General features: G+C 46.6%; 1 protein-coding gene across 7 annotated transcripts; it reads left to right on the top strand.

Annotated features, from left to right (window-relative positions):
- The first annotated feature begins 11,175 nt into the window (after positions 1-11,175).
- WT1 (WT1 transcription factor) lies at positions 11,176-62,607 on the top strand. 7 transcript variants are annotated; one of them, XM_034932365.3, is made up of 10 exons: positions 11,176-12,356; positions 18,400-18,522; positions 18,961-19,063; positions 29,373-29,450; positions 30,491-30,541; positions 47,345-47,441; positions 50,987-51,137; positions 54,661-54,750; positions 55,354-55,437; positions 58,245-62,607. In XM_034932365.3, the coding sequence occupies exons 1-10, from the start codon at positions 11,915-11,917 to the stop codon at positions 58,364-58,366; spliced, it is 1,341 nt and encodes a 446-aa protein (XP_034788256.1). In that variant the 5' UTR covers positions 11,176-11,914; the 3' UTR covers positions 58,367-62,607. The 7 variants fall into 7 exon arrangements, with proteins under 7 accessions (XP_034788256.1, XP_034788255.1, XP_034788258.1 ...); XM_034932364.3 differs by having other exon boundaries at positions 55,354-55,446; XM_008955872.5 differs by lacking the exon at positions 11,176-12,356 and adding an exon at positions 12,571-16,526 and having other exon boundaries at positions 55,354-55,446.
- Positions 62,608-71,169: the final 8,562 nt, after the last annotated feature.

The raw sequence follows: 71,169 nt of genomic DNA, 5'->3' as shown, positions 1-71,169 counted from the left end.
TGTTCATGTTTATCCAATAATAATAATGATACACTGTGTTTATTTGGAACATGACTAAATTGCTCATGCAACTTCAAGGTCCCAGTGCAAAATTCTGGATTCAGACGCTGTGGATTTATCACACCCACTGGGGGATATTGGCTTCACAAACCTCTGAATGGATTATCCTCTTCCATTAGAGTGGGCTCATCCTTTCCAAAAGATAACATCTTGCTTCTCTGGCCTGAATTTCCCTTGACTTCTTTCAAAACACAATTTGTGAAAACAATGTGTGAGAACACATGACAATGGGAAGTACTCAGCGGGAATACCGTAATAAATATGTCAGGTATATAAACTAGCTGATGATATTTATTTTGTTCTTAAGAAACTTTCTTAAGAAAGTATTGGGATACAATAAATTAAAATACTTTTTCAACATCTCAGATTTCTCCAGTAACGCATATATGCTGGCAGACCTTAGTGAATCACGTTAATTTATTTGTAAATCATCAAAGGAAAGCATAAAATATATGTCTCCAGGCAAGTGAATGGACTGGGAAGCCAAATTGGGCAACAGCAGTATTTTCCTGCGCCAGAAGTAAACATGTCAACATGGTGACGAGGGTTTTGTCCCACTCCTGGCTGAACTTTGAAGGGTGAGATGGCTAATATCGAGGGACCCGGCTTTGTAGTTCTTTCTCACAAAGCATTCCATGAGTCAAGAGAAGGACAATCTGCAGCATGACACAGAGAACTAGGTCAGAATAATATTTCTTAATGGAGATTCCAATGATGTATTCATTACAGCAGTGGTTCAGAATTTTCTGTGCCTTGATAGGTTGTCTTTTTGAGTAGGCACCCATTTTTAAATTTAATGTGATATAAAACTGAGTTCCAAGGAATCCCTATTATGTAAGTGGTAAAAAACGATGTGGAGGAGAGGAAGCAAAATATGTGCATATCCACATATACACTATAAGCCAGTATTCCAAAGATGAACTCTGGGAACATAAAAGTTTATGCTGCCCTTGATTTGTGTGGCTTTAAAAAAATACCAGCAATATTTAGTGATCTTGGAGCATAACATCAAAACAGAAACTCTTTGCCCTAAATTTGCATGTGCTGTGCTATCTGGCTTTCTTTCTTATTGCTCTACATGGATTCTTCCTCCTTTCTGGTTAAATGAGTTTATCCACAATTCTCTTTGTGGACTGCATTTCCACATGATTGCCTCTTCTTGTATTTTTTTCCTGACATTTGCTGAGCTTGGGGAGAGACATCCTCCAGCTCCACTGGGTGGGATGAAGGAATCTAGCCCAAGCTCCCCTTCCCCATGAGGATTTTTTCTTTTGACTCCAGCTAAAAACTATGTCTCCATCCCTTCTTTTATTTATATATTTATTTAGAGACAGATCCTCACTCTGTTGCCCAGGCTGGAGTGCAGTGGCGCGATCTCAGCTCACTGCAAGCTCCGCCTGCCGGGTTCACGCCATTCTCCTGCCTCAGCCTCCCAAGCAGCTAGGACTACAGGCGCCCGCCACCACTCCCGGCTAATTTTTTGTATTTTTTAGTAGAGACGGGGTTTCACCGTGTTAATCAGGATGGTCTTGATCTCCTGACCTCGTGATCCGGCCGCCTGACCTCCCAAAGTGCTGCGATTACAGGTGCGAGCCGTCGCGCCTGGCCCTCCATCCCTTCTTCTAACAGTACCCTGGGGCACAGTTTCTCAGTCTCGGCACTACTGACATTTTAGGCTGGATAATTCTTTGTTCTGGGGGGTCTGTCCTGTGCATTACAGAATGTTTAACAGCATCCCTGGCCTCTACTCACTAGATACCAAGACTGTGCATCTAGTGATCCTGTCTTACTGCGAGTCGTGACAAAAAATATCTCTAGACATTGCCAGACGTCTGCTGGGTTGCAAATCATCTCAGTTGAGAACAACCACTGCCCTAGAGCTCTCACCAAATCGTTCGCAGATTCTGGAGAACAATGGTCAGGTCTTTCGCAGCGTTTGGATTCGGGTTCAAGTTAACTGATGATTAACGAATAAAAGCTGCTTTTAAAAAATTACGGGGTCGGGCGTGGTGGCTCACGGCTGTAATCCCAGACTTTGGGAGGCCAAGGCGGGTGGATCACCTGAAGTCAGGAGTTTAAGACCAGCCTGACCAACATGGTGAAACCCCGTCTCTATTAAAAATACAAAAATTAGCCAGGCGGGGTGGTGGGTGCCTGTAATCCCCGCTACTTGGGAGGCTGAGGCAAGAGAATCGCTTGAACTCGGGTAGCGGAGGTTGTAGTGAGCCGAGATGGGGCCACTGCACTCCAACCTGGGTGACAGAGCAAGATTCTGCCTCAAAAAAAATAAATAAATAAAAATAAAAATAAAAATAAACCATTAGGCACATTCTAAAAATTAACAAATCAGGTTGATTTGAATCAGGTCAGATCCTCCAGAAAACTACAAAAAGGGACTATATTATTGCCTCTCTCCTCTTACAGTTTACAGAACCGTAATTTTAATGCTGTGGACATTGGGTTGAAATAAACTACCAGAGAATGTCGTTGCATCTTTTGAAACATTATTGTTGAAGTCACTAACCGTTGCCTGATAACCCTTACAGAAAGGCTAGTATGGTAAGTTCCTCTTTGAGTTTAGTACTAGAAAAAATTCATCTCTTCTGAAAAACTAGATTTCTTCCCTTTATTGCATCACGAAAGATACGTAACTAGTGCTATTTTCCCCTTTCTTACTTGGCTGTCAGGAAGTTCAGAATTGCATTATGCTCAATTATAGTAACTATCTGCATCCTTTGATTCTAATATTAATTCAATTTTTTTCTTCTCATTAGCCCCATTTAGCCCATCTTTTACCCTTGTTCCAATGGCTTTCTTAAATCTATCATTTTTTAAATAAAATAAAATTTTAAGCAAGTGAAGTCCTTATTTACCATCAAAAGTAGAATACTTTGGGAGTAAAAGGAGAGTAATTAATAATTAAGCTGGGACAACAGCTTAAGCTGAGACTGTCCTGGGCAAAATCAAAATGTGATGTCACTCTAGATACAAATAATAAATAAAACAGATAACATTTATGCCATTCCCAGGTTGGGGATAATTAAAGATAAACATGCGCCCTACATAAGGAATGAAAGCTAAGTTATGTGCTTCTTATTCATCTTGTGTCACATCTGTTGATTATAGTTTAATATTTATTATTTCTTGGGAAATTTTGTAATTAGCCTCTATTTGTAGAGGAAAAAATATTGGGCTTTCTAAAATGTATTTAATTTCTACCAAAGTAAGGGGGAGGGTCTTTTAGATCTGGAACAGTGATCACAATAGAAGTTTCATTTGTTTGCGATTTATGGAGACTTGGAATAAATGTACTATTGACCAGTGTTAGATTTCTAATGACTAGATCTTGTTTTTCCTAAGCAACTTCGCATAAACTTTTGTCATATTTTGAACAGCAAGCTGATACTGTGTTCCAGACCGTTTACAGAGCTATTAATAAATGCTATGTGGTAACTCCAGGAAGAGGATCAAACTACTTTTTCTCCCCATTGGCTGAAATCAATTTCCTGCTTATTTTGAAAAACATAGGATTACCAATGTCCTTGACATATGCTGGGTATTTTGCAAAGAAACCCATTAAAAATAAATGAGATTCAGAATTTTAACCTAAAGCATTCATAGTCAAAAAGGAAATCCTTGTCAGTGCCTTGGTTGCAAAGTCTTTCATATGTGAAATAGTGAGATTTCAGTGTAGTACAGGTGAGTTTAAAAGAAGATAGAAATTACTTTCTGTGTTTGTTCAGAATCATGCTGTAATTCAAGCTCTTGCAGGCTCACCTGTTTTAAGTCACAGCTAATATTGTCTGATTAGAAGAATTGTAGGTTTAATAACTACCAGTTATTGATTTCTTACTACATGCCAGGCACCACGAAAGCAATTTACATATGGTGTTTTAATTTGTGCTCAAAACAACCCTGTGAGGTGATGGTATCATTAGCCCTGTTTTAAGGTTATGAAAATTAAAGCTCAGAGAATATAAGGAAGCCACCCAAAGCCATACAGAAAATAACTAGCGAGGAGGCTTTAAACCCCAGTCATCTGATCCCAAAGCCCTGCTCTCTATACTATTATAAACTTCTACAGTAAGAAGCTCTCTATGTGAAAATTATAAGGTTCAACACTTGGCCCAACAAGATGGCCAGAGAACAGTAACAATAACCTTAGCAGTGATGCTTACATAGCACACATTCTATGCTATGCATTGTTTTGAAAGTTTATATATATGATCTCACTTACTTATCACAATAGCCCTGCATGAAAGGTACTATACTCACTTAAAAATGAAGAACCATGAGAGCAAGCAATGTGCCCCAGTGTTCTGAATAGACATATTCCTTTCCACATGTTCACATGTAACAATGTTATGATGGTCTTCTGCACCGTCTGACACTTCAGAGTTTTCAAATCACCTATGGATGCTTTATTTCATTTCATATAATCTCCATTTTACACATAAAGCTACTGAAAAACTGAGAGCTGAAGCTATTTCCCTAAGATCACAGTAACTGATAGAGATAGGATTTGAGTTCAGGTGTTTTTATACCTACCCCAGAATTCTTTATCCTGGACAAGGCTGCAAACCTGAAATGTGGCTCTAAGGAACAATGCAATTCTAAGATTTTCAATGCAATTCTAAGATTTTCAGGTTGTTAACCTATAGACTTCTGTACTAAAAGAAGGAACCTAAGCTTGATTTTGAGGCACAAGCCACATATTTCCTGTTTTAGGGTCCTGGTGTAGGGCAAAATCATTTAAATTTCCTTCTAGATGGCAACAGCATTGTTTAAGGTCAGATTCAGCAAAGGTTTCTCTTCCTGCTCTTCACCCTGATCCAACAAGAACAAAGACTTCCACCTTTTCTGAATTCACACCAATATCAATACTAAGCCTATAACTTATCAATTAATTGGAAGCAAAGCATAGAATTTATGTCTATATAGATAATAGCCAACATGTATTGAGTGCTTCCTAAAGGCTAAGAAATTTACATGCCTTACCTTATGTAGTCCTCATAACTTGCTGTTATTTTTTATCTTGAAGAGAAGAAAACTGAATTTCTCAGGGGTTAAATAGCTTTCAGAGTCATTCAGCTAGTGGTGATGATTTTAAGCCAGCTATATAAACAGCTGCCCTGCCGATTTCATAAAGTCCAGTTTTGTAGGCAGAGATTTATCCAGACCAACCATTCCAAATCCTTCAAACCCTTCCTGCATCTGGACTGTAAGGTGGAATACTTCCTAAACACACTAAAATGTGGTAGTGTGGGCAGAAAGCAAAAGGAAGTGAGGGCTATCTGTTGCTCCTCATTCCCATCTCACCTTTAGTCATTCTCTAGTCTTACAGATCTCCTTGTTCTTTTATAGCAATTACTACTATATGAAAATATCTCATTGTTTCCTTGTAATGTATCTGCCATACCTACTGGAATATAAACTGTGAGAGCAGGGTGAGCCTGTCATTACCTTGTGCTCCTATTTACTGCTACAATGCCCAACAATCTTTGTTGCACGGTGAGTGAATGAATGAATGAATGAATGGCACGGAAAGGATGAGGATATCCCTGCTTTAAAAAAAAGATGGGGAAGGTGAGCTATTCCATTTTTCTGGTGGACAACTTGATTTTTTAAAAAAAGTCTTGAAAACAATCATTTCCAAAAAGCAAAGAATGTCCCAATTTGCCAAGATTTACGGAGAGCCATGGTTATGAACTTCACGAGCAATTGCTGCTTAAACATTGTGTCTGATTTTTGTCTTGGTAAGCTTCTGCCAGGAATTCTGTCCATTCCTCTTCCTCACTCCCGGGTGCTTTCCTCGTCTTCCACCGCTAATGAATACACATCCTTCTGCTGACCAGCGGCTGCATATCCCAGTTGCCAGACGAAGGCCCAGGTAGCTCTTCTCTACTGGATAATCCGTTATCTGTGTGAAGAGCCAGTGCCTCCTCTGGGTGCATTTTTGTGAAGCTAAACTGACCTTTGGGGGACAAATGCATTCTACAGAAATCAATGCCTTTCTCCCTCTAGTCATCTTTTTTTTCTCTTATTCCTTTGCTCTCAAATATATCCTGCATACCGTTATTTAAAAACATATTATCTAAGAAGACTCCAAATGTAAAAGGTTGAAATTTTTCCTTTCCACCATACTTTCTGAGCCACCACTATGTTAACAAACTGGTCTAAACAATATCCCCTTCCTGCCCTGCTGCACCCTCCCCCCATATTCCTAACTCAACCTTGGATATTTTTACAACATATATTCAGTTTGAAAGATAATACTGATACCTTGTTTTATATGAACATTTATACACCAGGACCCTGGCAAGGGACTGACTTCATTGGGATACTTTATGGCTTAATACATCTGAATGATTTATATCTCGTTTTGTCTAAGCATTTATGCTAATAAATTTAACAGATTCTCCAGTACTGCCAGGTCCTTCGTTTTCTTCAGGGGGTCAAAGTGAGAGGAAAATAAAGCAGGGTGTTACTAAAGAAAGAAGGAAGAAATTGGCTAAACTAATTTAGAACACAAATAAAATTACTGCACAAATAAAATCTCTGCTTACGATTAAGCTGGAATGGCGGTCAAAAAAGAAAAGGGAAAAAAAAGTTCCTAGATGCAGGTAGATTTCTATAATTAAGCCATTTCTCAAAGGGGAAGTAAATGTGACAGAATATTTAGCAAGCTAATTTACTGAGGAATATTTTGTTCCTATATAATTAAATTCAACACTGAGGTAAAACTGACAACTATTAAACTAAGGGCAGTTGGGAGAGGGAAAGGGGATGAGATAAAATCCAGTCTATAAAACATTCCATTATCTTTTATAGGTTAAAAAACACAAAAGAAATACTTGGAAAGAATTGTCTAAGACGGAAAGATTTTAAGATTGTGTGACTTTTTTTTTTTTTTTTTTTTTTTTTTTACAGGTGCAGAATAATTTTTTTCCCCTGTCTCGTGGTTTTTCTTTTCCCCATTTTTTTCCCCTGTTGTTTGCAAAGTTGAATCTGGGGTCAGGAGTTCTAATTGTAACCTCAGACTGGAATTCCAGATGGTGCGCTCAGGACTGGAAGCAACTCTCAGTTCATCAATTTCATGGGCCTACGTATCTGCTCTGGCCACGGCCTGGCCTCCATCCCCACTGTGGCATTAATGCAGAACAAATTGAGACATATCCTCTATATAATTAGTTCCAGAATTTAAAAAGATTTACGGTATAATAATAGAGGCAGTGCCGCGGAATCCTTTCACTGAGGACTCTCGGGGAGCTCGGGGACCATCTCGCGGTGGCATCAGAACAGACGAGTAACCCCAGCGGCTCCAGGCACTGCGAACTGGGGGAGAGGGGGAAATTTTGCACCGCACTCGGCAGTACCTAACGGTTCCGGGCTCCCAGATAGGGTCAGCGAGGAGAGTTAGGACAGTAAGTGGGGACTGGTTAAAAAAAAATCGACTTAATTTTGAAATGATCAGAAGAAGCTGGGAGTAGTTATCACGAAGCCCCTCCCTTGCCCCCCCTCCCTTTTTTTAATTGAAGGAATGACGTTGAAATTTTCACCGCCAGAGCGGGGCTGGGAACACTTGCCCTGCAGCCCCGAGTGGGCAGATTCCGAAGAGTTGGAGTCGGCGGGGAGGGGAGGAACAGCTGTTGGGCTGTCTTGCGCGTGGGGCTCGGGGCGCGGGCCCCGGGGAGAGGCGCTAGTCGAAAGCTTGTTCCTCTCCCGCGACAGGCAGCCGCGAGGTCGAGCCACTCTTTATTACGGCCTGCGGGCCCCGCGCGCAGTGTGGCTGTCCCCGCCCTTGACCGACCGCAGCGCTTTGGGGTGTTTATTCAGTTGTCCGCGGCCGCTGGGTGACTCCCGGAGGGCGGCCCAGGCGTGCGCACTGGTCCCTGGGGTTGCGGCTGTAGCAGCCCAGCTCCGCGCTCTGTCAGATGCAGTGGACAGCGCCGGGGTGAAAGTAGGGGTTGAGAAATCCTCACTGCCCTGCTCCCACCCAGCCTCGATTTTTTCATATTGCAATAATTATGCACCTTCGAGGCCGGGATGCCTGCGCTTTGCCAGTGTATCAACGCCACATGGTTTTCCAGGGGCTGTCCTCGCCTCTGTATCCCATTAGCTCTGAAGAGGTAGAGGGGTGGTGGGTAAAACCTCCAACTGGACGTTGAGAGACCCGGGTTTCAGCTCGGCGTTGCCACTAACTTGTTTCCTGTCCTTAAACAGTAGTAGTAACAAAAACTGTAAAGTTGATTGAGTCAAAGGCCCACGCTGCTCTCCTATCTAATCCTCAGAACAACTCTATGAGGTGGGCGCTAGTATCCCATTATCCCGTTTGACCAGTAAGGAAACTGAGGCTCAGAGAGACTGCGGAACTCGTCTAGGGTCACACAGCTGTTGGTTACCTGGCAGAGCTGAGGTTCCATTCTGGGGCCACCAACCCCTTGCTCTTTACCGCTGCGCTCCATAGACTGCCTCTCCTTCGGCTGTCTGGGCCTCAGTTTCCTTCCCTGTAAAACGAGAAGTTTAATCTGCAGCTTTCTTTGCCAGTCGGTGGTTCAGACCAGTAACCTCTGCTACAGACCTCGGCGCTGACAGGGGTAAGAAGGTGGGTGAAAGAAGGGGGCGCCCAGTTTTCCACAGCCTGCTTTTCTCTGGGACCTCGCGAAGGGCGGGCCTCGCGAGCTAAAGGAGGTACAGGAGAGCGCCTATCGTCCGCGGCGGGTGAAGGTGCTACCTGCCTTCGTGCTAGGCTGTGAGTCCTGGTGCTTAGCTCAGGGCGCCAAGGCCAGTGTAGCTGGCATGTCCCCCTTGGAAAACCTCAGGTCTCCCGCAGAGAACGTTACCCACAACAAAGAAGAGGACAGAGAGGCATGGAGCGCCCTGCGACTGCAGGAGTACGTCAGTTCCCCAGCGCTGGCTTAGTGTCGCCTGGGCTTCCGGGCATGTGGATCCGTTGGGGTCGTACGGAGACTTCCTGTCGGGTCCCTGGGGTCCTCCGACTGCGGCTCCTCAGCTTAGCACTTTCTTCTTGGCCCCGCAGGCTGCAGGGAACTCCTCCCACCTCTTTAGTCGGAGAAGTCCAAGTCGGGCGAGGGGGCACCCCGGGGTTCGCACCGGTGCTCTTCCCCTCCCCGCCCCCACAAGGATTCTGAGAAAATAAATGGCAGAGGAGAGAGGAGTTCTACATTTGCTTGGCTCTCCTTTCCTCCTATCCACCCCTACATCCCTCACCCCGGGGCAAAAACTTATTTTTAAAAAATGTTGGCAGAGATTTACGTGTCTTTGCCTTACCTGGGTTTCACAAACACAAAGACTCACATTCAAGCCAGCCTCCCTTCAGATAACCTCCTCTCCCCCCGCTAAAAGTGCCAAGGATGGTAAAAGAAGAAACAATCTCAATCTTTTCGTTTGGAAATGAAAGTCCCCGGCTTTTCATAAAGGGCTCCTCGCCCCTCATAGTTGAGTCCTAGTTAAGAAAAACGACTTCCAAGTAGAAATAATAGGCGGGGAGAAGGAAGGGAGATACAGGGATCTGGGGGGTTCTTAGGGCAACTGGCAGTGAATTTTGTCTCGAGAGTCCTTTCTCCACTCAAAAAACCAAACGCGCGAGCCCCGCGAAAGGTTTAGGGATAGATCGTGTGGGAGAGGACTGAGCAGAGAGCGTGGGGGCAGTGTCTTGTAGAATCTTTCTTTACTTAATAATAATTTTAAAAGCTTCTGAGTGGAGACGAAGCAAAGTCAAGCAGCAAAGGTGGCCTGGGAGGCAAGCGGAGGGCTCAAGTGCCGCATCTTTACCCTCAGGGTCTCCTGCGCCTACGGGATGCGCATTCCCAAGAAGTGCGCCCTTCGAGTAAGTCCTGGGCCCGCACACACTTCGGGTCCGCAGCCAGAATTTAATGGCGACAACGTTTATGCAATGCAAGCTAAAAACCAAAGCGTAAAAAATTACTATGTCATTTATTGAAACGCCATCCTTTGTCAAACTGCAACTACTTTGCTTCACATAAGTTTGGCTGGAAAGCTTGCAGCCCCAGCCCGGGCCAGCCAGGTACAGGAGGCCGGACTGCAACCGGTTGCTTCCCTCCCGTCGCGCCTGGCCGTCCCACGCTGCGCCGTCGCTGCTGCCTCCTGGCGCCCCTGGGATTTTATACGCACCTCTGAAACACGCTCCGCTCCGGCCCCCGGTTCTTCTCCTTGCCTAGGGGTTGTTTCCCAATAGATACTGACTCCTTTAGAAGATCCAAAAACCAAACCAAAACAACACCCCCTAGCCGCCCCAAACACCTGCTCTGGGGCGCGGGGGCTGCCAAACAGAGACTAGATGAAGGGAGTCAGATTTAGCGAAGCTCTTCGAGCTCCCAAAGATTCGAACACTAACTCGCGCCCGTGGGCCGATGGAGGTTCTCCCTACTCCACTCCTTGGTCCCCTTAACTGGCTTCCGCCTCCTGGTCAATCACTGAGCAACCAGAATGGTATCCTCGACCAGGGCCACAGGCAGTGCTCGGCGGAGTGGCTCCAGGAGTTACCCGCTCCCTGCCGGGCTTCGTATCCAAACCCTCCCCTTCACCCCTCCTCCCCAAACTGGGCGCCAGGATGCTCCGGCCGGAATATACGCAGGCTTTGGGCGTTTGCCCAAGGGTTTTCTTCCCTCCTAAACTAGCCGCTGTTTTCCCGGCTTAACCGTAGAAGAATTAGATATTCCTCACTGGAAAGGGAAACTAAGTGCTGCTGACTCCAATTTTAGGTAGGCGGCAACCGCCTTCCGCCTGGCTCAAACCTCACCAAGTAAACAACTACTAGCCGATCGAAATACGCCCGGCTTATAACTGGTGCAACTCCCGGCCACCCAACTGAGGGACGTTCGCCTTCAGTCCCGACCTCTGGAACCCACAAAGGGCCACCTCTTTCCCCAGTGACCCCAAGATCATGGCCACTCCCCTACCCGACAGTTCTAGAAGCAAGAGCCAGACTCAAGGGTGCAAAGCAAGGGTATACGCTTCTTTGAAGCTTGACTGAGTTCTTTCTGCGCTTTCCTGAAGTTCCCGCCCTCTTGGAGCCTACCTGCCCCTCCCTCCAAACCACTCTTTTAGATTAACAACCCCATCTCTACTCCCACCGCATTCGACCCTGCCCGGACTCACTGCTTACCTGAACGGACTCTCCAGTGAGACGAGGCTCCCACACTGGCGAAGGCCAAGAAGGGGAGGTGGGGGGAGGGTCGTGCCACACCGGCCAGCTGAGAGCGCGTGTTGGGTTGAAGAGGAGGGTGTCTCCGAGAGGGACGCTCCCTCGGACCCGCCCCCACCCCAGCTGCGAGGGCGCCCCCAAGGAGCAGCGCGCGCTGCCTGGCCGGGCTTGGGCTGCTGAGTGAATGGAGCGGCCGAGCCTCCTGGCTCCTCCTCCTCCCCGCGCCGCCGGCCCCTCTTATTTGAGCTTTGGGAAGCTGAGGGCAGCCAGGCAGCTGGGGTAAGGAGTTCAAGGCAGCGCCCACACCCGGGGGCTCTCCGCAACCCGACCGCCTGTCCGCTCCCCCACTTCCCGCCCTCCCTCCCACCTACTCATTCACCCACCCACCCACCCAGAGCCGGGACGGCAGCCCAGGCGCCCGGGCCCCGCCGTCTCCTCGCCGCGATCCTGGACTTCCTCTTGCTGCAGGACCCGGCTTCCACGTGTGTCCCGGAGCCGGCGTCTCAGCACACGCTCCGCTCCGGGCCTGGGTGCCTACAGCAGCCAGAGCAGCAGGGAGTCCGGGACCCGGGCGGCATCTGGGCCAAGTTAGGCGCCGCCGAGGCCAGCGCTGAACGTCTCCAGGGCCGGAGGAGCCGCGGGGCGTCCGTGTCTGAGCCGCAGCAAATGGGCTCCGACGTGCGGGACCTGAACGCGCTGCTGCCCGCCGTCCCCTCCCTGGGTGGCGGCGGCGGCTGTGCCCTGCCTGTGAGCGGCGCGGCGCAGTGGGCGCCGGTGCTGGACTTTGCGCCCCCGGGCGCTTCGGCTTACGGGTCGTTGGGCGGCCCCGCGCCGCCACCGGCTCCGCCGCCACCCCCGCCGCCGCCGCCTCACTCCTTCATCAAACAGGAGCCGAGCTGGGGCGGCGCGGAGCCGCACGAGGAGCAGTGCCTGAGCGCCTTCACCGTCCACTTTTCCGGCCAGTTCACTGGCACAGCCGGAGCCTGTCGCTACGGGCCCTTCGGTCCTCCTCCGCCCAGCCAGGCGTCATCCGGCCAGGCCAGGATGTTTCCTAACGCACCCTACCTGCCCAGCTGCCTCGAGAGCCAGCCCGCTATTCGCAATCAGGGTAAGTAGGCCGGGGAGCGCCCCCTACGCGCGGGGCAGTGGCGCCAGGGGCTCTCCGCTCTAGGACACCCCCCTCTCCTACCCCTTTTGACCGCAGCTCTTACCCAGCTGCTTCCCAAGGGCCGTGAGGATAGCGGAAGCGGCGGCTGGGGAGGAGGCCGGAGAGTGGGAGTGCACGCAGGCACTGGCCCCCGACATCCTCCAAAGCCAGGCAGAGCTAGGAGCCTGACTGTTCGCAAGAGCCGGGAGGGCGTCTGGGGCCCCTTAGAGTCCGAGAGATTCCGGGACTGCTAGTCCCCACGGGAGTGGAACCAGGAGACCGGCGCAGTGTCTGGCTCTGCCTTGGGGAGAGTTTTGTTAATTAAGGAAACGCCAAATTGTCACCAAGCGTAGCGCTTTTCAGACGTCTGGACTCTGGATTCGGAGTGGGACCAGCGCGGGGGTGAGCGCCTGTGCTGTGCTGCCTCCGCCGCGCTAAAATGTCCAGGAGCACCTCCAGCCCTTATAATACGGTGTTGGCACACACTTAGGTGCACATTAAGTATCGTAGAGAACTAGAATGAGCACATGCACCTCCAGTAACTAAATGGCTTTCTGGAACAGCGTCGTGTCCGTGGATAGCTCCCGCGTATGGTAATACAGAAGTGGATCTTCACTGGGCTTCGCTCAGGCGGCGGCCACGCAGGTTCTGGGGATGGAAGAGAACTTGACTTATCCGATTCCAAGCTATGCGGGACCAGGTTCTACCGCAGGCAGTGGAAGGAGGCACGAGCTTTGGCCTTTCTTTCAGCGCATCTGGGGCGCCTCTTCATCTTGTAAACGCGGGGCTCAGCTGGGACAGTATTTCTTCAAGACCTGGGGTTAGAACAAGGACAGGGTTATTCGCTGTGCTTAATCAGGATACAAGGAGGGAACTCGGCACACGATAAGTATCAGGTTGGTTTCTCATCCCGCGCCGATGCCCGCCCACCTCTCTTTCGCCTGGGCGGCGCGGACCCGAACCTGCGGAGCCCCTGTAGTTTGCCCTCTTCATTTATTTTCAGTGGATTTCCACGCTATTGAGAACCTAAGCCAGTTCGGTTTGATTCGGTAATTTAGTAAACGCTTTACTAATACAATGGCGGATGCTTTTCCTGGAGCAAAATTACTCGAGGACCTAGGGACTGGGATGTTTTTGGAATGCGTGGGAAGCAGAGTGTATCTTTTGCAGGAGGTACCTTCGCCCAAGGCTCGGGAGAAGGGCTCTGCCCTTGTTGCCCGCCTTCACCCGCGCCTTCTAAACGCGCGTCTTCAGGCCGCTCCTACCTTAGCCTAACCAGGAGCACCCGGCCCCCGCGAAGCCTTGGAGAAATCGAAACCGCCCTTTTCTTCCGGAGAATCTGGGATCACTGTCCTGTGGAGGAACCGCAAGCAGACCCAAGGGTTGCCTCCACTCTATGCTTTTAGTTAGTGAAATTAGTGTTTTGTACTCAAGGGGCGTTGGGACAACTTACTGGTCGCTGAGGCTTGTGTTCTTTGATCAGATCGCGCCACCTTTGTTTAGCAGGCTGGTGTTACTTTTGGGGAGTTTCTAGGTCTCAGTGTCCCCGTCTATAAGAGGACAGCTGAGATGGGCAACCTGGAGATTGGGTCCGGCTTGAAGTTATACTCCATAGATGCAGAAGCGCTACCCACCACCCTCTTGGGGCTTTAAATATGGAACTCGGCAACCCATCTAAACATCTGTGACTGAGAAACAATGAATCCGAGAGCACTGTCTGCATGTGTGCTATTTGGAGGCGGTTGAGAAACCATCGAATCCATGCCCCTGGGGCACAAAATACTACTATGCCATTATCTTTTTAGTACTTCTAGGGGATTTTTGAAACCTGGGTTCTGTCGCTTCGTTTGGGTCCCTTGTCCAGCCCTTTTCAGGGCAGGTCTGGTGCCTGGGATCTTATCACACGTCGTGGGGGGTGGGACTGTGGGTTTTGCAGCCAGCAGGCATTACACTTCTGGAAAATATCTGGATTCTTCTGTAATATACAGGCGTGGCTGCCATGGAGAAAAAGTTAAAAGGGGACCAGGACTAGCAGGTGAATGTATCCTTCTTCTCCACCCTGGAGAAAAAGCCCAATGGAGAGCGGGCCCTAGATTCAAGTCATATAGCCTGGAAGCACCATCTCCAGGTTTAAGTTTTGTCTTGCAATGAAAACAGATGGGTCCAGCTTACCCAGCCCTTGAGGCTCATTGGGCAGCTTGGATGTGAGAAGCGCTCCAGCTGCTATCCTGGAGTGGGCAAGGGTGGCCCTCGAGATTCTGGGTTTATTCTTTGGATTTCCAGGGTTCCTGCTGCTTCCCCAGGAATGCAGGGCCTGGCCCAAGACTTGGGCTGTGAGAGGCAAGGGCATCAACTCTCAAAAATGTGGAAATGGCCATCAGAGCGCCAAGGCCAAACCCCAGGGGAGAGGAATCAAGGCCATCTCTGGATCCCTAGGGCAGTCTAGCCATGGTGCACAGGCAGGGGCAATTGTTGGTACCCACTCACAACCGCCCAAAACTTCACAAGCATGTTCATATTTTAAATTCTTAAATATTATATCTTGCATCCTAATCTTGTAAACATTAATTTAGCAAACATCAATCGCCTACTTGGTCAGGCACTGGGTTCTGAATATTAATTAAGACAATGGCCTCGAGAACCTTTGCAAGAAGCTCACCAGCTAATCCTGGAGAGGCCCCTTGTTTTGGATGAGGAAATCCAGGTTCTATGAGATTAGGTGGCAGAGGTGGGATTTGAACCCAGACCATGCTAGGGTGTTTCTACTCCTTTTCCAGGGATCTTGGCCCCACCGTTGAGATGGATTTCTTCTGGCCTGCGGGAGGGGCACCAAACTCTTAGTCCGTGTGTGGGGGTTGACGGGTTTGTGAGGGCAGATGTGGGGTGAGGACTTGAGTAGCCCCAGACTAGATGCAAGGCTTAAGGAGGAGGGGAAAAAAGCTTGCTTGGGCCGGACGCGGTGGCTCGAGGCGGTTGGATCACCTGAGGTCAGGAGTTTGAGACCAGCCTGGCCAACACGGTGAAACCCTGTCTCTACTGAAAATACAAAAAAAAAAAATTGGCCGGGCTTGGTGACGGGCGCCTATAATCCCAGCTACTCGGGAGGCTGAGGCACAAGAATCGTTTGAACCCGGGAGGCTGAGGTTGAAGTGAGCTGAGATCGCGCCACTGCACTGCAGCCTGGGCGACAGAGCGAAACTCCGTCTCGAAAAAAAAAAAAAAAAAAGAGGTTGCCTGCTAGTCCACTGATCCCGCAGCCCCGCAGGCTCGCAGAACCCTAACGCATGATTAGGCCTGGGATCATCAGGCCACCCTAGGGTCAGGTGCGGAGGCCTGCGACGCCCGAGGGCCAAAGGCTCCCTCTTCCGGTCACACAGGAGAGGGTATTTTGTTGGGGGACAGGTTTTCCCCAATCACAGTGCAGCTGCAGTCATCGTTTTCAGCCTTCTGAGCACCTTCCTGGCTGAGCCTGCTGTCCATTTCACCCCTCAGCTCTCCCGGCCCGGCCGGGCCAGGCGGTTCCCGGCTTCTCTGCAGCCGCCGGCGGGGGAGGAGGGCACAGAGCGCGTCTCGCCTCTTAGCGCACGGTCAAGGTTGCGCTCCCCTCCCGGGCCGGGACTAACCGTGGGAAAGGCGCTACCTTGGCCACTCGATTCTCTCCCTCCAAGGCCTGTACAAGGAGCTTTTGAACACGCTGCTCCTTCCAGCCGGCAGCTTTACCTCCCCTGGCCCCTGCCCCCGCACTCTCCGCGCCAGGCCAAGCGCTGGGCCCAGGGACAGCGCGCTCTAATCAAACCCGTGTCCGATAAGCTTCTAATTAAAAGAGACCTCCCTCCGCTCCGCAGGCGCTTTCACCACTGCCCCTCCCGGGGGGACCTGAAGGAGAGGGTTCGAGGCCGGTCTTTGCCCGCCGAGGTCTGCGTGTCCGGTCTGGGAGGAGGCCTAGGAGGGCTCGCGGGCCACGGGCATCCTTGGGCCCGAGTTCTGGGGTGCGGACGGACGTCTCGAGAGTGGGTGCCGCGACTCGGGACCCACGGCCCTCGCCGGGCACGGACAGTTGCGGAGCAGGGCTCTGAGGATTGTGCAGTGCCCTGGGTCCCTGCCTACTCCTGGGCTCAGGAATGGAGAAGGGTTCGTCTAGAGAAAACTTCTTCGTAGCTTCTATTTCGTCTCTCTCTCTCTCTCTCTGTCTCTCTTTCTCTCTCTCTCTTTTTAGTGTCCTTTCAGAAATTCGGCCTTCCCTCCGGGCAATAGTGGGTGCCCTGAGCCAAATTTCGTTTGTAAGCTCATCTATAGGCCTCAAAGAAGGCCAGGCCTCAGGTTTCAAAAGGAAGTCTGTGGAAGCCCAAACGTGCTCGCCCATGCAGGAGAGCTAACGGGGCCGGGGGTTATCTTTGCCCACTTAGCAGGAGAGAAATGGAGGCCCTCGGGGTCATATGATAAAAGCTAGTGGCTTCTCAAATCCCCAGTGTGTGGTGCTGAGCAGTGTGTGAGACTTAAGCCTGGACCTGTACTATCCGGGAGTTAGGATTTGCCCCCTCCTTCCCTCCCTTGCACTCTGCCACACCACCCTCCAGGCTCATGCCTCTGTTGCCCCAGAGAAGCTTTTTTCTTTTTCTTTTTCTTTCTTTTTTTTTTTTTCTGGGCGGGGGGGTGGTGGTGTGTGTGCATGAGCGTCCGTGTGTGTTTCGAAAATGGAGGTAACGATGCCCTGGGTCCTGCTCATCAGCTGAGTCCTGCTTAAGTCTTTGGAGGCACTTTGGTCAAATCGTGCAAGAGTGGGAGAATGGGTGCTGTTTGACCCAATTTACTCCTGAGAATTTTGTGAAGTTTGGAGACCCAGGGCAGTCCCTGGGCCAGGAGGATCTGAGGCTGCTGGGGTGGCCCTGCCAGGATCCCATAGGAGCAGCTCTCCTTAGCCATTGTGTCTGGACTTCAGGCCACAGACTCCGGAACTTGTAGAGGAATGAGACCCCATCCTTGGGTTCCGGGGCCAATGACGTATCTTTAGCCGAAGGATCCTTTTCCCCAGAGGCAGCAACAGCTTTCCAGAAGCTTGTGGGGTATATGTTTAAAGCAATTTAATAACAAAAATTATAAAAGACTATGTTTTCCAACTGAGGCTCCACGCTCTTTTTCTCACTTTGGGGGGGGGGAATGCCAGGATTTCCCTAGGGGGAAACTGAGGCAAAGGACCGCAGCACTACCATGGAGGGAAACGGAGATACAGTGTCAGGCACACTCTAAAGGAAATTGGTTGTCCAGCCTGGGGAGCGAGGAAGTTGGCTCCTACAGCAGTGGTCAGGGTCGGACCCCTGGGCGCAAGGTGGGTCCCATAGGGGGGAGGAGGAGGAGAGCGCAGGGTCGCCATCTGAAGGCCCAACTGGAAGGGGCCCTTGTTTTCCCCCTCACCAGCTTTCCCTTGGGTGTCATGGTGTCGGGTCGGGTAGCCCCAGACAGATAACATTACTCGATAATTACTCTTCCCATTTTTAAGACCAGGCCATTTAACTGGCTCCGAGTAATTAATGAAAGTTGGTGCGCGGGCCCCTGATTTACAGCTCGGAGTCAACGCGGGGTTAGCCCAGCAGATTCATTTCGCTTGCCCGCGCTGCTCCTGCGGAAGAGCTGCAGAGTTTATTTTTGGGGGGTGAACAACCTTCTCTGTCGATCAGGCAACGAGTTTTATACTTAATTTGCCAGGGGTTCGCTGCAGAAGCGGCAGAGACCGTAGAAGACTGCGGCATAAATAAATTGGGAAAAAGCGAGGTGGGGGTTTTAGTCAGAAAAGGATGGAGAAGCCTGTCCCAAGGTCACATCCAGGGACTTGGGCCGTCTTCCTGCCGAAAGTCCTGGAGGCTTGTGGGGCTGGATTCTCCTCCGTTGGGGGTCCGAATGCGGGGTTCAGCGCACACCGCCCCCCCCGCCCGTGGCTGGTTCAGACCCACTGCCCCGTCTTGCGAGAGCCCCGCTGACACTGTGCTTCTCTCCGCCGCTCCCGCAGGTTACAGCACGGTCACCTTCGACGGGACGCCCAGCTACGGTCACACGCCCTCGCACCATGCGGCGCAGTTCCCCAACCACTCATTCAAGCATGAGGATCCCATGGGCCAGCAGGGCTCGCTGGGTAAGCGAGCGGAACCAAGTGGAGTCCTTCTCCCCTTCTTCCGTGCTATCCTCCTCTCCCCCAGGAATTCCTAACCCACAGCAAATTAGGCAAAGGAGGACATCTAAAAGGACCTTAGAAATCGTTACCCCAATGGCACTGTATTTAAAGGACAAGACTGGGTCTCCCTCCATCCCAAGTACGTTAGGGACATCGCCATCCAACTAAGTCTATGAATGTCCGGAGGGCCTTTTTGGTGCACAGCGCAGCGACTGCTAGGGGAATGCAAAGTGAGAGGCTTAGCTTCTTGCATTCTGGACGGCCTCGCTCTGCACGCCGCTCATCCAGGCCCCAGTGCCCCAGGCTCAGGATCTCGTGTCTCCCCCAACCCCTGCCCGCAACCTCGCACCCCGAGCCCTTGGGGCGCACTCGCTCAGCTGTCTTCGGTTCTCTCTGCAGGTGAGCAGCAGTACTCGGTGCCGCCCCCGGTCTATGGCTGCCACACCCCCACCGACAGCTGCACCGGCAGCCAGGCTTTGCTGCTGAGGACGCCCTACAGCAGGTAGGAAGGCGCTGGGCTCTGCGTCTGGGTCCTTGGGACCCCGGAGGGGACGCATGAGCCGACGGACTTGGGAACGCCCCAGCCGGGCAGCCCTGACTGCGGGCATGCAGGGTCTTGGAGGCACGAGACGCCTCGACTCCACTCTACTACTTAGAGGAAATTAAAGCTGATCTCCCTGGTCTCTGAGTTGTTCTTATGTTGTATAAAAATGGGACAATTACTCTTTCGAGCTGAAGAAGGAGCGGCGCTCGAGAAGTTATTATTTTTAGAAGGTCTTTACTGGGAGGAATTTACCTTCATCGGGACTAAATATTAAACACGGAGTCCACTCCCACTCGGTTCTGAGACCTCGAACCCATCCAATGGCCACACCGGCCAGACTACCTCGAAGGCGCGTACCCTCGGCCACAGCCTTGGCCACAGCCTTCTCCCCACCTCAACCCTCCAGGGTTTCGACCCGTGGCAGCGCTTTGTGGACGTCGTTCCCAGCGCCCCTGCTACGCTCTGGGGTGGGCCCCCGGCCTGGGTGCGGGACGGAGATCGGGTCGCAACAGGGCCCTGCGGGGAGGCTGCTCTGGCCCGCGTGGGACCTTCTTCCTGTGAGCGGGAGGCCCAAGGCCAGCTTCATTCCCTTCCAAGCTTTTCCCCGCTCCGTGCTTCCTCTTCTCGCCTCTCGCTCCACCTTCTCTCCCCCAAATTTTTTCTTCAACTTTGGGTGAACTTGGCCGGCCGCCCGCGTCTGCGATAGGGTTGCCTAGTAACTGCGGCGCACACCAGCCCGCACTGGGCTGGAAGTTGGGGCGGGGGCCGGGGAGCAGCAGCGCGAGGCCTGTGCGGCCCGGGATTGGGCGCGCATGACCTCATAGCCCCCTCCTCCCTGGTGCTCGGGGATCCTGACACCGGCTGCCCCCAAACCCATCCCCATCCTCCCGCCCCTCCGCGCGGGGACCCGGGGCTGACGTCAAGGGAAGGAGGTAGTGAGGTCATGAAGGAAGGAAAAGCGCCTGCCCTGGGAGATTGGGTGGGGGAGTGGCCGCGCCTGGGGGACTGTCCAGTCCCGCAGGTGGAGGAGGGGCGGGAGTCCTCGATTAGGAGCGAGGCGCAGCCCCAGGCCCTTGCTGCCTTTACGAGAGTGAGCCCGGGGCTGGCCTGGCTCTCGCATCTAAGGTTCTCCTTCCCGGGAGTTTCTAGAGAGGTGCAGGGATGCGCCCCTTCTATTTCTAACGCCTGAGGCTCGCGGACTGGGGAAACCTTTTTTTTTTTCTTTTTTTCCCCCAGAACATCCGGTTTATCTATTCGAAACTTGGATTCCTCATCACACTTTTTTTTGGGCGGGTGGAGGCAGGCGGTGGGCAAGAACAGCAATGGTCGCACCTCCCCATCCTTCTTTTTCTGCGTCCCTAGCTAGAAATCATTCCTGTTCTGCACCACAGGCGCGGCATGCTGCCCCAAGCCTGCCACCTCAGCGCCTCCCTTCGGTGGGTAAAGTCTTTGGAATGGGGGCAGGATTCGCACCTATTCTCTGAGGTGAATCTCCTTCCCTAGCAAAACTGGCAGCGGGGCCATTGCCATTCTTCTTGTGTAGCTGCTCCTGCCCATTGCCAGGGTGTCATTGCTGTTATTCTAGTAGCCATCAGGCGGGCTGTTGGAATGGTTCCCACGTAATGACCTTGGTCCACCCCTTCCTCCTTAGCTCCCTGTGGACTCAGTTGGTGTGTCACACTAGGCTGAGAGAAGACCTTGATGCGGGAGTGGGCACTGTCGATATGGGAGGTGTTCTTGGGGGTTGGGGACTGGAAGACATTGCAGTCTGGTGCATCAGTGACTCGAAGCTACACACACATCCGTTACTCCCCTCTCCCAAGCCGAGACTCACCCTGTGGGACCCTAGGAAGGGGTCCATCAGAGGACCTGGCAGCCTTGAAAGAGGAGTCCAGGAAAAAGCGATCATTACCACTGGTTTAATAGCAATTCTCCAGGGTGCCTATGGTGGATTTTGACTTAGGTCTGATTTTGTGGTTGCTAGGGAAGTAGGAAACATCACATAAATTTTCACGTTTTCTAATCCAGCTTCTGATTGGCCACTGTATTAAGCACTTCATCAAATTCACCTTTCAGGAGTATTTGTTTATTTCTGTCTTCTTTCTTTATAATTCAGGAACTTTCTTTCGTCCTGTTATTTTTACACAAATCCAATAAAAATACTATTTTTCCCTCTCACAGAAAATTTCCCAAGTAGTAACATCTCAAAAAAGAATTTGTGACCCCCGTAGGAAGAGTTTGTTCCCTTGGAATTTGTGCTGTCTGGATCTTGAAAGCTCCATTCACTCTAAATTAACATTTCCAATCAGTTTTCAAAGATCATGTGCTTCCCTTGCAGTCTAAAGATGAATGGGCAGGTGTAGGAATGTTTTAAACCTGGGTCTGTGCACCAACATTACTGCAGTTATATGGTTTCCCTCTTTCCTACTCCTAAACAAGTTTGAAAGGGTATTTAAATGCTTTTGTGAATGTAATGGTTGAAGAAGCATAAAAAATAGGACTAAACTTTAATTGCTTAACACCCTAACGTTTGGATTTTAGGTATTCAGTGGTGCTTCTACTGGTCCCTGGTTTCATTCATTTTTCTCTCTAAAGTTTGGGACTTTCTGGGGAAAGCTTGCTTGTATTTTGTTTGCCTTGCTGCATTTGACCCCCTGAGGCTGACTGCCCAGCTTTTCCTCCCCCTCCCTCACCAAACTTTTTCTTCCCCAGTCTTTTTTTTTTTTTTTTTTTTTTTTTCTTTTCGAGACAGTCTCACTCTGTCGCCCAGGCTGGAGTGCAGTGGCACAATCTTGGCTCACTGCTACTCCATCTCCCAGATTCAAGTGATTCTTGTGCCTCAGCCTCCCAAGTAGCTGAGATTATAGGTGCTGGCCACCATGCCCAGCTAATTTTTGTATTTTTAGTAGAGACGGGGTTTCACCATGTTGGCCAGGTTGGTCTCAAACTCCTGATCTCAGGTAATCTGCCCACCTTGGCCTTGAAAAATGCTGGGATTACAGGTGTGAGCCGCTGTGCTGGGCCTCTTCCCAGTCTTTGGATATACTTTCCCTTGTCAGTCTAAAGAAAGGTAATGGTACAGATCTGACATTAAATAAGCAAAATACAGTGTGGAGTGTGCTTTGAGGACATTCTCAAAATCCCAGTTCTTTCCTTGTCCCCTGCACAATTCCCTCCTTTCTCTCAGGTGACAGTTCTGAGGAGTTGCAGCTGCATATATATTTGTTGTGGCTATGAACAACAGTGAATAGAAAATACATTCAATCAGCAACTTATGGGAAGTGACAGGAGGTGGTTTTCTCTATCCTCCTTACCCTCTCCTCTCATATAGAAGGTGGGTGGAGTTTTGTGTAAAGGTCACTAGGGTTTCTGAAACCAGGTGTCTGCCCTTACGGAACCCAGTGATCATTGTTGGATGACAGCATGAGTCCTTATAATGTAATAACTGGAATTTATTGCATGCTGACTATATGTTGCTGTGCATGATGTTAAATGGTTCACTCAGTTTACCCATTTAACCCTTTTGACTACTCGTTGAGGCAGGTACTATAATTTCTAGTTTAAGTTCAGAGTCTCAAAGTAACTTGCTCAAAGTCACACAGCAAGTGAGAATCAGAATCAGGATTTGATCCTTAGTCTCTCTGACTTCACAGCCCAGCTGTGCTCTGAATCACTGAGTGACACCAGACCATGCAGGATTCCCTATCTGATTACTCCCCTTGTATAGGCAATGTATCAGTTTTTTTTTTTTTTTTTGAGATGGCATCTCGCTCTGTTGCAAGGCTGGAGTGCAATGGTGCAATCTCGGCTCACTGCAACCTCTGCCTGCCGGGTTCAAGAGATTCTCCTGCCTCAGCCTCCCAAGTAGCTGGGACTACAGGCATGTGCCACCACGCCTGGCTAATTTTTTGTATTTTTAGTAGAGAGGGGGTTTCACCGTGTTAGCCAGGATGGTCTCAAACTCCTGACCTTGTGATCCACCCGCCTTGGCCTCCCAAAGTGCTGGAATTACAGGCGTGAGCCACCGCACCAGGCCAATGTATCACTTTTGCTCATAAATCATAAGAGCACATGCTTATGTAGACTTAACATGCACCAGGTACCACTGTAAGCACTTTACAAGTATTGACTTATTTAATCTACCTAGTGACTCTCTGAAGGACACAACAGGTTATCACTGCCATTTTACAGAGGAGGAAACTCAGGCCCTGAGAAGTAAATTTCCCCAGTGTGACACAGTTAAGGGATGGAAGTGGTGTTCAAATTCAGGCAATACAGCTCCAGAATCCATCCTCCTACCCTCTGCACTTGCTTTCTCTCTAGATGGATAAGTGCCATTCTCTTTGTGAAGGTGGCATCTGTCCTCAGTCTCACTCAAGGATGGTCTCCTATTTCCCACAGTTGTGAAAGAAGTCAGTTATCCATTAGTTTTACCTGTAGCTTTCAACAGAAAGTTCTTAGTGGTTTGGGACAGCGTTTTCCCTGAAGGCCATTATCAGAAGCAGGCTTGAGCATTCTCCTGAAGTTCTAACACACAGAGCAGTTGTCTTTCAAACTCCAGACTCCTCCAGTTTTGTCTTTACCACTGGGTGTGAACTGTTGGGGTGAAGTTCAGCCCAGGCACCTAAAGAATTGCAGGGCAGAGACCTTTCTCCCTGTCCATCCAGACCCAGAAAGAATGACTGCTTCCAGGACCACCCTGGTTTGGGCTTGCCCAGAGGGAAGGTACCAGGGAAAAGTTCTTCTGTCAGTGTAGGGAGTAGTGGGGTCTAACCTTACTAGGCACAATTTCCCCCCTAATTTCTACCTAGAAAAGGCAGCTAGCTGGGCCTTTTCTGCTGTCTTTCCTTCCCAGAGTCCCTTTGCCTCATCTTTTTGCTGACTTCCTCGGAGACCCCAGTCCTTGACTATACCGACTTCACATATGATCCTCATGGCTACTTTGAAAAGTTCTGGGCACTGCGTTTGAAAAATATTCCCATGCACACTGATTGTTTCTTTTAGGCATTCTAGCCCTTTCCCTTTCCTTTTGCTCTTTTATTAGGTTTGCATATTCTTCTTTAGCAACTGTGCTACGAATTTAAATGAGGATATTTCCTTTTGCTGTACTTTTGCCTGTTAGCAGGTGAAACCACTCCGACTCTGGAAGCAATCATTCAATGTTAGTCTGTTTTGAACTGGATGTGATGATTCACAAATGGTGACATTGACAGTGGAGCCTGTTACAAGTAGATTATTTTTCATATGAGAGAAACTTCCTCAGCAGCCATAGAGTTTCTGGGAAATCTTGGGTTCCATAACTCAGTGGGAAGTGCCGATCTACCACTTGGGTTGGCCTTCAACATAGACAGAAATCAGATGACGGCCCATGCCCAAGAAAATAAAATTGTAATTAATAATGCCTCTTTTCACTTGTGTACCTATGTACATTGCACACTGCCTTTTCCCTTAGTAGAAAATCAATATTTGTTTCCTGCAATGATAGGCAGAAGGTGGAAGGTCTGAAACGGCTTCCAGGGTGATGGGCAATGTTATCAAAGCCACAGGCTTGAATTAAACTCGTCTCCAGGGAGGAGGAAAAATCTAGTTCCAAATATTCCTGTAACTTTTGTGCTGACCAAGTGTTTATTAATAGAAATGGAATCCCCAGTGGGTTTTTCTTTGGTTAGCTGGTGAGCTTGAGAGAAATTACAATACCAAGAGAGTGACTGTGAAATAATTATTCATCATGGCCTGCTGGGCAGAAATTTCTAGGCAGGCAGGCTGCAAAGCACCTCAAAGGGAGGAGCACAGGAAAAGGGTGTGTGGAAGTCTGGCTGCACCCTCTGTTAAGTTATTAGGTAGAGGTACACCCACAGAGGCCTTTCTGTTGGTGTGGGGCACAGCTATTACCGAAAAAGCTGGAAACATGAATTCTAATCACAGATGCCAGTTATGTCTACTTTGAGCCTTTTTATTTTTTATCCTCTGGGGGCAGCTCTTTACTTCTTCCAAGATGTTACCTGGCCAGCCAGCAGCTACGTGGCAGAGGTGACCCTGATCTCAGCCAGGTTAGATGGTTCTATTCCCTGGATGACACAAATTATTCTGCTGAATATAATAAACAGACTTAAAGATGAAAATGTGCTTGAATCACACATGCGTTTGAAGAGTGGAGGAGTTCTCGTCTAGATAACAGCGGAGGCTTTTTTTCTTCCTTTCTTTTTGTGCAGAGGTCGAGAACTTAATAATACTGCAGTTCAGGCCAAAACAAACTCTATATGATCTACTACTGATTTCCTTTTAAGCTCCCCCTTTTTGCTAGGACTGACTTCCTTTTATTTTACTCCAACTTGCATTAATCCCAGTTATAGAAGTTTCTTTCCTCTTTCCTTTGCCTCCAACTTCAAACATTCATACATAGGAAACAAGTGACTTTTAAAAAAATCTACTTAAAAAATATAGAGGACACCGTGACTTTTGGAATACATTTTGGCAGCCTGCAATTTGAAAGTTCACTTCCGAACAGGCAGAGTTAGACGGTTGGAGCTGAAATGCCTACGTGACCACAGTGGTCGCTGTAAGCCAAACCACCTGCTTATCTGATCTCCTCTGGGAATGAGGTGGTGGCACCTACAGTGGTTATTGAGTAATTAGATGCTTCATTTGCCAGAGGCTCTATATTCCTTGAACGAAGCTGCCTCTTTCCATGGGCTTCCATGATGAGAGCTGGGTGTTGAGCGATTGCCCAAAGAGATCAGAGCCTGAGCATGCTTCGGCCCAGTATTTTTAGCTCCAGTTCACATTTTTGTCCCCTCCCCAGCAGCCGTTATTGTCATTGCTGTCATTGACTTCCATTTGAAAGGCCGTGCCAGCCAGGCCCACTGACTGAGCAGCTGAGGAGCCCCAGCCAGCAAAAGGCAGGATGTGGTTAAAACTGTGCTCTGATCCTATCTCTGGCCTCAGGAAACCTATTAGTAGCTTGGGGATTTTCTGAAAGTCCTTCTCTCCCATACATCCTCCCCACCTTCCCTCCTCTTCTGAGAGTTTGCAGGCTAAGCTATCAGGACAGCTAGAATGGCGAAGGGGGCTTCTACTGGGATCTTGGCACACTGTCCTTAGTGAGCTGAAGAGGACACATGGGGCATCTTGCAGCATCGTCATTTTCTAGAGACTGAGTAGGTCATGATGCTCCCTTGAGCATATTCTCTTTCACCTCCAGACTCTTGTCTGTATTATTGTTATTATTATTATTATATAAATGATAATGAGAGGATGAGGCTCAGGATGCCTTCATAGGGGCAGGGCAGAGTGAGGGTGGGGGCATCAGGCATGCCAGCACTGGGCATCTCTCTGTGCCTCAACCCTCATCTAATAAATGGGGACTCAGAATTACATCTGCCTCACAAAGTTGTGAGCAGTATTGAGAATGTGTGAAAGTGCTGTGCAAAATTTGGTAGGTTAGAACAAATTAAAGTAATTAAAGTATATTATCTGTATCATCTTCAAAGGGCCATTGAGGGCATTACCTTTTATGGGCCTCACAACATTTCTGTACAGTTAGACTGATGGAGATTAATATTCCCATTGAACAGATGAGAAAACTGAGGGGCAGGGAGCTGAACTGATTTGCTCAATGTCCCAAAACTTATGGAACATCACTGTCCAATAGAAACATAACACAAGCCATACATGTAATTTGAAATTTGCTAGTAACCACATTCAAAAAATAAGAAGCTGTGGAATTAATTTTTCATATAGCATATTTGACTCAATATAGCAAAAAATCTTATCATTTTAATGTGTGGCATGAGTCACATTTGGCCAGCGTATACCATATTAGACAGTACAGTACACACTAGAAAAAGTCATATATGTAAGACATAGACCCTGTATTTGAGAAGGTTTGCCTTCTGAGGGCCAAGAAAATGCCATTAAAAATATTGGCCAGGCACGGTGGCTCATGCCTGTAATCTCAGCACTTTGGGAGGCTGAGGCGGGTGGATCACCTGAGGTTAGGAGTTTGAGACCAGCCTGACCAACATGGTGAAACCCCATGTCTACTAAAAATACAAAAATTAGCCGGGCATGGTGGCAGATGCCTGTAATCCCAGCTACTTGGGTGGCTGAGGCAGGAGAATTGCTTGCGCATGGGAGACTGAGGTTGCAGCGAACTGAAATAGCGCCACTGCACTCTAACCTGGGCGACAGAGTGAGACTCCGTCTAACGAAAAAAAATGTTCATTTTCTCTTTGGGGTACTTCCTTACAGAGACCTTAGGAATCAACCAGACTATTCTTTAAGTCTGTGAGAAAATTTCCAACTCATAAAGTTAGATATTTGGGATTCATTCACCCTTCTGCATCAGCGTCTGTCACTCATCTTTCTTTCCCAGTTCTCTTGAAAATTATGATTTTCTGAGTTGTGAAAGGATGAAATAATTTCAGAAAGATCCCATATCCCCAAAGGGCCTAGGAAAATTGTCAACTGGGGCTGAGTGATTTTAGTTGGTGAACAATTTTTTAAAAATTAGTGACAAAAATATAGAGCTGCCTGGGGAATACAATGCCTGTTGGCTGAGATTAATGGTAAGATTAATAAATGGATTGCTTGATGAAAAGGCGCAGGAGAACAAAAACCAGTAGAGAGATTGTGGAGGAGGCCGCTTATTAATGAACTGTCAGCCCAAAGAAAGTTCAAGAAACTCTCCTGTGGTAAATGCTGCAGGCTGGCACTTCTAATAAAAGTTGGGGTCCTTCAGGAATTAATTACTCCAGCCTTACAGCAAGAATTTGTGGAATTGCAAAATGTTGTGGCACAGACCAGTACGGGCTGCTGCTACAAACAAGGAAGCTGCAGGAGAAACTCATCATTTTTTTTCATTGATATGTAGGATATTGTAGTAGCATAATAGCCAGTCAGACACGGGGATGAGTGACGGCGTCCAGATACACACTGACTAATGAAACGGCACATACTTTGAGTTTGAAGTCACTTCACTTTTCATATGCAAAATTCCCTCCTGGAATCTGATTTCCTCCTTATCCTGTGTACCCACCACTAAGGAGTTCCAAATAATTTTCAGAGTTATTATATGAGAGTCAGATGGGCTCTGCCATGATTTATCAAGCTATGCGGAAAGAGAGCACAGAATTCATTTATTCTGAGTTGCTGTAATTTCCCTCTCCCCTCCTCAAGTTCCCAGTTATGCTTGGCCTGAAAAAAGCCTTTCTGAATTAAAATTTGGTGTTGCCTCTGCCCAGTGAAGCAGCTTAAAAGAATGCCATGACCAGACAGAGATGGTCCTATATCTGCAATCTGATACCACAGATCGGATATTAAATGCCTCTTATCTTTTTTCATTTCTGCCATGAAGGTAGAGTGAAATTTTTCTTCTGTAAAGTGTTTAGACCAAGAGGACCCAGACAAACTCTTGGTCTCTTGGGTCTCAAATTTCATAATTAACCATTTCAGTTCAGGCATAAATTTATTCCTGATGGAGCTTGGTAATTTAGGAGATTTCTGGCAATTGATTCGTCTGCTAACTTTCTAGGAATGAGATAAATACAGAGGGGACAGAACAGCTTTTTGTTGGTTTACATAGCGGTGTAAGACTTCTTTGGAGTCTTAATGTAAATGATAAGCCATTTCCCTCATAGAATCTTATAGAACTGGGCTCTTTTTTTTTTTTTTTTTTACATTTGACTTGTACCAGGATTATAAAACATATAGAAAATGATTCCTTCCGCTGTGCATAGAGTTTATCATCGTCTTTCTTCTGCTTGTCACATCCTTGCTTTTTAGACCATTTATCACCCATCACTCTGACTTTTCAGACCCTCAAAATCCACATGATACTTATCCTTTTGATTAAAACAACTTAATGGCCTTTTCACGAATAATTAATCTGCTGTCTTTACTTTCAGCTCCAGGCTTTTAACTTTAATGTTGAGTTATCCAGCCTGTGTTGCCTTTCAAAGTTTCACTCCCCTTAGCCTTTTCCCCTCAAAGGTTTAATACTTCTTTAGAAACTTCAATGGTTGCTATACAAAGGTTTTAAAAAATGCTTCCGAGTTACTCTCACATCCCTTCTGCTGTGTATGAAGTGTATAACTGTGCAGAGATCAGTGGGATGAAATGAAAATAATTCAGATTTGCATATTCTGTCATTCTGGAAAATGTGGAGGCTTGCACTTTCAAGAAAAGTTAAAACTCCATTGCTTTTGAAGAAACAGTTGTGTATTATTTTGTGGTTATGTGTTTCTAACTCTGGATGTTTTTCTAACAGTGACAATTTATACCAAATGACATCCCAGCTTGAATGCATGACCTGGAATCAGATGAACTTAGGAGCCACCTTAAAGGGGTAAGGTTTTCTCTATTTCATTGCCTTTCCACAGTAACTTATACCTGTTTGAACCATTTCAAAGGTGCTTAGAACTTATGAAGAGAGTACAGTTTTAGAAGAAAGGGCAAAGCTCTCTGTGACATTAGAACGCTTTCCTCCTTCCCCCAGTTGGTGAGTTGTGTTCAGTATTAAATTTTCAAAAACATAAATGTGGGGTGTTTCTATCTGGAACAAGGAATATTGAAGACACTTATTATGGTCTTGTTGAATGTTTTATAATTCTTCAAAGGCTATTCAACCTCATTTAATAATTGTGTTTTACTATGATATCACAGTTGTTAACCATTCCACTATCTTATCAAGAAGTGTTTTGGGTGTGCAAAGTCCAGGATCCAAATTTGTATTTGTGTGATGCTGATCTGGGCAATTCACAGTCAGATATGCCCATACCTGATTGCACCAACAGGGTTTTTCTTTCCATACTTGATAATACAACCATAATAGGGAGAATACAGCCAGGAAACATCAGAAGGAGCTACCCTTTGCACCTAAAAATGAAAAAGTAAAAAAAAAGAAGGCAGGTGGGACTTGCTTTCACCATTGAAAGAGCTCACTTTTCATTTTCTACCAAGTGTGAAGAGATGGGCAGTAGCATAGAACACTCGTGAAGTGCCTGCAGCGTGTCAGGTGCCCTTCCAGGTTACCTCATCTTATCTTCCCAACACTCTCATGAGAGCTAAGTACTGCTTGGTTTACAGATAAGTAAACCAAGCTCAGAGGGTTAAGTTACTTCCCAGGTTCACATCCTACTAAGTGCTAGAGCTGGGATTCCAAGTCCAGATCTGATTCCAAAGCCCAAGCTCTTTGCAGCCTCCGGTGGTGCCTTCCACCCCACCATTGGCCCCAGTGGGACTGGGGACTTAGTTCAGCACTCTTGATAGCTAGTAGCTTGATGTCTCTGTGTATTGAGGGGCTTTTCACTGGATTCTGGGATCTGGGGGGCTTGCCAGATCCATGCATGCTCCATTCCCCACTCCCCACCTCTTCTTCTCTTCTAGAGTTGCTGCTGGGAGCTCCAGCTCAGTGAAATGGACAGAAGGGCAGAGCAAGTGAGTGGACAATGCGGAGATGGCAAAGCAAATGGCGTAGGCCTTGCTGACTGGCACCTGGGGCAATGCAGGAGTTAGGACTGACGTGGGTAATCAGGGTAGCATTTGGTGGATGGGAAGAATCTCTCTCCCCCGCCCCCACCTCTTCTTATTCATCGTACACATGCTGGGGACAAAATGGAGGGAGTAGCATTTCTCATCAACATGCCCCTGGAAAACAATGTAAAAAATTATGCAGCATCCTGTTCATTTCTTTGTGAATATTTCACAAAATACTAAATACTAAATTTGTGGCATTACAACCATAATGCCACATGTTCCTGTTAGATCAGTCAAGGCTTTCAATCTTAACTTGCTTGTTCTTTATTTACCTTTAAATCTCTCAGGGAGAACTTACCCTAAGTCTGAGGCCAGGCTTTGAAAAGACTTGTTTTTTTGTTGTTTTTCAAAGTTTGTTTTTATTCCCAAACATTCGCACCTTCCCCAGCCCTATACTCTGCACCTTGGGGCATTTCTGTAGCTGTTTCTTTTTCTTCTCTCTGCTTTAACTCCACAAACAGCCGCCCTCTTTTCTTCTTTATTGTGTTGGCCCAGTCCTGTTATTTGGTTCATCCTTCAGTAATCAGCAGAGTTGTATTTCATCTTCCAAGACTTACTGTTAGGTTCTTCACCTCACCCCCGCCCCCAAATTTTTCAGCAGTTTTATCCAGATCTCCTCTTCCTCTCTCTGGACCGCGGAGAAAAGGCTTTCTGTTGTTTTAAATTATTTCTCTCCTGTCTTCCATCTGGGGGGCTGCTGACAGTTTTAGCATTCTGTCTTTCTACCCGTTCTCTTTTCTTTTTGAGATGGAGTTTAGCTCTTGTCACCCAGGCTGGAGTGCAATTGTGCCATCTCGCTCACCGCAACCTCCGCCTCCTGGGTTCAAGCCATTCTCCTGCCCCAGCCTCCCCAGTAGCTGGGATTACAGCTACTGCCACCACGCCCGGCTAATTTTGTATTTTTAGTAGAGATGGGGTTTCTCCATGTTGGTCAGTCTGGTGTCAAACTCCCGACCTCAGGTGATCCGCCCACCTTGGTCTCCCGAAGTGCTGGGATTACAGGCGTGAGCCACCGTGCCTGGCCTTTCTACCTGTTCTTAACTCGTCTTAAGTTCCTTGGCTTCTTGGTCCCACCCTTTCTTTCTGGCTCCGTTCCTTTTCTCCTTTCTCCTCTCCTCAGAACTTGATAACCTTCCCCAAGCTAAATAGCAAGGATAGACAGAACATGATTGTGAAGTGAGCAGTACATTTCAGTTTCAAAAACTTCTTCATGCTGTAATACAGGGGCTTGTTTGTTCAGTTACAAAAATTACAGATAAGGAATTTTGGCATGTATTTGCAGCTGGATATTTCCATGGTTAAGATAATTTCGATACTTTTTAAGGTCTTTAGACACGTACTGTTAGTCACTTGCTGAGGAGGCAGAAGCTGTATTATAAGGATGAAGCACAAAGTGTGAACAATTTGTTCTGTTCAATCCTGCATAAGAAAAAAATGAGAAGAGTTTTCATTGGTCTGTTACTTACATCTTAGAAAGGATTTCTGAAATAAAAATGTCTTTCTTTTTTTTTTTTTTTTTTTTTTTGGATACGGAGTCCCACTCTGTCACCCAGGCTGGAGTGCAGTGGCACGATCTCGGCTCACTGGAACCTCTGCCTCCTGGGTTCAAGTGATTCTCCTGCCTCAGCCTCCTGAGTAGCTGGGATTACAGGCATCTGCCACCATACCTGGTTAATTTTTGTATTTTTGGTAGAGACAGGTTTTCGCCATGTTGGCCAGGCTGGTCTTGAACACCTGACCTCAGGCGATCCGCCACACTTGGCCTCCCAAAGTGCTGAGATTACGGGTATGAGCTGCTGCGCCCTGCCTAAAAATGTATTTCTTGGCCTGGCATGGTGGCTCACACCTATAATCCCAGCACTTCGGGAGGCTGAGGTGGGTGGATCACTTGAGCTCAGGAGTTTGAGATCAGCTTGGACAATGTGGTGAAAACCTTTCTCTACAAAAAATACAGAAAAATTAGCCAGACGTGGTGGCACATGCCTGTAACCCCAGCTACTTGGAATGCTGAGGTGGGCGGATTGCTTGAGCTTGGGAGGCGGAGGTTGCAGTGAGCCAAGATCAGGCCACTGCATTCCAGCCTGGGCGATAGAGTGAGACCCTTCCACAAAACAAAACAAAACAAACAAACACAATATATATGTATATTTCTTGAATATTAACTTTATTCAGGGAGCTGTTATAAAAAGGGCTAGATGGCCCAACAGATAGTTCCACAAAAGAACAGCTGTTTTGCAGAGCAAAAGTTACAATTAGCTAATTGCCTACCATCTTCTCTCACACTGTGAATTTATCCCTGTAGAACATACTGTAAATCCACGAATTTCCACTTCCATTTTGTGAATTGGACATTTATCTAAGGATGTATATAAACAGTATTGGGTGCTGTGTGAGGGGCTGTACATGTTTCCTCTTCTGTTCTGATCTGATCTTACAAAACCCCCAGGACACTATGGCCACATCCAATTTTTTAGCTGAGGAGGTGGAGAGATTAAGCTATCTAACCAAGGTCACATAGTGAGTGAGTGGCAGAGCCATGTTGGAATCAGTTCTGTCTGACTCCAGGACCTGGGCCCTAGATTAGAGCTTCTTAAATGGGTGGAAACCTTTCAGACTGTGACCACAGTTAGAAATATCCTTTACAGTGAGATCCCATATACACACACACATGTGCACACACATACACACACACAACATAGATTTTCACTGAGCAATACTCTTATGACATGCTCTGCATGCTGACATTTTCTCTCTATCCTATTTCATTTTTTAAAATGCTGATTGTGATGTACTAGATTGATTTTACAACCCACTGATGTGTCATGACCCACAGTTTGCCTCACTTTTAGCATTCAAACATGGTGACACCTTGGCTGTCTCCTCCAAACTCATGAAAAGCCCAGAACTGGATTTAGTTGAATCTGTAATTCCAGTAGAAAGTTTGGCCTTTCCCCAGGGGAGACCAATCTGGGTTGGGGTCATTGTTCTTTGTGATACTGGATTTACTTTCTTTTGCCATGGTATGAAAAGTATTAATAGGGAGAATACATTTGAGAAAAGGTATTCCATGAAGACAAATTCAGACACATAACTTTTTGTGTTCATTCATAACTAGTGTCTCGACACTGTTTGAAATCAATGGTAAGAAAAATCATGTGACAAGGTAGATCTATTACAGGAAAAACTGGTGATTTGGTTCATGTTTTAGAGAAGAAAGATGTAATTTCCATATCCCTCATAAAAAAGAGGCATTATCAATTTTCTATTAAAAGATCATGTACCTCAGACTAAACCCCACTAAATGCTGGTTCGGGTCTTCTTTCCTTGAAAATGTTTCTTTTTTAAAAAAGTGGCTTCACAAAGAATAGGTTTGTTTCCTTGTATCCCAAGCAAGTCCACGGAGACATCTTTCATTAGATGTCAGGGAGCAGTGTTACAATGGGTGGGGATAGGATTCTATAAAGAACATGGGCAGATGAAATGAAAACTTGCTGTGTTAGAGGTGGGATATACTTGTGTGACTGAACCGCTCCTTTCTCTTCCTTCTCCCTTTACTCATTTTCTAATTTCTGCATACCCACTGGGATCACAGCTACTTTTATGACCTCCAATGGGAGAATGTATTTCAATTTAAGTCAGTGAGAAGGTACTTTACGGAAAGTACTTTCTTCTCCCTCACCCCCAAACAAATGAAATTAGATTTTTAAAGTGGGTCCCTGGGAGAAAACGTTGCTGGGGAATCTTTCTGAGTATGAGTCCGCCATTTTGAAGCCTTCTATTGATGGTGCCTTGTGTTATCTGCTTTCTATTTCTTTGAAAACATTTTCTGTGTGTTCTCAATGGCTGCTGATTTCCGAACAAGCCTCTCCTACCCTGTTGGCCTCTGTTTTGTCTCTTCTGAAGAAAATATCCTGCAAAATGGAGAAACACATCAACCTTGACTGTGATCCAAGTTATTAAAACAAGGAAGAAGTTATTCTCTGGGGACTCGGGTAGGGGGAGTGGGAAATCGAACACAATAGAAATGTGAAAGGAGTGCTCAGCAAAATGAATGTCCCTTTGCTGGTCCAAGAAGTTCACAGGCTGTTGGGAACACGCAGTATTCAACCTGTGGATGCTTGAGAGGAAAAACAAAAAAGACTCAACAATGAGTGATGTGTGGTGAAAACAAAGCTGTGCGTTTTGGTAGGGCCAAGGCTGTCGAATCTGGAGAAAATCCCCGCTAGACATGGTCTCATCCCTGAGAACCTGTGCCAAAAGAGATAGCTGTTTTCTCTGGCTGGGAGCTCCAATACACAGCCCAGCACCTTCCCTCGCGGGCTCGTGAACATAAGGTATCCGTCCAAGAGATTTACTTCTTGGAAACAGATAGCTTGCTTTTAAGTGGCTCCCGGAGCCTGAGATGCAAAGTGAAGGTGGGGAGCCTCAGTTCTGTGAATATCAGCATTGCCGAGCCTACTCCTTCATCTCCACCCCCGGCAACAAGTTATTAATTTTCCCCCGTTTAAACAGTTTCATTTAATGCCGTTTAAAGAGTTTTTTTTCTTTATTATTGCCTTGCATTGGACTTGGCCTGGGGTCTGTTAACCCTGCCAACCAGAACGAAGAATGGGACTCCAGGGTTTGATAAAGATGGAGACTCGTGACTTAGCTCTGTGTCCCTCTCACTTAGTGTGGACTGATTCGGAAGCTTCTTTCCTTTGCTTCTCACTTTTCTGCTTCTTCCTTCTCCTCCCTGGCTGTTGGCCTTTTCTATCCTTGTATTTTTGGACATGCATTTAATGAATGTATTGAATTTTTTTATTATGTAAGTAATGTGTATAAATTATAGAACAGTTAGAAAATACAACTACGCAGAGAAGGAAATTAAAACTCCCCCCAAAAGCCTAGATGAAACTATGATGATAATGATGTTGCACAAAATTTTAGACCCTTTCCTGTCCATGCATGTACATTTGTGTCATTTCCTTTCTTATAAAAATGATTGGCTTCAGGTGAGATTCAATTCAGCAAATGCATATTTATAGGCCATCGCGAAGTTGTCATGATAGCTTTGACTTCTTGAAAATATTCTCAGCCTCTTAAAAAATATTTTTGGGCTCTGCAGACTTATCTCCATACCATGATTCTAACTATTTTATTTTAAAGCAAGGAATTATTTTCATCTTGTGGAGGTGAGGAAAAATGCTAGGTTTGTTTAGATCTGGAGAAGAAAGGAGCTGAATAGGAAAGATAGGAAAGAAAGGTTGGGATGGAGAAGGGGCCAAGTTGGAAATGAGAAACACAGTGATTGTAGCACAGGGAGGTGAAGTGAGGTTAATGAGGATTGATAAAAGCGTGTGTGTGTGTGTGTGTGTGTGTCTGTGTGTGTGTGTGTATTGGAGAGGGAGAGGTTACATCAGATGAGTGGAAGATACCTTAATGATCCAAAGCAGTATTTGGACTTCTCCTATCCCTGATCTCTTCTGAGACCCTCTACTCACCATTTATCCTTCTGCCTGTCATCTGCCCAAGAAAAGATCATAACCTCTAGGTAGAAGAACACTGATCTGGAAGCTACACTAATAAAAAGTTATCCAGATAAATGTTTCTCTGAAATGAGGAGCTACTGCATATTTTAGTAGGAGTTTTTCTATTAAAAGCGAACAAGTTTATTTATTCTAGCTTTATTTCTAACTCTTCATTTTTAAAACAACAGATGTAGTTCTGTATGCCTAGATGGCGACTTTATCTAAAATGAAAACAGTTATTTTCTCCTTGATTATAAAAGTCACACAGGCTTATCATTTTTTAAAAAATTCAGACGGGACCAAAACATTATAAAGAGGAAAAGAAAATTCATCTGTCGTCTCACCACCCAGAGATAACTGTTTAAAAAAACATTTTGAGGTGCATTTATATCTTCAGAGAAAAAATTCTGGAAACATTTGTCAGACTATTAATTGCAGTTACCTCTAAATATATTAGAGGGAAGAGACAAAAGCCTGAAACAGATGGGTTTAAGAGATAAGGAGAGGAGGTAAAGATCGTGCTTTCATGGAGTTCTGCTGCAAAAGGGAGCAAAAAAATGGGGTTCTAGCTGGCTGGGGAAAGAAGGTCGGGAGAAGGAGTGGTTTTGTTTTAAATTGTTCTGCTTTTATTTAGTTATTTATCTTTAGATAGAAGTATCTGTATGTTTGTTTGCTGATGAGAATGATCAAGAGGAGGAAAAAATGGGGCGGGCATGGTGGCTCACACCTGTAATCCCAGCACTTTGGGAGGCCGAGGCAGGTGGATCACTTGAGGTCAGGAGTTTGAGACCAGCCTGGCCAACGTGGCGAAACCCTGTTCTCTACAGAAATACAAAAATTAGCTGAGCATAGTTGCACACACCTGTAATCCCAGCTGCTCGGGAGGCTGAGGCAAGAGAATTGCTTGAACCCAGGAGGCGGAGGTTGCAGTGAGCCGAGATCGTGCCACTGCACTCCAGTGTGGGCAACAGAGCAAGACTCTGTCTCAAAAAAAAATAATAATAATAAAATAAAAGGAAAAAAAGAGGAGGAAAAAAAACGATCAATGGGAGGGGACAGAATCACTGGAACAGTGTCCTTGAAGTTGGTGGGGCTGGCTTTAGCTAGAAGCTGGGATAGATCATCTAGTAACAATATTAATTTATAAGAGTTCTTTCTGCCGGGCTCGGTGGCTCATGCTTGTAATCTCAGCACTTTGGAAAGCTGAGGCAGGAATTCAAGACCAGCCTGGTCAATATAGCAAGATCTCATCTCTATAGAAAACAAAAAAATTAAAAAATTAGCTGGGTATATTGGCATGCCTGTAGTCCCAGCTACTTGGGAGGCTGAGGTGGGAGGAGTGCTTGGGCCCAGGAGTTTGAGGCTGCAGTGAGCTATGATGATGCCACTGCACTCCAGCCTGGGCAACAGAGACCATCTCTCTAAAAATAATAATAATAAAGAAAAAGTGCTTCTTTATAAGAGTTATTTTGCTTGTCATATGTAATGAAAATATTTTCTCTGGTTTGTATTTTAGTTCTGTTAATGGTTTTTTTCTGTCAGATATTTTTATTTTATGGTAAAAATAGTAAGTTTTTGTCTTACAGTTTCAAGTTTTTGACTTTTGGGTCATGCTTAGACTTTTCCCATCCCAAGCATTTTAAAATATTTAATTATTTCTGGTATTTTTTAAATTTTACTTTTTAAAATAAAGAGATGGAGCATGTCACACTCAAGCAAATAATAAAATAATATTTATGTTGATCTAGGGGCATCTGTGCCAGGTTGCCAGCAGCTCTGAATGTGGATAATCCAGTATCTATTCATTCCCCAAATAAGATCTGATAAGTGCATATGAAAGTGACTTTTGAAATTACTTTACTGTGGCTACAGGGAAATTGGATATTCATTGAGTAAAGTGTTAAACCTAAGCACTGTGGCATAACCACTGAGAATTCCTAGGGAATGCTCCTGGATCTTTTGGCCCTAAGTCCCTTAGGGCTGATTAATTCAAGTCCAGCAATCTGTAGTTCATACGAGTACACAGTAAGTACAGAGTACAGTATTTACACGGAGGTTTATTGTTTTGTTGTGTTTTGTTTTATTTGGTAGTTGTCCTCTCCTAAGTCTAGCTTATATTATAACAGCCCCCTCCTCCCTTTTCTTCTCAGACTATTGGTTTATTGGAAATAGCAGGTCAGTTTTCTGGTAGAATATCCTCCAGTCTGGATTTGGCAGATTGTTTTATCTTACAGTCTTTTAAACTTGGTCCTCTCTCCCCTGTGTTTCTTTTTTTCTGTTCTTTCTCTTTCTTCCTCTCTTTCTCTCATTCTTTCCCTCCCTTCCTCTGCCTTCCTTCTTTTCTTTTTTCTTTCTTTCTTTCTTTCTTTTTTTTTTTTTTGAGACGTAGTCTCCTTCTGTTGCCCAGGCTGGAGTGAAATGGCCCAATCTTGGCTCACCACAACCTCCACCTCCTGGGTTCAAGCGATTCTCCTGCTTCAGCCTCCCAAGTAGCTGGGACTACAGGTGCCCGCCACGACACCCGGCTAATTTTTTGTATTTTTTAGTAGAGACGGGGTTTCACCATGTTAGCCAGGATGGTCCTGATCTCCTGACCTCAAGGGATCTGCCTGCCTCAGCCTCCCAAAGTGCTGGGATTACAGGCATGAGCCACTGCGCCCAGCATTTTTTTTTTTTTTTTTTCTGAGATGGAGTCTCACTCTGTCGCTAGGCTGGTGCGATCTTGGCTCACTGCAACTTCCGACTCCCTGGTTCAAGCGATTCCCCCGCCTTAGCCTCCCGAGTAGCTGGGATTACAGGCAAATGCCACCATGCCCAGCTAATTTTTGTATTTTTAGTAGAGATGAGTTTTCACCATGTTAGCCAGGCTGGCCTCAAGCTCCTGACCTCAAATGATCCGCCTGCCTCAGCCTCCTGTAGTGCTGGGATTACAGGCATGATCCACCGCGCCTGGCCTCCCCTGTATTTCCTAGAGGCTTGATTCGATTTGGGTTTCTTTTTTTATTTTCTTTTTTCCTTTTTCTTTCTTTTTTAGGTAAATGTAATTGATGAGTGGCACTGTGTTCAGCCTCTTCTCTTGTGTTTAAACTTTAAGGAAGCATAGTTTCTTAGCACAGATCCTTAAACAAGGGGGTGATGGTTCTCAAGGCTTGCAGCAGGGTTTATTGTCAACACTGAAAAGAATCAGGCATTTCAGCATCTCACGTATGAGCCCTGAGTATCAAGGGTGGGGAGAGAAGAGGGGTTGATGGGTAAATTCCATGTTTTAGAGACACAAGAGTTTGAATGTCCCCAGGTGCTTCCCTTCAATCTGATTAACTCTGCAGAGGGGAGAAGACAGAGGTGAAGATGGGGGGATGCCTGCCTGGCCAATAACTAGAGGTGGGAGAGAGAAATGACAGGCCGAAGTTCCCCCTTTCTGAATATTCATATGAATGCTAATTGCCTTCCAAAGGCTCTTTTTCTTTTCTCTCTTTTACTTCTTCTGTTGATAAGGGATTTCAGGGCGGCTCTGGTTTTCCTCATCTGTAAAACCTCAATTCCTTTTTATTAATCTTCATGTGCCTGTGGAATATCAAAGTTAATCATTTCTAAAGAAGCCACTCTTGCAATGTTAAGTGTTTTGTTTTTTGTTTTTTTGTTTTTTTTTTTTCCTGAGCCAAATCTCAGTGTACGTGTTTTTAGCGGGAAGAGGGCTCACAATTTGTGTTATATGAGGGACATTTTTCTCTTTCTGCAAACTTTCTAAGGAAAGTGTGTATGCATTTTTTGTTTGTTTGTTTTTGTTTTTGTGTTTGAGACGGAGTCTCGCTCTGTCGCTGAGGCTGGAGTGCAGTGGTACGATCTTGGCTCACTGCAAACTCTGCCTCCCGGATTTAAGCGATTCTCTCGACTCAGCCTCCCAAGTAGCTGGGATTACAGGCGCCCACCACCCCACCCGGCTAATTTTTGTATTTTTAGTAGAGATGGGGTTTCACCATGTTGGCCAGGCTGGTCTCGAACTCCTGACCTCAGGTGATCCGCCCACCTCGGCCTCCCAAAGTGCTGGGATTACCAGCATGAGCCACTGCACCCGGCCGTGTTTATGCATTTTAAAGCTGGCTGTCTAGGAAAAGCAAATTTTCTCAGGATACATTTTTATGCATCTTAAAGCTGTTTAGCAAAATGTACAGTCCAGGCCACTGCCAGAAGTGAAGCGCCAAAGTGCATGCTCTGCTGATAACTGCTTCTGCTTATTTTCCCAGTTCAATAGAAATAAATTTTTTTTTTTTTTTTTTCGGTGGAGGGTAAACTTCGTGCTCTGTTGCACATAAGCAGCCATTTCCATCAGTTAGCCTTGTGCTTTCTTTATACCAAAGGTCCCCAACCCCCGGGCCATGGACCGGTAGTGGTCTGTGGCCAGTTAGGAATTGGGCCTTGCAGCAGGAGGTGAGTGGCAGGCGAGGTAGCAAAGCTTCATCTGTATTTATAGCCACACCATCCCTTGAATTACTGCCTGAGCTCCACCTTCTGTCAGATCAGTGGCGACATTAGATTCTCATGGCAGCGTGAACCCTATTGTGAACTACACATGTGAGGGATCTAGGTTGCACTCTCCTTATAAGAATCTAACTAATGCCTGATGATCTGAGGTGGAACAATTTCATCCCAAAACCACCCCCACCTCCACCCCACCCCTGGTCTGTGGAAAAATGATCTTCCAGAAAACTGGTCCCTGGTGCCAAAAACATTGGGGACCACTGCTTTATGCAAAACTACATGTTGTGCCTCCAAGTAGAAGCTGAAGAAGGCTAAAGAGGGAATGTTTCAAACCTGTCCTTCCCCACTCCCCTAACTCTCCTCTACCCTAGTCCTTTCCCTCTACCCCAGTTCACCTTTAAAACCTTCAGCATGCCTAATTTCATTCATCCCGCTGGAGAAAAGAGCTGGGAGTCGTTCAAGTCTCATGATGATAAAAGTGAACCTGTAGGGTGGGGTTAATACCACCAGGATTATCCAGCTCATTTGGAAGGAAGAACAGCACTGACCTGGACTCAAACTCTAGCTCTGCCACTTGCCATCCGACTGTGGGCAAATAACGCAGTGTCTCCTTAAACCTCAATATTCTTTGCTGTAAAGTGGGGATAATACTATATAAGCAACAATTTAACACTTATTGAGTGCATACCAAGCACTGTGATTTACTTACCTGACCTATTGCATCAGTCTGATGGGGGAAGTGCTGTAATTTTCATTTTACATGAAGCTGAGGCCAGGGAGGAAGTTATGTCATTTGTGTAAGGTGATGGAACTTAATGAATGACTCCTAGGGTTCTAAGGATTGAAAAATATATATATTTATGTATAAGTATATATTCTCTATATATTTATATATTCAACACATATTTTATTATACATTTATGAATATATTATATATAACATATATGTATATTAAAAATATATAGTTTTTTTACAGACAGAGTCTAACTCTTGTCACCCAGGCTAGAGTGCAGTGGTGCCATCATGGCTCACTGCAGCCTTGAACTCCTGGGCACAAGTGATCTTCCCACGTTAGCCTCCCAACTAGCTGGGACTATAGGTGCACACCAACATGCTCAGCATTTTTTAATTTTAATTTTAATTTTAACTTTTTTGTAGAGACAGCGTCTTACCATGATATTGCCCAGGCTGGTCTGAACTCCTGGGGCTCAAGTGATCCTCCTGCCTCGGCCTCCCAAAAGTGATGGGATTATAGGCGTGAGCCACCCACATGCCCTAAAGACATAAATTTTATTGATCTCAATCACCAGGCTCATGAGATGCATACAATAAGTTGCAGATTGGCAGCCCTTGGGCCAGATGTGTGTTTTATTTGACCTGACAGTGATTCTTTAAAATTTCAATTATTCGCAAGAACTTATAACTCAGGTGCTCTCAAAAAAGTCCAGATTTCCTACTTTTCTTTGAGAATGGAAAAGTATAGCAATGCTGGGTTCACATTGTTTACAGTTATTGGCTGGGAGAGCTGAGTCGTGGCTGCCTCTGTTGGTCAGAGGGTGATGTGGCCAGGGTAGCCGTCCCTGTGAGTTCAATGTCGTCTCATTCTTTAGGGTCGCCTTCATTTTACTTGTCTTACTTGGCCCCTATAGGAATATTTGAGTTCATGGCTCTGTTTTAAATTAAAAAGAGTCAATCCATATTCTGACCAATTTAGCAAACACATAAAATAACTGCCTCCTTATCCAATAACCTGGAAATTCATGGAGAATAAGAGAGGTGACCGAAGAGTTGAGACAGATAAATGTCTTAGTTTTCAAGTAGGAAAAAAATCCAGTGGATTCTGGAAACCACAGAGTTAGCATGAATTCTTGGAAAAGTTATTAAGCCAGATCTTTGAGAACAAGCTGGGGAGAAAACAGGGATCATGACCAAGGTTGGTTAGTGGTGTGCAAGACACGTGCCCAAGTCCGTTTCTTTTTGGGTAGAATTACCAGTCCAATAGTGGAAGTTCACTAATATTGTGGCTCTTCATTGCAAAAGATATTTGATATTTTTGATGTCCTTGTGGACAAGGTAGGGGATGATGCACTAAATGCTTAAATGGATGATTTGTGCTTGGTTGAACAATAAAACCAAAGGAACTGTTGTCTAAAGTATCTTTGTTAAGTTGGAGAGTGGCTTCTAGCACAGAGTGGTCTCTGTGGCAGGACAGGAGAAGCAGTCATATTACCCTGAACCTCCTCTCCCATGACTTTACCTGCCTGCCCCAGACTCACTGTTCTTTTCCCCACTTGGAACCATAGCCTGATGACACCTTGCTGTCAATTCCTGTGATCTTCCTGACTATCTTGGCCAAGGACTCATAAATCCCTTCTCCCTGTCATTCAGCAGGGTCAATTATCTTATGTCTCAAAAGGAAGTCTACTAGGAAACAAAACAGAAAAACATGAAAACTGTTTGAAATCTTTTTTTTTTTTTTTTTTTGAGACAGAGTCTTGCTCTGTCGCCCAGGCTGGAGTGCAATGGCACGATCTCGGCTCACTGCAACTCCACCTCCCGAGTTCAAGTGATTCTCCCGCCTCAGCCTCCCAAGCAGATAGGATTACAGGCACGTGCCACCATGCCCAACTAATTTTTGTATTTTTGTAGAGATGGGTTTCACAATGGTGGCTAGGCTGGTCTCGATCTCCTAACCTCGTGATCTGCCTGCCTCAGCCTCCCAAAGTGCTGGGATTACAGGCGTGAGCCACCACGTCCGGCCTCAGTCACTGAGTTTAGAGGATGCAGAGAAGAGCAGAGAGTCTTTGTATTCAAGGCCAAGTTTACAATGGGGCAGAGGAGATACATACAGATGGCTGTAAAATAATAATATTTGCAGCTGGGCGCGGTGCAGTGGCTCACGCCTGTAATCCCAGCACAATGGGAGCCGAGGCGGGAGGATCATGAGGTCAGGAGATTAAGACCATCCTGCAACATGGTGAAACCCCATCTCTACTAAAACTACAAAAAAATTAGCCGGGCGTGGTGGCGGGTGCCTGCATTCCCAGCTACTCAGGAGACTGAGGCAGGAGAATGGCGTGAACCCGGGAGGCGGGGGTTGCAGTGAGCTGACTTCATGCCACTGCACTCCAGCCTGGGAGACAGAGCCAGACTCTGTCTCAAAAAAAAAAAAAAAAAAGTAATATTCATTCAGTGGTTCTCCAGGAGTCAGAAATGAGAAGACAGATTTCAGCTTGTTTTTAAAGCTCTCCTAAAATGGAATGGGCTATCTTGGAAACTAGTCACCAGTCATGTTGATCAACTGCTGGGCATAAGCTGGAAGAGATTTCTGCTCCAAATGGGGGTTGGTGTAGATGGCCTTTCTAGATCCTTTCTATCTCTATTAGTCTATGGTTCCCAGACCGAGTTGCTTTTTAAAAACTTATTTAGAGAGAATTGCTACCACAGCAGATGCCAGTACGTTGAACTTGGTGTTCTGGGCACACTACATTGGGAAGTGTTGAATTGCAGGTTTCCACAGTGTGGAATTGCATTGGTGTGTTTGTCCTTTGGAGACCCAAGTCCCCATAGGTGGGGGCCTGGCTGTTTTTTTTTCCCCATGGACCTTGTAGGAGAATCCACTGGCATATTTGGCAGGTACAGTCTTGTTGCTTGTTGCTTCTTTTGTTTGTGGTTTGCATCCGGCTGTGCAGATTGCTGTTCCCTTTGAGTGTCACACCACTTCATTTCATGAGACAGTTGTCTTCAGGAAAGTCTATTCCCATGCCCCCACCCTCCAGGAACCCAGCTAACACCCAGAGCTTAGCTGTCAAGACAGATTTCTAATTTTTACCCTTCGATGGCAGAACTTTAATGTTGTGTCCCTAGAAATCCTTCAGCCCTAGAAAATGTGGAAAGTAGGCCAGGTGCAGTGGCTCACTCCTGTGATCCTGGCACTTTGGGAGGCCAAGGTGGGAGAATCACTTGAGCCTAGGAGTTTGAGACCATCCTATGGAGGACATAGCAAGACCCTGTTTCTACAAAGATAAAAATAAAAATCAGCTGGGCATGGTGCGGGGCACCTATAGTCCTAGCTCTTTGGGAGATGGAAGCAGGAGGAACACTTGAGCCTGGGAATTCAAGGCTGCAGTGAGCTATGATCGCACCGCTACATTCCAGCCTGGGCACTAGAGCAAGCTCTAAAAAAGAAAAAGAAAGAAAATGTGTAAGTCACATTGTGGCTCCATGCAGATGACTGAAGCAAGCAAAGGCAGCTTCTCTTCACAGCCTTTGAGGCAAAATGTTCTGGCAGCACCATGGCACCATTCTGGTCCTGCCCTCTTTCTGCTGCCAAATGGCCATTGTCATCACCTGTCACTTTCCCACTGTCTGTACCAAGTAATTGAAAGGAAGGCAGACACAGCCTCTTTCTCCTGACAAACACATTCTAAGGGTCAGAAGGGCATATGTTCTTTGGGTTTGGTATTTTTGCCCAATTTTTGCAGGTTTGACCCTGGGGCCACTTCTTTGAGACATTCCCCCTGCCCTAGATAAGTCAAAAATTACTTGAAGGATGTGGAGACAAGATGTGGTAGGTTAGAGGGGCAGGCAGTTCTTTCTAAAATGCTTAGAGCCAGAAGTAAATGTGAAACCCTACAGCTTCTGTGGCCCTAGGGGGTGTGGACATTTCAGTTGTCCTGGCAGACACTCTTCCCTTCCAGGCACTCTCTCCTCTGGGTGAGTGAGTATTGGGTCAACTCCAGGCTTTCCCACACCACACCAGATGGAGTGGGCTGATCCACACACCAGCTTACCTGCCTCCCTGCCCAGGACCCCTGGAACCAACTGTTAGAGTAATCGAGGCAGAGAATGGAATTCTCAGTGCTGACAGCCAGTTTAATCCCACCTGGAGGCTTTTAAAAATGCTGATGCGGCTGGGCCTGGTAGCTCACACCTGTAATCCCAGCACTTTGGGAGGCCGAGGTGGGCGCATCAGAAGGTCAGGAGATCGAGACCATCCTGGCCAACATGGTGAAACCCCGTCTCTACTAAAAGTACAAAAATGAGCCGGGTGTGGTGATGTGCGCCTGTAATCCCAGCTACTCCGGAGGCTGAGGCACGAGAATCACTTGAACCCAGGGGCGGTGGTTGCAGTGAGCCAAGATCGCACCACTGCACTCCAGCCTGGGTGATAAAGCGAGACTCCATCTCAAAATAAATAAATAAATATACTGATGCATCCTTCTAGGACCCCCCCCCCCGCCCCTGCCGATAATTTTTTAAAAGCAGATTTATAGATTGCACGGACCGTATGATTCACCGATTTAGAGTGTACAATGCAATGGTTTTTAGTATATTCACAGTTGTATGACCATTACCAGAATTTTAGGACATTTTCAGCAGTCATTTTCTTTGTCTTCCCAACTCCCCCAGTTCAAGGCACCCAACCACTAATCTAGTTTCTGTCCCTACAGATTTGCTTATTCTGGACATTTTATAGAAATGCAATCATACTACATGTGGTCTTCTGTGAATGGCTTCTTAGCACGGTATTTTAAAGGTTCATCCATATTGTAGCATGTATTGGTACTTTATTCCTTTTCATTGCTGAATAATATTCCATTGTATGAAGATACTCTCTTTGATTTATCTATTCATCAGTTGATGGACATTTGGGTTGATTCTACTTTTTGGCTCTTAGGAATATGCTGCTAATGCACAATGTATACAAGTTTTTGTGTGGACATCTGTTTTCATTTCCCTTGGGAATATCCCTAAGAGTGGGATTTCTGGGTCATATGTTAACTTTATGTCTAACCTTTTGAGGAACTGCCAGATATTTTGCAAAGCAGCTGCATCATTTCACAGAGCTATTTCATAAGAGCTCTCCTCGATGCTTCTAGGTGTAATTCTAATGTGCTGCTGGTGTGGGTGAAAAACCTCAGTCTGCCTCATCTCATCTGGAAGTAAAATAACTGTAGAGCAGATAGAGGCATTGTATCTGAAGGAGAGAATAATTTTAGAGCAGAACATTCATCCCTTCCAAGTTGTCCTTTTCAGCATTGCACATCTTTCAGCTCTTCCTATGTAGTCGAAGCTTAACCTGAGCACCAGTTAGGGGACTAGTCAGTCGAATGCTGGAGGAAGATTCTCCAGTGCCCACCTACAGCACAGGCTGGCTACCAAGAGTTAAGCTGATCTGGAAAACTGACCTGTCATTTAAGCAGAGTGAGGCCACAGATATGTAATCCCCACTTCTGAGGACACGACATCTCTTCTTGCGTCATCACTTTTTTGGTGCTTATCTGGTAAAAACTGAGTCATGAGGTGCCGACAAAAATTCAGTGCACTTAACGTGAAGCTTGAGGCATTCTGCTCATTCCTGAGATACTTGCAGCTGTCAGCCCTGCCGTCTAGATGGTAAACAACTTGCCGAGGATGAAACCCTGCCACTGTGGTTTTCCTCAGCTTGTCTGAGCGATACCTAGACCGCGACGGTGCACGCCTACGAGAATCGGAGGATGAGGGAGGGGCTGCGAGGTGGCGGCCCCAGAATCCAGCGGCCTCGCCCTCCGCAGAACCCTGCATCTAAAGTGGCCCCATGGAGGGAGGCAAAAACCAACTATTTTTGTTCTGTGAGCTTTAAAAACCATCATTCCCTCCTGATTGCAGATAAGCATTTCCAAATGGCGACTGTGAGCCACACTGAGCCTTTTTCCCTTCTTTGTGTTTGCAGCCACGGCACAGGGTACGAGAGCGATAACCACACAACGCCCATCCTCTGCGGAGCCCAGTACAGAATACACACGCACGGTGTCTTCAGAGGCATTCAGGTGAGCACACAGAGAGGCCCCAGCGGGAAGGGGGCCGCACTGCCTCTTCCTACTTACCGGCCCTTTAGTTCCTTACTGATGGACTCTTTGGCCCTGGCAAGCCTCTTCTTCACTGCAGGCTCCTTTAACATCAGGGACACCTGCTCGTCCCCTGGGTCTGATAAGGCGGCTTTGTCCTCTCCTAGAGAGGCTGCCCCGCTGCCTGACGCTGCGCAAGATGCGTCCTACAGAATCCTCTCCTTTCTGCCTTTACTGCTCCATTTGACTTCTCCAGGGCGGGCTGTGTGGCTTTTGTATTTAAGCTAATTGGGCTTGAATTAACCGCTTGGACCTTTGACTTCTAAGATTTGGTCTACATCGTAAAGTGCCCACAGGTAGACTCACATCTTGCCAAGTGTTGATGATCATCATACTAACTGTACCGCCTATGGCTGGACATTTTCTATATACTAGGCATTGTGCTAAGCTTTATACATGGACTTTAGAAAAATGGACTTTACCCTATTAGTACCATTTTGTATTGATGTGGTACATTTGTTATAATTGATGAGCCAATATTGATAAATTATTGTTAACTAAAGCCCATAGTTTACATTAGGGTTCACTTTTTGTGTTGTACAGTTCTATGGGTTTTGAAAAATGCATAATGCCATGTACCTATTATTCTAGTATCATACAGAATAGTTTCACTGCCCTTAAAATTCCCTACACTCCACCTGTTCTTCCCTCCCTCTTCTTCTCTTCCCAATAATCACCGGTCTTTTCTTTTTCTTTTTCTTTTTTTTTTTTTTTGAGATGGGAGTCTCGCTCTGTCACCCAGGCTGGAGTACAGTGGCGCTATCTCGGCTCACTGCAAGCTCCGCCTCCAGGGTTCACACCATTCTCCTGCCTCAGCCTCCCGAGTAGCTGGGACTACAGGTGCCCGCCACCACGCCTGGCTAATTTTTTGTATTTTTAGTAGAGACGGGGTTTCACAGTGTTAGCCAGGATGGTCTTGATCTCCTGACCTGGTGATCCACTTGCCTCGGCCTCCCAAAGTGCTGGGATTACAGGCATGAGCCACTGTGCCCGGCTCGGTCTTTTTTCAGAATGTCATATAGTTGGAATCATACTAGATGTAGCATTTTCAGGCTGACTTCTTTCTCTTAGCAATATGCATGTAAGGTTTCTCCTTGTCTATTTGTGGCCTTTCCCCCTTCATTTCATCTGCAATACACACTTATGAGGTAGGTACTGTTATTCTCTCCATTTCATGGATGGGGAAACTGAAGCCCAGAGGTGATGAATAATGTCAGAATCACATCGCTAGTAAATATTGGAGCCGAGACTAATAACACAGGTCTTGCCTGACTTCAGACCCCCTGTTTATACCTACTTCACGATACTGCTTCTTAGGGAGGCAGAGGATGGTGAACAGTTTGTGGGAGGGAGAAGTCTCCAAGGAGCATGAAGAAAGTAAAGTATAAAGGTAAAAGTTTTGGAGAATTCAATAGACACTTTTGGTCTGCCACCTCTGTAGACCTTCAGTCTGCCTTCCCTGCAGAGTCTCTATGTTGGGTGGTCAGAAGCACATACAGTTACTAAAGGTTTCATTTATGGCTTATAAACATCAATCCATGGCTGCAACGTGAGTAACAGCAGTGATACTTTCACCAGAATGGTCAGTACTCTAGACATAAGTTGTATCTGGGCCAGACCCCACATGATACGTGGGGCAAGTAGCTCTGAGATGTTCTGATTAATGTTTCCAGAAGTGTCACGAAGAAAGAACAGTGTGCTCCCTACTCCCAAGCCTTTCAATGGAGAGCAATAAAGGCAAGGGTTACAGAAATACGGAAATCTGACGACGGTTTAGGGAGACATCAAGCCTCTCCCCTGACGAATACAATCAGAATCCTTCACCGGGACCCTTACTGAGATTAACAACTCCTGTTCCCATGTGCACTGCTTCTAGGATGAATTAAGGGAAATGGAAAATGCTTCCTTTGCTTTCTTTCCCATCAAGCCCAGTTTGTCAGGCTCACTTGCCATGGCCTCTAAAAAACTCCAGACCAGACAGGTATTGAGTATTCCAATCCAACAGCTGGCTCACCATTTAATTTTATGCCTTCATTATCCCTGAGACACTATGGCCTATTAATATCAATGTTGTGTTGTATGTCACTGCAGCATTTTTTCTTCCAAAAAAGAAAATGACCTTTCAGTGCAGGGCAATGCGAAATAGGGACTAGAACATAAGCATGGGGTAGAGTGGAAAATGCACAGGGCAAGGAGTTGGTTATATTCAGAAGTGGTTCCAGGTCTTAGCACAAAACATGGATGCACTTTAGGCCAGGCATGGTGGCTCACGCCTGTAATCCCAGCACTCTAGGAGGCCAAGGTGGAAGGATCCCTTCAGCTGGAGAGTTTGAGACCAGCCTGAGCAACATAGGGAGACCCTATCTCTACCAAAAAAATAAAATAAAATAAATTAGCTGGGCATGATGACTCTCACCTGTTGTCCCAGCTGTTCAGGAGGCTGAAGTGGGAGGATTACTTAAGCTGGTGAGGTCGAGGCTGCAGGAGCCCCAATCATGCCACTGCACTGCAGCCTGGACAACAGAATAAGATCCTGTCTTAAGAACAAACAAAACCAAAACATGGATGCACTCTTGTGTCAGCATCTCACCGCCTTTGGGGTTGATTTACTCATCTGTAAAGGAATGAGGAGAATCTAGTGGCCACTCAGGCACTTGCTCAGCTCCCATTTATGACTCCCTGACCCCAAGAAGAGGAAGGGGAGCTTGCCTCTTTGTTTTCCTCCAGTTCTTATTCTTGGAAGACTGACAACACACACACTGCACTTCCACAAGATAAAGGGGAGCAACAGATGCCCTGCAAAGGACGTGTGCAGTGCACAGAAGGCAGACGGATTCCAGTGCTTTCTGGCCTCACTATTAAAGGTTGTGCTGGCTTCACCATGGCCTTCTGGTGGGTTTTGCTTCCTTTCACAGATGGGATCCCCAAATCCAGGGGCTTCTTTTTCCTTGTTATTTACTTATACTTGGACGTTCTGGTCAGTTAGGGGCTCATTCATTATCCCACTTTTTTCTAATAAGGATGTCCCCACCCATTGCAGATTGGCTCTAGGTCATGTGGTCATGTCTCCAAGTGGGAGGAAGTAGTTAGACTTTGGGACTTTGGACTTGCAGACATCAGTACCACAAGAGGAGAAGCTGAGAGATAGAATGGATTGGGAGCTCTTCCAGGTACCAGCATTTCTTTTGCAGAGGCTCTGGGACAGCCATTTCATGTAGGTTTCATCTCAAGAGCCACTTCTGGTTGCTCAGTAGTGATGATCTTAGAGCACTGCATTGTAGAATGTCCTGATCTAGCATCCATTACTGATGTCTGCCATGGGGATCTGGAGTGTGAATGGGAGTGGTTTTAGGTCTGCACCTGCCACCCCTTCTTTGGATATATTCCGGTGCTCACTCTCCCTCAAGACCTACGTGAATGTTCACATGTGGCTTAAAGCCTCCCTTCCTCTTACTCTCTGCCTGCAGGATGTGCGGCGTGTGCCTGGAGTAGCCCCGACTCTTGTGCGGTCGGCATCTGAGACCAGTGAGAAACGCCCCTTCATGTGTGCTTACCCAGGCTGCAATAAGAGATATTTTAAGCTGTCCCACTTACAGATGCACAGCAGGAAGCACACTGGTAAGTGTGCCCGCTGTCCAGCCTTGGGCAAACATGGTTCAAGAGCTCCTTTTCCAGGCTCTCACACTGCTAAGGACCCAGGTCATTTCCAGGATGGAAAGTAAGCACTGCTTTGAAAGGTCTGATCCAGGTGATGTAAAGAGGCTGTGGGGCCATTTTGCATTCTGATTATCTATCCTTTATTACAGAGGTCAGTAAACTGTCTTCCAGAAAGGCAGAGCAGAGTGGTAGAGAGAAAGTGCCACAGAATTAAAGAGACCTGTGTAGGAATCGTGTTGGTGTTAGAATACTATTAGCATTTCTAAGGAGAGAGGAGCTGGCCTGGGAATATAGTCATCAGATGGTTTTAGGAGGTCGATGGGCAAGATCATTGTGAAATTTTAGAAGAGATGGTCCAAAGAAAAACTTACCTGCTTGGGTCAGTAATAATCAACTAGACAGGAAGGGGAAAATTGATTGTTAGTTTGATTTTTAGTGATCACTTAAAAAAAAAAAAAGGTCAGGCATGGGGGCTCACGCCTATAATCCCAGCACTTTGGGAGGCCGAAGTGGGTGGATCACCCAAGGTCAGGAGTTGGAGACCAGCCTGGCCAACAAGGTGAAACCCCGTCTCTACTAAAAATACAAAAATGAGCCGGGTGTGGTGGCACACACCTGTAATCCCAGCTACTTGGGAGGCTGGGGCAGGAAAATTGCTTGAACCTAGGAGGCAGAGGTTGCAGTGAGCTGAGATCTTACCACTGTACTCCAGCCTGGGCGACAGAGCAAGACTCTGCCAAAAAAAAAAAAAAGGTGGGGAGAGAGAGATGATGATTTTTTATTTTTGAAGATATACCAATGAAACTGGATTTTCCCCCAGGTCAGAGAGGCTGCTTCTGGGAAACAGAGAACTGGCATTGTTTGGTGTTGGCCACCTTGAATGTGGACAGCCATGTCACAGAACGTTTGCTCTGGGCCTTGTGGGCACTAGGTGGGAGTGTGGGAGTGTGGTGAAACCCAGGTTTTCCTACAGAGGAGCTACTGCTGCCTTTTCCACAATCAAAGAACAGCATTATTATAGGATCACTGTTACAACTGTGTTATTACTGCTGATTTTGCTCTTGGGAAGCTGGAGAAAAAATGAGCTGCATTCAGATTTCCTTGGACCACTGGATTTTGCTAATTCATTGTGTCCAGAGGATGCAATTCTGGTGTCAGTCTGAGTTTGCACTCAGTGGGCCACAGACTTTGAGGCTAAAAAGGAGGGGACCAGTGGCATGTTATGTTTTTACACATTTCCCCAAATGGGATCATTTGAAAAGTGACTGTCAAGGTTATAAGGAAAACAAAAAAGTAAAGTCCTGCCTGAAAAATGCAAGGGAATAAATGAAGGCAATATGGTTGTAGAAACTTTTAGTGAGAGAGAAGCACTTAGAATGCAGTGAGGGTTAGACAACTGTGTGAAGGGAAGGCAGTGAACAAGACAGCCAAAACCCCAGACCCACTGGAGCCTTTAAGAAACTCTTCCTTGCAGAAGATGAGGGCAGATTGGTATTTAACAATCCTACAGTCCCCCTTGAAAGAGAGCAATATTTTCTTATTTATTTATAACAACAGTACAGATTGTTATATTAAGTACTTTTTGGGTGTCAGGCTCTCTACATGTATATTTCATTTAATCCTCACTCACAAAACATTTATGAAGAGGATAGGACATAGCAGAAAGAGGACTCAAACTCCTTCTTTTTAACTGCAGGTTATAATCCTCCTTCTCAAAGAGTTCCTGGTTTGTTTGGGAGCTAGGATATAAAGAAATGAAAAGTGACTGAGAGAGTACATGATCATGTACTAAATCAGAGACAGGAGGTACCGAGGAGTTCGGAGGGTATCAGTTTGAACTAAGGTCATCCGAGAAAGTTTCTCGGAGGAAGAACGGCTTGGGTTAGCCAGTGGAGGCTGGTAGTTTGGGCAGAGAAAGTGATAGATGAGCAGAAGCTCAAAGGCAGGGGAAGGAAATCAGACTCAATAGGGGTATCGTCTTCTCCAGCTCACAGAGGTGAAACATAAGGCACCAACCTGGATACAAATACAAAGAAAGGGGCCAGGTGCAGTGGCTCACACCTGTAATCCCAGTATGTTGGGAGGCGTAGGCGGGAGGATTGCTTAAGGGGTTCAAGACCAGCCTGGGCAATATAGTGAGACCCTGTCTCTACAAAAAATATTTTTTAAAATTTAGCCAAGTGTGCTGGTGTATGCCTGTAGTTCCAGCTACTCAGGAGGCTGAGGCAGGAGGATCCCTTGTGCCCACGGTTTCGAGGCTGCAGTGAGCTAGGCTCACACCACTGCGCTTCAGTCTGGGCAACAGAGAGAGACTCTGTCTCTGAGAAAAAATAAAAATAAAAGGCTCCAGCCCTCAGGATTTTCCAATCCATTGAAGAATTGTAGAATTGTAGACCCAGACACAGCTCACCACATTAGACAGCCTGGAATAAATGTCGTAATGAGGGAAGGAAGGGAAATTGGCCCATGCAGTTTCCAAGCAGGCATTGCAGAAGAAGGAGACACCCAGGAGACTTTTCGATGTGGAGATAGGGATGGGGGACATTTAGTGTGAGCAGAGTGCAAGAGGACTTCAGGATGTGAGCTCTGGCATAGTGGGGAATAGAGATTCATGAGGGAAATAGCAGAGGCTTTGAGATTGGAAAGGTAACAGGTGGCTGCCTTGCAACAGAAAGACCTGACTGATTCTAGAATGGCTTGTTTCCATCCCAGATGCCTGTGACTCAGGATTCTCCTAAGAAGGTGGGAAGGCCTGGGGTTGCTCACTTCTCTTGGGGCTCAGGTCCCAGTATTTGGCTGAACTTTCGCTAGTGAGGACAGGGGTGAGGCTTCTCCATTCTGAGACAGGAGGTTGGGTAATCCCACTACTGACTTCTCTTGGATAAAGCACACCAAAAACTTTCTCAGTGCTTTTGGTGTGTCTTGAGGGTCTCACAACCATGGAGTCATATTTGCTTGACGCAAGAACAAGGAGTCAGTAGCAAAGAACAACAGATCTTTGGGCCGTAAAACATAAAACTCTTATTTCATGAGGTTGACCTCAAGGCGCATGCATCCCAGAATTCTGCCTCAGATTCTGCCTGGGAGTTAAAGATTTTGTTTTTTATTTGCTAATATTTTTTGAGCACGCCTTCTATGCTGGGCTCTGGGCTGAGCCCTTTATGTGAAGGTCATAAATCCTTTGAAGTTGTTGGATTATTGGACCCATTTTACAATAAAGAAACCACACCTCACCCAGGGCTTTTTTGTTTGTTTGTTTGTTTGTTTAATGGCAGAGCTAGATGTGAGCCTTGGGGCAGAATCCTCTGGCCCCTGAGCTCCCATTCATTTGTAACTTGCAAGTTGGGGATCATCCTACCCTAACAAGCTCCAGCGAAGTGCCTTAGGCATTTTGGGATCTGTTCAGTCCTAGTAGGAGAGGTTGCCTTTAATGAGATCCCCTTTTCCAGTATCATTTTCAAATAGAATATGTGTCTTCCCCAAGGTGAGAAACCATACCAGTGTGACTTCAAGGACTGTGAGCGAAGGTTTTCTCGTTCAGACCAGCTCAAAAGACACCAAAGGAGACATACAGGTTTGTAGGTTCACTTCTCATTGCTGGCAGCTGTGTTCCCTTGGGCTAGGGTTGATTTCATGATTCTCTTTGTTGTTGAATATGAACGAGAGAGTCAGCCATGTGATTAGTTTTTCCAGTATTTTTTCCCCCATAATCTCTGGAGATGTTCCTCCTCTTAAATAAAGAAAAAGAAAGAAAAGGAAACACCCCACATTTCCCCTGCAAACCACAGAACAGTGAGATCCCACTAGCAGTGGGCTGATGATACGCTGAGCATCAGCAAAGAATGAGGGTGATGGAGAGCGGAATCCAATTTGTAGCGTGTGATTCACTTTTCCTGTCTCTGACACAGCTGAGATCTTCCAGCTGGTGAGAAGCTGGACCTCTGTGGTTAAGGAATGGTTGTTCCCAAGACAGAAGCAGGTCCTTGAAGATTACTGTGCAGAATCAGTGATTCTTGTTGGGCTTGGGGGACTGGGGAAATCTAAGGGTGAGGCAGATGCAGACATTGCAGGCATGGCAGGAAATGCTGGGCTCCTCCAGCTGCCGGAAGTCAGCCTTGTGGGCCTCACTGTGCCCCACATTGTTAGGGCCGAGGCTAGACCTTCTCTGTCCATTTAGGTGTGAAACCATTCCAGTGTAAAACTTGTCAGCGAAAGTTCTCCCGGTCCGACCACCTGAAGACCCACACCAGGACTCATACAGGTAAAACAAGTGCGTAAACTTTTCTTCACATTTATTTTTCATTATTTTTTTAAACTATTGTGGAATGAAATTGTGATGAGAGGGATTGGAAAAGACTAGTGTAAAAGTTCTAAGGTTTAGACTCAGTTGAGAGAAGGAATAGTGCGTGGCTATCTTTAAATAATAAACAATAACATTTTTTAAAGAAGGGGAGGGTGGAAATACAGAGAAGGAGAAAGATGGGAAAAGAATGGCTGGAGTGTGCAGAATGAAAATGAAGAGATAAGCCAGGTCCCTACTGTTTCCAGTTTGTTGCATCACACATTTTGTTACTCTCTTTGATACGATAATCAACTTTACAGAAAAGCAGCAGAAATTTTAGCAAGGCAAACATTTATTCTTCTGAGAGCACATGTTTAATGGCACTATTTTCAGAGAACTGAGTCCTTGCTCTGTTGAAAGTTAATGCCCCAGGAGCGGTCTTGGTTTCTGCTGGACCAGTATCCGTGTGTGGATATTATTTCCTTCGTACTAGTACAGAGAGGAGAATAGGGCATTCATTTACTGGCTGCTGAAGGTTTTTGCTTTCTGCAAGGCTGGTGTGATTCATAATAAAAATAGCACCACCTTTGTTGCATATTTTCTACCTTTGGAAAGAGGGTTAATATTTAGCTTATCTAAGTCTATCTTCACAACATGCTTGTAAGTAGAGTAAGGTAGGACCGGCTGTGGTGGCTCATGCCTGTAATCCCAGCTCTTTGGGAGGTTTAGGTGGGTGGATCACTTGAGCCCAGGAGTTCAAGACCAGCCTGGGCAACATGGCAAAACCCTGTGTCTACAAAAAATACGAAAACTAGCTGGGCATGGTGGTGTGGACCTATAGTCCCAGCTATTTGGGGGAGGCTGAGATAGGACGCTCACTAGACCTTGCTTGGGAGGCTGAGGCTGCAGTGAGCCGTGATCCCACCACTGTACTCCAGCCCAAGCAACAGAGCAAGACCCTGTCTCAAAACAAAACAAAACAAACAAAAAAAAAATGAGGTAGGCATGTTTTATTCCCATCTTACAGATGAGGAGACTGAGGCAATAGTAATTCAATGGCTTATCTAAAGTCACAAAGCTAGTAAGGAGCAAATCCAGTTCTGTCTGCTTCCAGCCCACCTTGTCCCACTTGCTTCTTTATTGGAGAAGGGGCAGGTATTTACTCTGTAGTCCAGGGAGCATGGAGAGTCAAGTAGAGAATCAGTCAGCAAAGCTGAACACCACTGAGAGACTGAGAGGAATGAAGATGACAAGAGACAGGGTTGGGATTAGTCCATTAGGAGCCAGCCCTTAACAGCACTGCTGGAGGTGGGGTTGGAGAGTGAGAGCCAGGCCAGGAAGAGCAGAGGAACAGTGAGTGAAGGAAAACACGACATCACAAACCCCTGAGCAGCCCCAGATTCTTCGCCCAAACTGGCTGCATTTAAAAACAGAGCCAAGGCACCTGTGGCCCATGGTTGGCGGGATGGGATCTTGCTTCCCTTCCTCAGGTGCCTTTGATGCTTCTTTAACTTAGTCCTGAGATCATAATTCAGTGGCAAAGTGTTATAGTCCCTTGTACACTGCTGTCACACTCCCCGAGTAAGTGTGACATGACCTGTTTTGCCAGCAGACTGTTTAATACCACATTTGATTGGCCTCCGGTCTGACTCTGGGACACCAGCCCTCCTGGGACATTTCTCAGTGCTTGTCCAAACCAGTAGTTCTCAGAGAAGGCCAAGTGGGACCAGCAGTATCTGAGAAGATCCGTCAGGTGGCACAGGGTTTGACTTCTGTGCATTCTTCCTTAAGATGGAGCTGCAGCTGCTTTTCCATCATGGCTAGGCCTGGGAGGTGTGATACAGGAAAGAGCACGGGCTCTGGAATTCAACAGACCTGGATATTTGAGTTCTGCCTGGATCTGCCCTCAATAGATGTCCTACCTCATCTGTAGAGTGGGGATAATAATGCTTCCCCTACGGGCAGTTGTAAGCAATACATGAGGTTGTGTGTGTGTGTGTGTGTGTGTGTGTGAAGCCCAGCACAAGGCTTGGCATATGTTAAGCATCAAATAAATGGTAGTTATTCTCCCTAATGAGAATGAGGCTTGGAAAGAATGTCTGAGGGCTCTTTGGGTGGAGAAGCCTCAATCTTTTGGCAAGCTTATTAAAAATCTAAGAACCACACCCCAACTAGAATCTTCCATATAAAAGGATTATGCTCTCAGTAACACTTTAAGAGAAAAAAAACACAACACATAACATGTAAACTGGTATCAGTGATTTATTTTAAAGTGTCCAGCCCATCCAGGTTATCTACACAGATAGAAGTGTTAAAAGCTTCAGTCACAGCTGAGATCCCTGGACAGTGATCACTCAGTAATACCCAGGGTAGATGACCCAGAGGCTTCTGCAGCCCAGTTCATCTCAGTTCCCAACTTACTCAACAAGGGGGAGAAATTTACACAGTTCACAAAACATTCTATCAGCAGAGACTGAAACAAACGTTTTTCCCCTTAATTATGAATTGCTCAGACATTTCCCCCAACTTGACTCATTCTTTATCTCCCACTTTCCAAGTTTTCTGACCTAAGAATATAACTTTTTACAATATTTCGATCCTTAAAGCCCCAAGAGGTGCTGCTGTTTCAAGGCTGCCTGGGAAATGAGCTCAGTTGGTTAGCTCAGGGACAGAATGATGGGAAATTCAGAGTGGGTGCCTTGTGATGACTTCACTCGGGCCTTGATAGTTGAACTTGTGCCTGTCTCTTCGTTGCAAGTGTCTCTGACTGGCAATTGTGTCAACAGGTGAAAAGCCCTTCAGCTGTCGGTGGCCAAGTTGTCAGAAAAAGTTTGCCCGGTCAGATGAATTAGTCCGCCATCACAACATGCATCAGAGAAACATGACCAAACTCCAGCTGGCGCTTTGAGGGGTCTCCCTCGGGGACCGTTCAGTGTCCCAGGCAGCACAGTGTGTGAACTGCTTTCAAGTCTGACTCTCCACTCCTCCTCACTAAGAAGAAAACTTCAGTTGATCTTCTTCATCCAACTTCCAAGACAAGATACCGGTGCTTCTGGAAACTACCAGGTGTGCCTGGAAGAGTTGGTCTCTGCCCTGCCTACTTTTAGTTGACTCACAGGCCCTGGAGAAGCAGCTAACAATGTCTGGTTAGTTAAAAGCCCATTGCCGTTTGGTCTGGATTTTCTACTGTAAGAAGAGCCATAGCTGATCATGTCCCCCTGACCCTTCCCTTCTTCTTTTATGCTCGTTTTCGCTGCGGATGGAATTATTGTACCATTTTCTATCATGGAATATTTATAGGCCAGGGCATGTGTATGTGTCTGCTAATGTAAACTTTGTCATGGTTTCCATTTACTAACAGCAACAGCAAGAAATAAATCAGAGAGCAAGGCATCGGGGGTGAATCTTGTCTAACATTCCCGAGGTCAGCCAGGCTGCTAACCTGGAAAGCAGGATGTAGTTCTGCCAGGCAACTTTTAAAGCTCATGCATTTCAAGCAGCTGAAGAAAGAATCAGAACTAACCAGTACCTCTGTATAGAAATCTAAAAGAATTTTACCATTCAGTTAATTCAATGTGAACACTGGCACACTGCTCTTAAGAAACTATGAAGATCTGAGATTTTTTTGTGTATGTTTTTGACTCTTTTGAGTGGTAATCATATGTGTCTTTATAGATGTACATACCTTCTTGCACAAATGGAGGGGAATTCATTTTCATCATTGGGAGTGTCCTTAGTGTATAAAAACCATGCTGGTATGTGGCTTCAAGTTGTAAAAATGAAAGTGACTTTAAAAGAAAATAGGGGATGGTCCAGGATCTCCACTGATAAGACTGTTTTTAAGTAACTTAAGGACCTTTGGGTCTACAAGTATATGTGAAAAAAATGAGACTTACTGGGTGAGGAAATCCATTGTTTAAAGGTGGTCGTGTGTGTGTGTGTGTGTGTGTGTGTGTTGTGTTGTGTTGTGTTTTTTAAGGGAGGGAATTTATTATTTACTGTTGCTTGAAATTACTGTGTATATATATGTCTGATAATGATTTGCTCTTTGACAACTAAAATTAGGACTGTATAAGTACTAGATGCATCACTGGGTGTTGATCTTACAAGATATTGATGATAACACTTAAAATTGTAACCTGCATTTTTCACTTTGCTCTCAATTAAAGTCTATTCAAAAGGAAAGTGGCAAGATTCCATCAGCTGTATTGTGTTCAAATCTCAAGGCCACTGAGCCTCTTTTAAACAGGTAAGAGAAGACGCCACCGACATCGATGGCTACTAGTGAGCCTATCCAGGTCCTGACCACAATTTATTTCTCTCTGTCAAACTTCAGGAGGGACTTATATGTCCTAGAAGCAACAGAGAATATCTTCACCTTGTGTTACAGAGTGATTGTGCTCATGCTGTGGTTGAATGGGGTTTGTGGATGATGTGGTGATTATGTTTTAAGGTTTTAAGGTTTATTTTAAGCAGATTGTCATTGCATCCCATCATCCCAGATCAGCAAAAGAAAATAGAGAGATGTTAATGATAACTAGTCCTTTTGAAAAGTTCAGATACATCACTGGGAGGGCATAGGCTGAACACCTAGTACAATTGAATTTACAACTGTACTTGCTATAAATCAGCTCAGCAGATTGAAAACTGCTCAGCCTTTCCAGGGCAACTGAGTGTGAAAGCAAAGATCTATATTATCTATAAACTATAAACTCTCTTTCTGTTCTGGTGTATGGTTTTTGAATTGTAAATAAGGAGATTAATTTGGTGCAGCCCCTCTCAGCTCCCTTATCTTGGGGCTTGCATGCATTCCGGGTTTTATTTCTTCATTTAAAATGCGTCTCAAACAGATGGAAGCCTAGCTATGGAGACTGTTTTACACTGAAGTGCAGCTCAAAGTTTGGGCAGCCTAAAAGTCAGGTCCAGAGGCCCCTCTTATTTTGCATCTGGCTCTTGCATCACTGTTAATTATAGCGAGTGTGGTGACTCATTTATATCAGCCGTTTTTATCTTTTCCTGCCAGAAGACAGCATTTCTCTGGAGAAGCTCAGGACAAGCATGGCAAACGTCAGCGAGTCGGAAAGAGCCAGGTCTTACAACAAAAGTACAGCCACATTGATTGTTTCAACTGCGCAGGGAAGAACAGAGATTCTCAGACGACCCTGTAAGTTTAGCTTGCAGTTAAGATCATGGGCTATGGAAAGCAGACCAACCTGGCTTCAAATTCTAAATCTCCAGTTTCTTTATCTGTGAAGTGGGGACAAAAGTCCCTGCCTGATAGGATCATAGTGAGGTTTTTTTTAAGTATGAAAACATCAAGTACATAGCAAAGGCTTATAAACTTTATCTAGGAAAACTATTACCCAAGAACTTACTGGCTCATTTCTTTTACCTCTCCCTCCTCCAGGCATCCTCTTGCAGTGTCTAGCCATCCTCACAGGTCAGCTCTGAAAAATGGTAAAAAGTCCATTGCCCTCTACCCCAACCCAGAGTTAATAACTTTTGCAGCAATTGAGCTTCTTGCCAGCCTTGCCACAGAGACCATCTCTGCTTGCTCTGTGTCTTCTGTAAAGCACTTGTGAACACTGTATGTGTTTCTGAGACCCACTGTGTTACTCTTCCATAGACTGTGAGGAGTTAGTGGGTGAAAGTAGGTCAGTGGGAGCTCCCTGTGGCCCAGGCTTGAGGCGGTGTTGGGTGCAGTGGTCAGCATGTGCACTTTTCCATCTTGCTTTATTTACTGCAGCACCTTGTTTAGCATATGACTCAGTACTCCCGGCTCCCCAACTCCCTCTGCTGGATCTTCCCAGACTCTTCCAGTCACCGGGAGCCCTCTCCTCTCTGAACCTCTGTAGCATTTAGAGTACCTTTAACATTAAATACTACTTTAGATCAGAATAGTGCTTTCCCATCCTTTTTGATCTTTAGGACAATCCTGTAAGGTAGACAGGGCAAGTGTTACTCCCACTTTACAGATGAGGAAATTGAGGCTCAGTAGAAGTAAGTGGCTAAGGCAGCACTTAGTCTTGGTCTTCAGCATCCAGGTGTCCTCCCAAAACATGCTTGGTGGTGTAGACTTGCACTCTGCTCCCTTGCCCCATTTTTATATATCCTTTTTTTCTTTTTGACTGGAGTGTAGTGGTATGACCTCGGCTCACCGCAACCTCTGCCTGCTGGGTTCAAGCGATTCTCCTGCCTCAGCCTCCCAAGTAGCTGGGATTACAGGCTCATGGCATCATGCCCAGCTAATTTGTGTGTGTGTGCATGTGTGTGTATTTTTTTTTTTTTGAGACGGAGTCTCGCTCTGTTGCCCAGGCTGGAGTGCAGTGGCGCGATCTTGGATCACTGCAACCTCCAACTCCTGGGTTCAAGCGATTTTCCTGCCTCAGCTTCCCACATAGCTGGGATTACTGGCGTGCACCACCATGCCCGGCTAATTTTTGTATTTTTAGTAGAGATGGGGGTTTCACCATGTTGGTCAGGCTGGTCTCGAACTCCTGACCTCGTGATCCGCCCACCTTGGCCTCCCAAAGTGCTGGGATTACAGGCATGAGCCACCGTACTGACCTTCATTTTTATATATCCTATCTTCTCTGCCAGAGTGTGAGCTTCTAGAGGGAAGGAGATCCTCTTCTCCCTTTCCTGCATTACTTCCATTAGGGCTTCTCAACTTTCATGTCCATGGACAGCAGCTGGGGAATTTGCTAAAGTTCAGGCTTAGATTCAGAACTTCTGGGGCAGGGCGTTGAGAGTCCTCTTTTCTGACAAGTTCCCAGGGGATTCCCATGTGCCGGCCTGTGGATGACACTGTGTGTAGCAAGGATCTACAGGGTGGGCTTGTTAAATACTTGAAGGGTGACTGATGAGATTTGCACTTGACTACCCTGGGACGTTGCTGGGCCCTTCTAGTCCTTGAGAGGAGCCAGCGAAGATGGCCCAGGGCCCTGCTGTGAAGGTCCACTGTGGGTCAAGAAACACATGCTGAATGCAGTCAGAGGAACTATGTGCACTAGCCCAGGGGAATCAATCCATGAGGGGGTTGTTTTCAAACACAGTTGGCAGATCCTATCTTGGTGACTTCCACAAGTTGGGGAGACTTCCACAGGTAAGATCAAGTGTGGTGAGGGTCCATACCTGCCTCTCCAGTCCTTGCACCTCACTCAGTCACACATCTCAGCAGTGGACCCCTGCCTCCCTGATGCCCTGTTTTCCAGCATCCACAAATTGAAGTCTTATGGCCTTGGTGAGGATGTATTCCTTGCGAGCCCCAAGCCTCACTGGCAGGCAGCTTTTTCCCATGTCTTGCTGCTGCTAGGAACTACTTTCTTGGCTCTATTGGGTAACAAAGAGCAAAGGTGACGGTCCTTGGAGCCCTGTCCTCCCTGAAGGGTGTTTGCAACACTGATCTTGGACTAACGGATGTGCCAGGAAGAAGTTTGGGTGTGTGTGTGTGTGGGTGGTGGTGGGGTGGTTGATTTTGCTCCCCCAGGGGATATTTGGCAATTCTGGAGACATTTTGGATCATCATGACCAGGGCAGGGGTGGGGTGCTCCTGGTATCTGCGGGATACAGGCCAGAGATGCTGCTAAACAACCTACAGTGCACAGGACAGCACTTTCCTCCCCCTTCCCAAAGAATGCTCTGGCCCAAAATGTCAATAGTCCCCTGGTTGAGAGACCCTGGAATAGAAGAGGGAAGTTGCTTGCCGTAGATGGACTGTTACCAGATGAGAGGGATGATGGGGTGCATCTTGGCTGGCCTAAGAATTGCTGTCTGGGCTGTCTTGAACCCACCATTCTGAATTAACTGACTCGAAGGAGGCATTGTTCTTCAAAGTCTTGAATCAGGAAGAGTGGCTTGTAGGAATTTCTCATAGGTAAGTGCATGAGAACCACAAAAAGGGAAACAAATCCCTGTGAAAATATAAAGGTCTGGGCTCTTCATTCAGGTCTTTTCTTCTAGTGACTATTTTAATTATCGAGTGGTTGAAATATGTGAAATTATTTATTTGATAGGATCTTGCAAAACTGATAAATAAATATAAATGTTCATGACGATGATCACACCTGGTCTGATTTCTATTGTCGGTTGATGTTATGCTGAGAAAGTAGCTGATTCCATGGAGGGCTCTGGGCTTTCCTCCATTTTTCAAGCAAAATCCTGATTCTGTTAGCTCTCAGGCTGGCCTTGAGAAGGAAAGAGAGAGCCAGACAGCATAGGAAGGGTATAGTAATTTAGAGGTCTGGAAACCCACCGGCCAGCCCTGCACAGTTAGGACGATCAAGACCAGATCCCTGAATAAGGTTGTGCTTCAGAGACTGATGAGGGGATGAGGACAAATTCCTGAAGTCCGGGGATCTGGAAGGTCAGTACCTTTAAGCACAGACAAAATCATCCCAATTCGAGTAGAGGCCTCAGACAGGGAGACCGCAGCGGTTAGCAAGTCAAGCAGACCAAATGAGCAAATGTGAGCTGCGGAGTTGGTGCAATATTTTTATGGAGCAGGGGAGGATTGAAGGATGGTCTGGGGGATGGGCTGAGATAAATGCAGAGGGGAGAGGTTGGTTGAGACCAGTGGCTTTCCCCTCTCCTGTCATCCCAGAAGCATTGGTGATGCTGACACTTGGCCATGAAGGATTGCCTGATGCAGTGGGGACTTGGAGGGCCATGGAGGAGGCAGCTGGGCTCCAGGAGAAAGAAGGAGGGGTGGAGTGAGGAAGACCAGTCTGGGAAGAAAGATGAGACAGATGAGGAATGGAGTGCGGATGTCAGGGAGGTCTGCAGGAAGAGGGGACTTCTGTCTCACAGGGCCTGCCCCTAGCATGAACCTGCACCAGCCTGTGAACGCACACCCGAGGACTTTCACAATTAGGAGATGCTCAAGTGATGAACGGCAAATTGGATCAATGCACACCATGTATTGATCCTTTGTGTGCATCTCAGTGCCATTTTACATGCATTCTCCATTTACATGCAGTCTCTCCACTCACCTCCTTTTGATAGTCGTTCCCATTTTACAGATGAAGAAACCAAGACTCCAAAAGTACCTCCCACAGGGTCATGCAGTTCATGCATGTGGCAGAGTTGAGATTTTAATCTGACTGAGTCACAGCCCATATTCTTCACTCCTACACTGTAACACATTTGTCCCAGGCACGTTGGCCTCATGCACCAGAGGAGCAGGAATGTTGAGAGAATGCAACAGTTATATCTTGCCCGCTTGCTGGGATACCAGGGATGTTTTTCAAGTGCCTAGAGAAAGGACGGGCAGGATTGACACAATGTTCCCTTCCCCCATACCCAGTTGTAGAGCCTGTTTACAAAATATGTTTTCATTCAACATTTTGTATTAAATACCGGAACTCAAGAAATGACACAGCATAATGTTAGCCGGATAGTGATAAAAGGGGAAAATTGAGAAACACATCTTAAGAGTTCAAGGTCAATGATTACTCTTTAAAAGCAGTATCCTGCTTTCCCAAGGAGTTCTACGTCAGAGGGAGCGGGCTGAGGAGGAAGCTGTTGGTTTCCAGGGATGGAGGGGTGCGGGGGACTCTTGCGGACGTGACCCCATGGATGGGATTGTCCCACTTCTCAGCAGGCAGCCTCCACTTTTAAAAGATGAGTTCTTACCATCCAAATGAAAAAGGCCAGGGAGCCTGTCCTAGAGACACCGCCTGTCCCAATTTTTCTGACTTCTAAAAGTATAACGATCCCTGTCGGTGGCCTCTATCTTTTCCCGCCTTCCAGCCCTGCCCCGGCAAACCTCTCCCCTAGCAGCGTCCTGGGAAGGAGTGCTCCCTGCTCCGGCTCATGGAGAGCTCGTTGTGGAGGAAGAAGGCGAGAGGAGCTGGGTGGGGCAGATTCTGCCTTCACCCATAACCAGGCTGGGGGAGACAGCATTTACCTCTCCCTCCTGAGAGAGCTGCCTTTGAATTCACTGGGTGGGCAACACAAAGTGCCCATCCAGTGAATATTCCTGATGCTGCCTGATGAGAGAGGTGTTCCCGATGCTGCCTGATGAGAGAGATGTTCCCGATGCTGCCTCATGGAGACAAACCACCACTGTTTCTAGGCAAGGGTTCCCAGGCCCCAGGGAACACCACTGAGGAGAACTTTGAAGGACACCCCTCCCCACAACCCCACCAGAGTTAGTAGCATTCAACCGCTAGTGGCAAGATGCCACAACAGTTCTGCCTGTTGCTCCAGCCCCTGGCCAGTCTCTGCTCACCTCTGCTCACCAAGGACAGCCTAGAAAGGGACCAGAGCAAAGGGTAAGGATCGTAGGAAGAGGCAGTGGGGTGGCATGGCCCCCACCCCCAAAGAGACAGGAACATTCCAGTGCTGAGGTGCAGTGGCTACCAGCACACCCTCTGCCACTCACTGCCGTGAGCCCGGCAACGCCTTCTGTGCCTTGGAGCTTCAACTCAGACAGCACCACTCTTCACCTCCCAGGTTGTCCTAAAGATGAAAGGAGAGGCCACAGGTGCTTAGCCCGCCTACCCTTGGTCTTGCTGGCAGGCACTGCTCAGGGCAGTCAGGCCTCTGGCTGTGCGTGGAGCAGGTGCAGCCATTCAGAAAGGACTGAGGCAGAGCCTGATGCTGGGCCCCGGCCTGCACTGGCCCTGCGCCACTCCTGCCAGGGAGCCTTGGCCCTGCCTCACTGCAGAGAGGAGAGCTGGGCACCGCTGGGCGGAGCAGGCAGGAGCCGGGGTCAGTCACTGCCAAACTCCCTCGTCACACAGTTGTCTCTGTTGTCCTTTGACCTGCACAAGTCAGGAAGTGGAAGGGACACTTGCCCATCTGTCTTACCCCAGAGAGGAAGGTGCTGTTAGGGGACTTGCTGGGACCCACCCTCATTGGAGGTCAGGCCCATGCCTCAATTGTTCTGTGCATCCTTTGTATAAAGGTCTTCTCTGAACCCATCAGAATGCCTCCTGCCAGTTTCAACTTCCCAGATAAGAGGAGAAGAAGAAGGCATGGAAAGCACTTGGGACAAGTACACCTTTCTCACCTGAGTGTGTCGGCAGGAGGGACAGTATCAAGGAATCGGGCTCAGTTCACAGGGCAATTTGGGGCCTTGGAGACACCTTGCCTCCTAAGTTCTGGTTTCAAAGGAGCAGAACAGTGACACAAATAACCACAAGCAGCACTAATTCAAACATTCAGGTGCTGTGTTCCAAAATGAATTTATAGTGTGTTTAAAAAACATCCACATGGTAGATTCATCCGTCAGACTGCGGCTTTCTCAATGATGCAACTGCATCACGAGTGAAACCGAAGCATCTGCTCATTTATCTGACTGTAGGGTGCCAAATCTCCAGATATTTAGTCTTATTTTGCCCATTTTCATTCTTATTTGTCCTTTGAAGGTTACAGGCTCTGTAGATATATGAAGCTCCATTTTATTCCCTGGATCTGCCACTTCCCAGCCCCCTGATTCTGGACAGGTCCATGTAGCCCTCAGTTTGCCCATCTATGAGGCGAGGCTATAACAGTAACCTCATGGGACAGATGCGTGTTACATGAGACACAGTGCCTGGCATGGGGGTCAGCACATAAGAGAAAGTTAATTAACAGTGGTGCTTATTACTGTCTTCCACACTGTAGACACTAATGGTTGTCTGGCTTGACATGTCCTGGGGAGCCTCTTGGTTTTTCCTGGGCACCCCTCACCTGGAAGTCAATGAGGGTGGCCCAGGATACTGGCAAGATGGCCCAGTTGAGGCAGGGCATACCAATGCCCTGGTAAGGCTGGCACTCCCTTTCCTGCTGCAAGCATTCCTTGACAACTCCATGAGGTGGAATGCAAACACCAGGCGAGTTCCGTACCATGCTGTAGACGCCAGGATGCACTCCTAGAAGCAGATATGTGAAGGCTCCAACCCCGCAGAAGAATTCATTAGGACAGCCTGTGATATGGTGCTGAAACCAGAGGCTTGTCCAGGCGGGCCAGGGATGGGGAAGTCTCGTCCCTGCTGAACTTCTACAGCTGATAAAGGCAGTGTCTGCTGGCAGATTTCATTTTTCACCGAGCCATCTGCATCCAGTCAAGGATAACTTGTCTTTCCGAAAAAGCTACTCTTCAGTGTCAACCCTGCACAACCTCCCCACAGTGAGTCAGGCCCCACTGCTGGTGCCTGGGGTCATGGGGGCGGTGTGGTATCAACAAACCAGTGTCATCATAATATACACGGAAGCATTGAAGTGACGAGCTGTTTACGTGGCTGATGCCCCGTTGCCTTTTATCAGCCCAAGTTATTGCCGATTTAGCTCTGTGTTAGCTAGTCTATAAATCTTCATGGCAGTGTTTTTATTTTCTTAATTTTGTCATCGCTATTATCACCTGTTTACATAAAGAACATTACTACTGTCTCTAGTCATTCTTGTTCTCCATCGTTTCTCCCACTTTTCATCCCTTCCCTCCACTTCTCTCTCACAGGTTGGAAATTCTCAGTTTGAGGCAGTTGGTCTGACCCTTCCCTCTTATGCTTGGATTCTCATGGCGGGTCCCGAGGGTACATCTGGGGGTGCCCTCCCTGGCTGCAGTGCATCCCTTTGGAGGGCTTATAGATTTGGGGGGAACTTAGGAGAACAACCAAGTTCTGGCCTTAAACTCTCTCATTCCTTACTTTGATTGCCAAAAAGGTTAACGCCAGCCATAGTGGTCTGAGTCTTCCTAGGACATCCCTTCAGAGCTGAGATAGGTCAGGAGGAGCCCTGTCCACTGCTGTAGTCAGTTCTTGCCCATAATTGGAGAAGAGACATACCCTATTAGCTGCTGTTGCCCAACTACCACCATTGGAATTGCTTCTATAGACTTTCTGGAAACATGGACATTTAAACTAGGTGAAGGAATGATGTCCTTCATTTCTTAAAATCAGAGATAAGTTTATAACGTCATTCATTTAGCAGACATTGATTGTGAGCCTCCTGTGTTTCTGGCCCCTCATTCAGAGATAAATCAGGCACTGCCTTCTCCCCAAGTATATTAGTCCCTTCCTGCACTCCTATAAAGAAGTATCTGAGACTGGTTAATTTATAAGAAAGAGGTTTAATTGGCTAATGGTTCCACAGGCTGTACAGGAAGCGTAGTGACTTCTGCTTCTGCCGAGGCCTCATGGAGGTTTTACTCATGGCTGAAGGGAAAGCAGGAGCAAGAGCGTCTCACACGTGGGGAGAAGTGGTGGGGCGATGCCATACACTTTTAAACATTCAGACCTCATGAGAACTCACTATCGTGACAAGAGCACCAAAAGGGGATGGCGTTAATTCATGAGAATCTGCCTCCATGATGCAATCACTTCCCACCTCCATGATCCAGGCAACCTCCAGCATTGGGGGTTACATTTCAACATGAGATTTGGGTAGGGACACAGATCCAAACTATATGACCAAGAGTCTCACAGTCTAATAGAAGAATCGGACACTTAAACAGGTAATACAAGCATGGGCAAAGGATCAACAATGAGCTTTAACAGGGGGAAGGTTTAACAGAGTTATTTTCAGCCTGGTTCTTGAAGGATGTATAGGAGTTTTTCAGAAGGAAGAGAAAGGGAAGAAGCTTCCAGGTAAAAGGATGTGCAGGAATTAAAAGGACAGGGAATATCTTGGCATACCTGGAATCACAGTGGGGAAGGAGAACACTGGGCCATTGTCCACAAGAGACTCTTGCTTGCTCAGAATGGTGTACCCTCAAAGCTGGCTACCCAGTGTACATGGAACTGGTTTCCACGGGTTTACTAGTAGCAGCTGAGCTGCTAACTCTTTAACAACTGGCTCCCACCCACCTCGGCCTCCAAAGTGCTGGGATTACAGGCATGAGCCACCGTGCCTGGCCCATAAGACATGTTTTCTAACCAAGATGTCACGTCTTGTTTAGCTGAAGGCAGTTGTTAAATATTTAGGTATTTTGCAAGCCAAATGTTAAAGTGTTAGTAGCTTGAACAGAAAGTCTTTACACCATGGGAATTGGCAAGTGCTACAAAGCAGGACTGCCTTTGTTGCTTTGTTTTCCAGAGAACCAGTTTACCTGTATACCATGGTAGGCTACTCTTTGGATGATGGCTGAGAAGTTATATCCCAAGAGCACCTGAGCAACGTGTCTCTATGTACTCAATTATTCCTTGTGTCTGGAAGGTCCAGCGGAGTGGTTCTTCTTAAGCATGTAGTCTTCAAAGATAGGGTCAAAAGAGAAATAGAAAAAAAAATGTGACTTTTTCTGTTCTTTGAGGATGGCTAGGTTTGTTCCTTGTTTCTGCCTCACAGCCTGTTCCTGTTCTTCCTCCAACTGGCCTATTCTGAAGCCTCCTTGGGGTTCAACCCCTGAGTCAGTTCCCATGGAGATGATTAGCAGGTCCTTGGTTTCTTCTCTCAGAGGCAGGACAGCACTTGTCCTGGAGGGGCTGGGGCAGAGGCTGGGCATAGACCTGGGGGATCTCAGCTTAGCCAATCTCAAAGAAAAGGACTAACTTTTTAAAGACCTTTCCCCACCTTCCCTTTGTCTGAATTGAACAGTTATTTCACTGTCAGTTGACATGGTCTTGGCCTCAATAAATGTATGTATGGTTGCTCAGGCCCTGAAATCCCTGGCCGCAAACAATGGATTGTCCCAATGCAGTGTGATGAAAGAGGTCAAACAAAATACACTGCAATCTCAGGTTGGCTGCTGACCAGTGGTGGAAAGTGTAAGTGAACAAGTCACTTAACCTCTCTGAACCTCATTTTCTTTATCTGTATAATGGGAATAATCCCAATGTATAGCATTGCTCTAACGATTAAATGAGACCACCTGCATAAAGTGCCTGGCTTTGCTAATTAATGTCCTTTTCCCTCCTGCCTTTGGCTCCAAGCACCTGCCTGACTACTTATTACTGCTTATCCTCATTTACCGCTAATGAGGGTGATGCTGACTTGAACAATGTCAATCAGGGATCTACCTGCATTTCTCCTACTGGACCCCATTTGGAGCATATTTGTAAGGTCAGTAAACCATCTGGGGAGAGGACACATGGTGTGGCTTTCTTATCACCATGCTCTAATCTCTCTGAACCTGTAAAATGGGGATAATAATAGCCTGGGCACGGTGGCTCACGCCCGTAATCCCAGCACTTTGGGAGGCCAAGGCGGGCGGATCATGACGTCAAGAGATCGAGACCACCCTGGCCAACATGGTGAAACCCCGTCCCTACTAAACATACAAAAATTAGCTGGGCATGGTGGATCATGCCTGTAGTCCCAGCTACTCGGGAGGCTGAGGCAGGAGAATCGCTTGAACCTGGGAGACAGAGGTTGCAGTGAGCCAAGATCGCACCACTGCACTCCAGCCTGGTGACAGTGAGAATCCATCTCAAAAAAAAAAAAATAATAATAATAATAATAATAGTGCTCACCTCATAAGTTTGCAGTGAGGCTTAAATTAGATAATGTATTTAAGGTGTTTAGCAATTTGCCTGGCACATTGTGAGCACTCAGTGAAGGTGCTGTTATTTAACTTGGCATGGCTAAATAGAGTTGAAAGGATTCTGAGGCTGAAGGACCACAAAACTAGAAAGGAGCTTAGATGCCAATCTTTTTTGTTTACAGAGAGACAAAGGACCATGTAATTAGTGGCAAAGCCAGGACTCAAATCCAGGTATCCTAACTCTGAGTCCAGAGCTCACCAGCTCTAATCAGCAGGAAATGGTGAATCCTCCTATTGGACCTTTTTTT

The sequence above is a fragment of the Pan paniscus genome, chromosome 9 (assembly GCF_029289425.2).
Source record: "Pan paniscus chromosome 9, NHGRI_mPanPan1-v2.0_pri, whole genome shotgun sequence".
In the NCBI taxonomy this organism is placed as follows: domain Eukaryota; kingdom Metazoa; phylum Chordata; class Mammalia; order Primates; family Hominidae; genus Pan; species Pan paniscus.
The sequence above is the reverse complement of the archived record's forward strand: the minus strand, read 5'-3'. Positions and strand labels throughout refer to the sequence as shown.

Bases quoted from the DNA above. Each gene is read 5' to 3' on its own strand.
- WT1 (XM_034932364.3), top strand. From the start codon at position 11,915: ATGGGCTCCGACGTGCGGGACCTGAACGCGCTGCTGCCCGCCGTCCCC. The intron at 19,064-29,372 runs GTAGGAAGGCGC...TTTTTCTAACAG, and splicing joins CTGAGGACGCCCTACAGCAG to TGACAATTTATACCAAATGA. The intron at 29,451-30,490 runs GTAAGGTTTTCT...CTTCTCTTCTAG, and splicing joins TTAGGAGCCACCTTAAAGGG to AGTTGCTGCTGGGAGCTCCA.